The sequence below is a fragment of the Rhineura floridana genome, chromosome 1 (genome assembly GCF_030035675.1).
Source record: "Rhineura floridana isolate rRhiFlo1 chromosome 1, rRhiFlo1.hap2, whole genome shotgun sequence".
NCBI lineage: Eukaryota > Metazoa > Chordata > Lepidosauria > Squamata > Rhineuridae > Rhineura > Rhineura floridana.
Window position 1 is genome coordinate 134772140 of NC_084480.1, and position 72089 is coordinate 134844228.

Below are 72089 nucleotides of genomic sequence, written 5' to 3' on the forward strand. Positions count from 1 at the left end.
TGTTTTGCTACAAACCAAAGCACACCATGTATGCATAATAGGGATTAGGAGTTCAAAACGGGTCTCCCATGGGCTACAGCTCTGGAGGAGACATTGACCAAGTGTAGGGTACTCTCCAAATCACTCACTGCCTCCCTCCTCCATAGACAAAGCTGCCACTGCCATGGTGGGGGTGAGGCAGGCCCTGGTAGCACTTCTGCATCCCACCAATCTACCTTCATGAAGTTTGCCCAGAATGATCCGTTTTAGGCTTTGCCTGTCTTCCCACACTCTGCAGTGGCTAATAGCTCCAATCCATCAAACTTTTCTCAGGTTCCTGTTTTTTCTAAATCTGCATTGTGTTAAATTCTGATGCCTAGCAGAATTTCAAATAAAAGTCTTTGTTTACGACAGCGTTAGGGCTAAGAAACTCCCCTAAAGCTTGGTTAGAAAAGCACCAAATTGTACAGCACTCCATACAAGGCTTGGATACATCACTGGGCTTGCCTGCCACCCCATAAAACCTTTTTAAAAAACCCTTTTGAAAATATGTGCTCAGCTCTGTGAAAGCAACACTTTGTGACAGGAAAAAATCAGACTAAAAACAGGTTTAAGTTAAAAACCACTCTCTTCTCATGGTGCAGAACCTTGTTTTCCAGTAGAAGAATTTTGTGGAAAATATTATTTTGTTTTGTAAGGGGGGATATGCATTATGAGCTGTGCAAATACATATTCCAAATGAGGCCATTATGAGTCCTTATGGGACTGTGTTCCTCTAATTCTTTCCATTAAGTGCAACCATCTTTCCCTCACAGCTCTTCCTGTCTCTATGCTGGTATAAGCCTCCCCCCCAAAAAAGATCACAATTTCAACAAAATGCAGTCTGTCAAGAACATTCTAAGGTGGATAACTTCTCTCAGCATATATGATTCTGCAATGTTTAATCAATGAACCAAACTGACTTCAAAATCTATCATACAATTGGGTGTCATTTGTTGGTATTTACACCATTTCTCTCTGTCTCCTTTCTAAACTGATGCCTGCCATTTCCCTTCCCCTAACTTAACTTGAGGAACCAGACAGAGAAAAAGGCACAAGCACAGTGGCTTAGAATTTTCACTGGTGGTGGCATGAGCACTGGGACTTGCCTTGCCTCTTGGAGAACAGCTGGTTCAGCAAGGGGAAAATGACCATTATCCACAATACCACAAAGGCAAGACATCACACCAAGCACTTTTGAGGAAGTTATTAAGGCTGCAGTTGTGCAGACTTGGGAGTAATTTTTTGGGAGTAAGCCCTATTGAAACCCGTGAAAAGTATTTCAGAGTAGCCCAATCTGGGAGAAAAAGTTCCTTTTCTTCAGAGCAATTGACTTTATGTATATGGAGATTTATATAATTGCTTAATCAGCTGAAACCCATACAATTTAATCAACTAAAGATTGTATCAGGTGACAGCCCTTTTCATCAACATTCCACATAACAGCAGCACAGCCAATGGATGACAAAGACTTTGATCACCAACACAAAATCCTCTAGATCGCCAAAATATTTGTATCACCATGCCAAAGAATATCCAGTGAAGAAAACCTAAGTGAAAAAGGCAATGGCTTGAGCCTCACACACTACAGACCTCTTATGGCAATTTTGCAAAGCATGGCTATGATGTTTCTGCTTTGGCTGAAGTGACAGCAACGATAATGGCATAAATGGCTCTTCTTGAATTGCATGTTCTGAAAAAGCACAAGCCTGGAAAATGAATCTACAGATCTGCCAGTACACTAAGAGAGCTTTAGAATATCAGTGTTGCTGTTTCAGTGAGGAAATGGTTCATGAATTGCAAATGAATTAGAGGAAGTAGTAGCTTAACTCCTCAGCCTCTTTGCCTACAGGCACTGTGTATGCTGTTCCTTCAGTGATACTGCAGGGAAATCATAGTTAAAATGCCCAGTAGTCAACTCCCTCACAAGCCAAACCTGTATCCCATTATAGGCCATGAACAGGATTTGCAAACTCTTTCCTCATGATGCTAATAAAAACCAGGCTCCCGATTTCAATCTATTGCTTTAGAAATCAAATTGTCTCACTAAGTCATTTCCAGTTTGGGGTTTTGACTGTAAGGGTCCAAAATATATCAGCATATACATGTTACAGTTGACTCTTGCTGTGGTTTGGGAAACCCCTCTTGTGGAAATCTTTAAGCTTTAGAAGTTTTCATCACCACCCTATCAGATTTGCTTATTAGCATGGCCCAGTTCATCGCCTCCCCAAATTCTGACAGTTGAGAAAGCACACTTTTTCTGAATTAAAAGTAAAGGTACCCTTCAGTTTTGCACTCCAAAAGATTTACTTTATTTTTGAAAGTTAATAAAAATCTCTAAGCAGTTTACATAAAAACAATAAAAGTACAAACAATAATATTCAATAACATTTTCCAGAAACCAGGCAAACTAGAACAAAATTATAAATCACAGATAAAACTGAGTAGTGCACAAAACAGAATTAAAAATTAAGAGTTAGGCTGTTTACACACATAGCCTTTGAAACACAGACATTACTTGTGTAGTGTATTGGCTCTCCAGGCTTGCCATCCCAGGAACAGCTGAGTCAGCCCCAGGCTGTGGCAGTTTCAGTTCCAGGCCCAACTTACAAGCAGCACCATGCTGTGGGCCTTGTTCTCTGTATATGATTAGTTATAGTAAAGTTCTTGTTATTGTTAGATCCCCTGTGTGGCCTCTTCCTTCATGATGCTTTTCACTGGCGACGAGGATGGGATACAGAGGCACACAGAGTGTTTTCTTCATGCATTAGAGCAGCCTTTCCCAACCAGTGTGCCTCCAGATGTTGTCGGACCACAATTCCCATCTTTCCTGACCATTGGCAATGCTGGCTGAGGCTGATGGGAGTTGTGGTCCAACAACATCTGGAGGCACACTGGTTGGGAAAGGCTGCATTAGAGGCTGAAAGGGAGAGAACATTTCTCCTTACACTGGATTAGGACATCAGCTTGGGCCTTCTGGAAGCCACAGCAAAGCACTCCAAGTCAGTGTGTATCTTGTGGAATATGGCCACCCAAGGGCATGTTGAAGAATTTAACCCTGCATGTCCCAGCAAGTGGTACTTGCTAATACATCTTATGAGGATATCCTGAATGCTTTACAAGGACATTTCTCTCCAAAACTGTCAGAAATAGAACAACATAATTCTTTCTACAAACTAAATCAGGGCCCAACAGAGAGTGTGTCACTGTATGCTGCTGAACTTAGACACATGTCGAAACACTGCAATTTCCCAAACCTTGAGGAGATGCTGCGTGATCACCTGGTCTATGGGTTACATGATGAAGGCCTGCAAAAGTATCCGTTTGCAAAAGGACAGCTCTCATTCAAGACTGCATTAGAGGAATCTCTGGCTACAGAAGCATCAGCAGCAAGCACCCGAGAAGTGCACTTGGCAAGAAACTCACCCTGTTCGGAAACCCAACTGGCTAAAGATTTAAATCAACAACTTCTAGATATCCACAGGCTGCAGTGCAAATGCTCGTCAACCAGAGTAGGTGCTGCAGGACCTCTGAGATCCAGACAAGTTTCTCCAGTGAAATGTAAGAGCTGTGGCAGATCCCATGAATGGCGTGCCTGCTGTTTCAGAGGTGCACAGTGTCGGTATTGTCAAAAAGTTGGGCATATTGAGTGAGTATGCCAAGCCAAAGCGGAAGCAGCAGCCCCCAGAAGTGTGGTGGAAAGAAAAACACCATAAAGGACACAAAGCAGTACCACACACACTGTACAGAAGTTTCCCACATATGACAACACAGAGGAGGTGATTAACCACACCAAGTCAGGGTTGCAGTACTCCACCAATGTGAGGAAGGTGAAGGTGACAGTCACCATCCAGGGCACTCCATGCACCATGAAAGTTGATTTGGGCTCAGGTTATACTATCATCTCATCGGAAACCTACCAGCAAATATTTCCTTGTGGGAGCCCACAAATTGTCCCTTTCCACTCCAAATTTACTGATTACCAGGAAACTCAGGTTCCAATAAAGGGTGTCTGTGAAGTTGAGGTGCACTACTAAACTTCCATGGAACTTTACAGTTATTGGTTGCTCAAGGGCATCGCACCAGTCTCCTTGGCTTAGACTGGTTTGAGCCATTGGGCATTGTTCTCATGAGGGTCCACCAGATTGGTGAATCATTATGGGATAGCATCCTAAATAATTTCAAAGCTGTTTTTGATAAAGGTCTTAGGAAACATAAAGGGCCTATTTCGTTGTTCTTGGATCCTACTGTGGCCCCCATCTGTATGAAACCCTGTTGTGTTCCATTTGCACTGCGAGCAAAGATTGATGCTGAACTTGATCGCCTCATAGAGCAAGGCATCTTGGAGCCAGTGACACACCCTACATGGGAGACATCCATTGTCACTCCATTGAAGGCCAATGGCGACATCCGCATTTGTGGTAACTACAAGTGCACTTGGTCCGCCCCAGGCGCCTGATGGATCCGGATGGATTCCTGACTGCGCTGGGGGATTTGGAACCTGCTGAAGGTCGTCCGGTCGAAACCCTGGTGACGGAGTGGAACGAGGGAATCACCAGGGCATTAGACCGGGTGGCTCCGAAACGTCCTCTCCCCCTGAACAGAACTCAGACAGCACCGTGGTATACACCTCGGTTGCAAAGTCTGAGACAGGAGGTGAGACGACTAGAACGCCGGTGGCGGAAATCCCGCTCTGAAGATGCTCGAACACAGGTTAGAGCAGCAATAGCTGCCTACCAGGTGGCAATAAAGGCAACAAAGAAAGATTTCTTTGCTGCCTCTATTGCATCCGCAGAGTGCTGTCCCAGGAAGCTGTTCCAAGTGGTCCGAAGCCTGGTCGGTCCAGTCGCTCAGGAACCCTTGGAGCATTCAAAGGCTTCCTGTGACAAATTGGCAAGGCACTTTGCCGATAAAGTCGAACACCTGAAGAACTCGATTCTGTACGCTGTGGATGCAGTAGAGGATCCAGAGTTAACCAGTTGCAATCCGGTTCAGTGGGATCGGTTCCGGCCTCTTCCTTCTGAGGATGTGGACAAGGTACTTTCAACGGTGAAGCCTACCACCTGTCTGACAGATCCTTGCCCATCATGGTTCCTTATGAACTGCAAGGAGAAATTGGGCGAAGGGATCAGGGCGGTGGTAAATGCATCCTTGAAGGAGGGTGTAATGCCACCGGCCCTCAAGGAGGCAATTATAAAACCCATTCTAAAAAAGTCCTCCTTGGATCCCCAAGTTTTGAACAACTTTCGCCCCATTTCGAATTTGCCATTTTTGGGCAAGATCATTGAGCGAGTGGTGGCTAACCAGTTGTCAGCACACTTGGATGAAACGGATTATTTAGATCCATACCAATCGGGTTTCAGGACTGGACATGGTACTGAAACAGCCTTGGTCGCTCTGGTAGATGATATGAGGAGGGCATTAGACAGGGGAGAATTCACCTTTCTTGTCCTCCTGGATCTCTCAGCGGCTTTTGATACCGTCGACCACGGTATCCTGTTAGATCGCCTGGGGGGATTAGGAATAGGAGGCACTGTTTTACAGTGGTTCCGTTCCTTTCTCTCTGACAGGCATCAACAGGTAGCATTGGGAGATGAGGTTTCAGACCCTTGGCCCCTCACTTGTGGAGTACCACAGGGTTCTATCCTCTCTCCCATGCTATTTAACATCTATGTAAAACCACTGGGAGCTATCATCAGGGGTTTTGGGCTGCGGTGTCACCAATATGCTGATGACACGCAGCTCTATCTCTCCTTTAAATCTTCACCGGAGTTGGCTGTAGAGACCTTGTCCAAGTGCCTGGAATCCATGAGTGGGTGGATGGGAAGAAACAGGCTGAAGCTCAATCCTGATAAGACCGAGGTGCTACTTGTGGGTGACAGGGGAAGGTTGGGTGTTGCTGACCTGAATCTTAATGGGGTAAAATTGCCCGTGAAGGATCAGGTCCGCAGCCTCGGGGTTGTTCTTGATTCCAAGCTGTCCATGGAGGCTCAGATTTCGGCAGTGAGCCGGGCAGCTTGGTATCAATTACACCTCATACGGAGGTTGCAACCCTACCTTCCTATTCATCAGCTCCCACTGGTGGTACATGCCCTGGTCACCTCTCGATTAGACTACTGCAATGCGCTCTACGTGGGGTTACCCTTGAAAACGGTCCGGAAACTACAACTGGTGCAGAATGCGGCGGCACACCTGCTTACAAACAGCCACCGCCGTGATCACATCACGCCGGTGTTATTTCATCTACATTGGCTTCCAGTTGTTTTCCGGGCCCAATTCAAGGTGTTGGTATTAACCTTTAAATCCCTATACGGTCTCGGCCCAGTTTACCTGAAGGAGCACCTCCAGTACCACCAACTAAGCCGCCCGACCAGATCAGCCACACAGGGCCTTCTCTCCGTCCCACCAACGAAAACAGCTAGGTTGCTGGGGACTAGAGAGAGGGCATTCTCAGTGGCGGCCCCCACTCTCTGGAACTCCCTCCCGTTCGATCTTCGCCATGCCCCTTCCCTAGATACATTTCGCCGAGCCTTAAAAGCATGGCTCTTTGGACAGGCCTTTGGGGTCCCCGGGGTGGGCTAATTTCTTTATATTGTTTTAAAATTGTCTATTGATGGCCCTGTACTGCCGCTTTTAAAATGGTTATTGTTGACTGCATTGTATTTTATTATGTATTGTATTATTATGTATTGTTGAATTTAATGTTGTACGTCGCCTAGAGTGGTTTCGGCCAGATAGGCGACACAAAAATTAAATTTATTATTATTATTATTATTAATAATAATAATAATAAAGCCCTGCATCAGCACCTGTATACAATCCCCGTGGTGAGTCATCTTTTGGCATCTCTTTCACAAGGAAAAGTTTTTGCAAAGTTGACCTGGCCCAGGCCTATCAGCAACTGTCTGTGGATGATGCTACTGCCAATGCTCAGACTATCAACACTCATCGTGGAGCATTTAGAGTCAAACACCTCCAGTTTGGTGTTTCTGTGGCCCCTGGAATTTCTCAGAGCTTAATGGAAGACATTCTCAAAGGAGTACCAGGTGCCATACCATATTTTGATGATGTCTTTGTTGCTGGCAACTCCACTGCTGAACTTGCCTCACAGATGCAGGATGTACTGCACCATTTTGCTGTTGCTGGTCTCCGGGTCAAGTATGAGAAATGTGTATTTGGTGTTTCCCAAACTGACTTCCTTGGCTACAGTATTGATGCCACTGGCATTCGGCCTACCCCAGAAAAAATTAAAGCAATTCATGAAGCTCCAGTGCCCCATAATAAACAGGAACTCTAAGCCTTCTTGTGACTCTTGCATTTCTATCACGCCTTCTTGAAACATAAGGCTACAGTGGCAGAACCATTGCATAGCCTTCTTGACAAGCATGCTGCATGGCAGTGGACAGCCCGGCATGATAAGGCTTTCCATGATGTAAAACACCTGTTATCATCTGACAGTGTCTTGGTGCACTATGATGAATGGAAGCCCTTGATTCTCACGTGTGATGCATCTCCATATGGTATTGGAGCTGTCCTGAGCCACCAACCTGAGGACTCTTGTGAGGTGCCTATCACTTTCTACTCCAGAACAATGTCTTCAACAGAACGGAATTATGTCCAAATTGATAAGGAGGCCCTGGCTATTGTGGCTAGCGTAAAAAAATTCCATGGCTGTGTCTATGGTCAACCATTCACTATTGCTACTGTCCACACGCCATTATTGGAATTGTTTGCCCCTAACCAGCAGATGCCTCAAATATTATCTCCACGCATGTTGTGGTGGGCAATTTTCCCGAATGCGTATGATTACACATTGCAACATCGGCCTGGCAGGAGCATTGCCCATGCTGGTGCTTTGAGCCGCCTTCCTCTCTCTTCTGCAGGGGTTGATGAAACCCCTCCACTGGATGTGCAGTTGTTAGAGTCGTTATCGGAACCACCCCTCCATGCTGGGAATATAGCCACTGTGTTGTCCAAGGACCCAGTTCTTGCCTGTGTTCTCAATTGGGTGTGGAGGAGATGGCCATTAGCGAAGCTTGAGGAGAAATTCATACCATTTGTATCCAAACAACATGAGCTGTCAGTGCACAAGTGATGCCTCCTGTGGGGAAATAGAGTTGTCATTCCTACTGTGTTGAGACACCGGGTGTTGGAGGCCGTACATGTCGGACATCCTGGTATAGTGCGAATAAAGGCTCTGGGGCGCAGCTATGTATAGTGGCCCAAGGTGGACAGTGGGATTGAAGAATGCATCAAGAGATGTGAGAAGTGACAGGTTTCAAGACCAGCTCCACCACATGCCCCAGTGCACCCATGGGAATTGACAAAAACGCCATGGTCACAGCTTGATATCGAGTTTGCAGGCCCCTTCCAGGGACAAACTTTCTTGATTGTTGATTCATACTCCAAATGGTTAGAAGTGGTTCTGGTATCGTCAATGACATCTCGTATTGTTATCAAGACCTTACACAGGCTTTTTACAACACATGGGACAATGGCGCCCAGTTCACATCTGCAGAATTCTGCACATTCCTGGATAATGGACTGATTTGGCATGTCACTTCAGTCCCTTTTCATCCAGCAACCAATGGCCGGGCCGAGAGGATGGTTAGGACAACAAAGGATGCATTGAAACAGATTGTAGAAGGTGATTGGGACTGACGCCTTGCAAGTTTTCTCCTGACACAACACATCACACCTTGTGCCACAACTGGAAGGAGCCCAGCTGAGCTATTAATGAACAGATGACTAACAATGGCATCCAGACTTGACCGAGAACCGACCAAGGGAGTCCACTGCAGTTCAAGAACCTGCACAGGTGTTCACCCCAGGTGACGCAGTGTATGTCAGGAACTACAGTGCTGGTGAAACGTGGATTCCTGCCACTGTGACCCAAGCCACGGGCCCATTGTCCTACAGGGCTCAAACACCAGACGGCCATGTGTTACATTGACATATGGACCAGATGAGAAGACAAAGCCTAGCTCCATCAGTTCTCTCTGAGGGTGCTGGAAATACTCAAGTGGAAAGAGAAAATGAGCCAGTGGCTGCTTCTGATGCCGGACAAGAACAGTTGTGCCTGGACCCTGAAGTGGACCAGCATGAACCAGAGCCAAATGGGGAACTAGGGGACACACCATCAGCTTCAATGCAAAACTGTCATCGATTGACCCGCACCAGGGCTTGTCCCAAGTATCTTCAGGACTATAAGAGCTAGGGGGGAGGGGTGTAGTGTATTGCCCCTCCAGGCTTGCCATCCCAGGAACTGTTGAGTCAGCCCCAGGCTGTGGCAGTTTCAGTTCCAGGCCTGCCTTACAAGCAGCACCATGCTGTGGGCCTTGTTCTCCGTATATAATTAGTTATAGTAAAGTTCTTGTTATTGTTAGATCCTCTGTGTGGCCTCTTCCTTCATGATACTTTTCAGCTTGTTTACAGAACACTTTTTCATACAAGGGTTTGGAGCTGTAAACACTTTTGCATCATAAATTCTTTTAAAGCAGCAGCTACTGTCCAGGTTGTCTGTACACACAGGCGGGTGTGTTTTCAAATTCCCCTCGTAAGGTATTTCACAAACTTATTTATTTATTTACTGCAGCCTTTCGAAAGAGGACTGGAAACTGGTGAGTTGATATATAGTGATTTAGAGGGATATGTATCGGTATACGGAGGTGGCAAAGCTACTGTACTGCTTCCTGTTTTGTCTATTTCATTCACAGATAAGGTAAACATGGTGAGGGGGAGTGGGGCAGCTCTGCAACATCAGTAGCTCTGCTCCAATAGGAAGTGATCTGGGAAAGCACTCTCTGTGTACATATGTATGCAGCAAGCACCCGAGAAGTGCATTCTTGGCACAAAACGGTGTATAACAGTTCCAGCAGAATGCATTTTAGATCAACAAATAGTGTGGGACAGGGACAACATGGGGATGACATCATATTTACAGCATCCCCCAAAAGGTGCTTGCATCAAGCACTGAATGCACATTATCACACAGTGTGTGCATGCCCTCAGAGTACAGGAAAGCTTGGATACACATTTTTAAAGAGGCTTTTCAAGAGTGTTACTGTCTCCAACCTCCAGTAAATTACCTGAGGGAGACCATTCCAAAGGGGTGTGTGTGCTATGCTATCACCAAAATGGTCTGCTTCTGGATTGTCACCAAATGACCATCTTCTGGTACTTGAGCAACCAGCAGAGTTTCTTCAAGAGATCTTAAAGATCGTCTTGGTCTGTACCGGGGAAACATATCTACCAGGTATCCTTGTCCCCATTTGGGCTTAAAATATCAGCAGCAAAACCTTGAACTTGGTTCTGTAGCTAATAGACACTTTAAAAGTGTCAAAGAGGAAGAATTGCCTGCTCTCAAAGGAGCCCATCCCATATTTCTCTATGAGTTACTGTTCATGCCTCCTGACTGAAGGCACTAACGATTCATGCTAAGACCCTACAGCAAGACGGCCAACATAGTGCCCTCTAGATGTTCTTGGATTCCATCTCCCTTCAACCCCAGCCAGCATGGCCAATAGTCAGGGATAGATATCCCATCATCCCTCATGGTGAGCTTGGGCAGCTATTTCTCCAATTTTCAGAGGGTCGCATGCTAGAATTTGTTGCCGTTGGGGAGAGGTTACTTTTCATGGTGTGGAGCACAGCTTCTATGTTTTGAGGCAGCAACAGCATACAGTAGCTCTGCTTTAGGTGGCCTGGCCTCCGCATTTTACACTTCAAAATGACCAAAACATAATGTTGTCCCAGAGTATTTTGGCAGGGGGACATGGTGGTCTCATAACCATAATAATAAATTTAAATTTAAAATAATAAATGTATAGACGTAATAAAATATAAGCAAACAAATAATATGTCAACCCAGACCTTCTTGTGATTCCCAGGGAAAGAGTCATAGCTCAATGGCAGAGTATATGCTTTGTATGCAGAAGGTTCAGTTGCCAGCATCTCCAAGTAGAGCTGGGAAGGACGTTGGTCTGAAAGCCTGAAGAACTGCTTCCAATCAGCATTGGCAATTTTGAGCTAGATGTAACAATGGTCTGGCTTGGTATAAGACAGTTTCCTATGAATAGGCATGATTAAGAATGCAACCCAAGGCTGTGCACACTTTCCTGAAAGTAAGCCCCACTGACCACAGTAAGGGTTAGTTCTAAGTAAACATCAGATTATGCTGTAATGCATTAATATGATGCTCAAGATACAGTGGGCTTTCTAAGGAACAATTACGTTTCCACAGAATATTGACCCCTTATTTTCAAAATCCTGAACTGACTTGGCGTAATTTCCCATATTTTTGTGCTTGTATATGCCAGCAACTAAAGTTGATATTGTGACAGATATATATTTCACTTAAGATTTCACTTTTATATCTTAGGCACGCATGATTTGCCTCACCACAAAAACCACAGTTTCTGTTACATTTGTTTCTTTTGCGTAAGACTTCACCTTAAATTATATAACAAAACATACTTCAGTCCATTTCCCCATGGCCATGATTAGGTTCATAAAATGGGACCACTGAGACCCAGGTTAAACTTGCTTAAGTCAGACAAATATATTTTAAAGTCCGTCTGCATACGTTTGGTGTTATGTTTTAGTTATATTTACCATATAATGGTTTGTGAAGTAAATTACTTTCAAGAAAGATTTCTATCTTTGTTTTAAATCGACATAACTTTGGAATTCAAATGAGAGATGTCCGTCAAAATAAGTTATGTTCACAAAATCTCACCGGAGTTTAGTTGTGGTCATGTAATCAACAATCTAATTTTAAAGGGAGGTTATCCAAATGTTACCTGACATTATAACTGCTTTGCCTAAACTGCTGTTGGAGTATAACCTTCTAAATCCCACTTCTGTAGGCTATATGGATTACAATGTCTTTGAGGTCAGTTACCATTCAAGGATTTCTCCAAAGCATCATGGTGATGATGAGACTGATCCTCAGCTGCAGTAACAAATCATTTCCTCCTTTTTTATCTGATTTCTCAGTGGTCAAACTAGTAAGATTCAAATTATTATCCTGCACACAGATTGTCTTCTGCTGTGGACACTTTTATAGCATTGTTCACCAACAAAAGAGCTCTGGTTCAGGCCCTGGTTCTTGTGTCCCTAAATGATCGCTTATGGGACCTGTAGAGATAGGTTGAATCTGTCAATTTTGGTTTCTCAGGTTTACATCACCATATTTCCTCACCAGTTTGTGATTTAGTTAAAAAAAGTCCTCATGAAAATTCACCAGCAGTTTAATAGCGAATTTCTCCCAATATGCAGTTTTGTATACAGTTTTGCATAATATACTCATATTTGCCAAGCAATCTTTTCTAATATAATGAATTTTTGTTATTCTCATAAAATATGCATTTTCTGCACACCTTATCCTAGTATATGCATTTGTTTACACATTACTTGGCTGAAGAACTGTAGTGCAAAATTTGGAAGTGTGATTTTCCAAGGATGCCTGTGTTTTGCCCTGCATGTTGTTTTGATAAGTGTGGATTAGGTATGTTTGACCTTTCAATGCAAACTGACTCAAATTTCTTCCCCATCCTTACTTGCAAGCAAGCCAGCTGTGATTACATGCTGCCAACCTGTGTGAAACACTTGCTTCACATTCACACAAGCACAGCTAGACTTTTTCAAGATCTTCCTGAACATGTGAATCTTAACAGCTACAGGTCTATGCCTAATGTGGAAAAACTGGGTTCACATTACCTCAGTCATGATGCTGTGGGGAACAGAAACATCTGGACCAGACTAATAAGTATTAGAGAACAGAACAGTGTGGAGCTGGGACAGGTGCTTCAAACTTGGCCCCAAGATAAAGAGCGTTTGGGTTAGCTTGGATGAGTTATAATTACAGAAGACCTTTCTACACACAACCTGTCTCTGGAGGGGAAAAAAATTAATGAGCCAAAGAAGCAAGAATCAGTTTGATACCATTCAGATGGTTACAGTGCAGCAATGACCATGCAACCATAGTGCTTTAATATTAACCATACTTGTTTGAAAGTTTAAAAGGGATCCTCACAAGAGAAAGCCGTGCACCTCTTAAACAGATCATGTCTTTTTAAAATATGCGCTGTAACTCCCACCCTAATTGGCTATATTTCTGTTGATTTCAAAACAGTGGGTGATCCAAAATTGGGATTAGTGGAGATCCTGATGGTGTTACATGCCCACTTTCTTCAACCTAATATTGAAGCTTTGAGGAATGAATTACGAACCTTGTAAAGGTTTTGAAAACTTGCAGAGATGAAAGGCATTAGGCAATGCTCTCCAGGAAAGACTAATCTTCATAGATACCCCATGTTTTCTGTAGTGGCGGCTGGTAGACCCTGGAACTGATAGAGCAGTGTGGCGAAGAAGGTTGCAAAGGCATGGCCAAGTCTAAGCTATTGGTCCCATAAGCCCCATGTAGTTCAGCAACATCTGAAGGGCTGCAGGTTAGCCATCTCTGTTTTGAAGTCTCATGGGTTTCAGTGGAACTAAGTATATACCAGTCTTTCTCATTGAACCCTGTGGGTTTTGAATGTGCTCAGATAATGACTGTATTACATTCTATTATTTATTTTAATTTTTTATTGAATATAGGAGATTTACATCCTATACCCACTTACATGGGAGTAAGTCTCACTGAACTCAGTGGGAATTACTTCCGAGAAGACATTATAGAGTTGCATGGGTCCCTGACCTAAGGAGCTTACATTCTAAAAATTTAGGCTGTTTTTAATAATTTACTTTAGAACTGTTGTGACCTGCCCTGGGACCTTTGGGTGAGAGGCAGGCCAAAAAATCTAAATAATAACAAGTGATACAGTGAAAGTGAAATAGAGATCCAAATCCTATTACCCACTTGCATAGCGGTAAGTCCCACTGAACTCAGTGGGATTACTGCACAATATTCCTGTATAAGGTTGCACTGTTAATCTTAAATTGTTCCAGCATGGGTTTTTCATCTTTGATCTCATAGGATTGTTGCGAGAATAAAAATGGGAGAGCTTCCTGTACTGCTAGCCTGAATGTCTTATGTGAAGAACAAAATACTAATATGATAAGTTATGTTTGGAAGGTCATTATAGGGGAGAGGAAATGGGTTCTAATCTCTGTTCAGCTATGAGACTGATGAGCTGACCTTGGGCTAATCATCTAGCTTACTTTAGCAGGTTAGTGTTGCTGCTGCAGTTGTTGCAAAGCACTGGCCAAAGCTTCCTGAAACAAAGGTGGGACTTAATTCAGCAAGAGAGCCACTGAGTATGTGTAAAATGCAATGTTTTCATTACTGCTTAACTCCAGTCAGTCCTTGCACAACTTTTTAAGAATTAAACTTTTATTTATATTCTTGCAAGAAGAGGCAGACAATGCTCTTCAAGGGTATACAAAAGAAAGCAGGGAGGAGAAGAATTTTAACCTAAACATAGGTTCCCCCTCTTAAAAATCCAGTTCTGATTTTCCCATAATTTTAGATATAATACAGAATATTACAGGTCAAACGTTATCCAGAAATCCTAAAACAATTCTTTCGTGCTTATTTCGTGAAGACATTATTAATGTAGATTTTCAATTAGTAGCTACTTTGCTCACAGTGGCAAAACTATGTATCGCGCAAAAATGGAAGAATAACAAACCCCCAACATTGATGGATTGGTTGAAAAAAACTTGGGAGATAGTATTAATGGTAAAAATGACTTATAATAGAAATGCGATGAATTATAACCATCAAAATAAATTTGTAGAGAAATGGGCTTTATTTATACAACTCTGGAATGATAAAGTGACAGACGAAATAGCTCCATTTAATTTATTTACCTCAATATAGGAAACTGTTGTATTATATTATTACGCTTAAATAGGAAGGGGTAAGAAGTTAACCTTAATAATTACCTATTATTACTTTTGTTCATTTCATATTTTGTTTTTGCTGTTGTCGCTTTATTTTGTAATGCTTCTGTGTAATCAAATTGGAACATTTTGTACTCTTACTTTATCTTGAATAATTTTTTTTTAAAAAACCAGTTCTGATTTTCCCAAATCCCCATCCAGCAGCTGTTCACAATTAAGGCTGCAATCTTAACCTCATTAATTTAGGAGTAAGCCCCAGTGAATTTAATAGGACTTTCTTCTGAGTTGATATGGCTAGGAGTGCACTTTCCACTTTCCACCAGAGGTGGCAGCACTGCTCCACCTCACACACACTGATATAGACAGCTTCTCCCCTTTAAATAACAGAAGTCCAGCAGGTCCAAGGGATGGCAGCAACACCATTATGAAGAGAGGGCCACAGGTGTGCTGCCATAATTTTCCTGCCTTCTCCCACTCCATCCAAAGGGTGCGCATTAAAAAAAAAAGGCCAAGCAAGGCATGAGCAGGTGGCACCACCATTAAGGCTGCCATCACCCATCCTCCATTACAAAGATTTATTTCTAAAGTCAGGACACTCACACTGTCATTGGGGGCTCATGCCACAGACCCTCTCTCGCTCTCTCCGATTATGACAGTTCTCAAAAACAAGCAGGATTGAATGACAGCCCCCACAGACAGCTTTGATTGCAACAAAATGGTTGCCTGGCTTGTTCTGAGAACCTGTTGCCAAGAAAAAAAGCCACAACGCACACTCTCACAGGCTGCATTGTGATTGGCTATGGGTGGCCATAGCCCCGCCTTACTTCTTCTGTTAATTTAATGTGCTGTGCTGCTCTATGTCAACTTCTATTGCCTCCATTGACTACACTGACAAAAGGAGGAGGAGGTAAAACTGCCAGGTCTGAAGGGCCAGCTGCCCTGGTAAATTGCAAATATTTCACAAGTTGTGCTTGTGTGTTGCTTCCCTGGAGATATGGGATGAGATCCTGGCCATAGCAATAGTTTTTCTATGGGATAGGGTTTTTAAAGAGTGGATTGGGCAATCTGAGAATATCGATTTGTCCTCCATAATGCTTCCATTTTCAGTTACAGAGAGCAGAAACTTTACTCTCTCACGTGTTTCTAATATCGATAGAAACACGTGAGAGAGTAAAGTTTCTGATCTCTGTAACTGAAAATGGAAGCATTATGGAGGACAAATTGGACCCAGAATTTTAATGGGGCAGTGCTCCAATCACCCTAAGTGAGAAACCCCCTCTGGTTTTCTGAGTCTTCATTTTGCAAGAAGTGGAAGAGTTGCTCAGTAGAAATACTTCATAACAACATTTTAGGTTAGGTTTGTCTAAACTCCACAATTTAGTGTTTCTGTACAGAATTGCCTCAAATAATTATGTTTTACATCCTTTTATAAACAAAAGGATTCAATATTGTCTGCAATTAGTTCAGCATCTTAGTAGATATATAAGAAAGGTTTGAAAAAGAAATTTGAGTAATGCCTTCATTTTTATGGTTGCAATCATTCCTGGAAAAGTGAAGATTAACGTCCCAAGATGTTAGATTCTTGCATAGTTATTTAATTAAGTCTTTAAAATGAGTGGCTTGCCACTGAGAGTTTGGAGGTTTTCACACCCAAATATTGGAATTCCATTTTACAAAGAGAAAATCCACTAATAGTGTTTTACAGTGATGGCTGTTGGCTCCATGTCAGTGGGGCAATGGAATCTGTGCCAGGTTTTAGTCTGAACTTTCAAGGAGCTGTCCAAGGTGTTTCAGTACCTTGAAATTCCTTGAAAGTTCAGACTAAATCCCAGAGCAGATTCCACTGCCTCACTGACATGGATCCACTGACTGTCACTGGTGTTTTGTATGTATTCATGATCATTGTAGAAATACTTTCTCTCCCCATGATGCACTGATGTGCCCCCCCTTGCGATCCAAGAGGGCACACAGCAGCAACAACAAATCCTAATAGTCCAACAAAGGACTAATCCTATCAAGGACATTTTGTGGAGAGTTAAATTATCCGTCATATTCGGACAACACACCTGTTATTTGAACATTCAAATCAATTCAAATGTTTCAGTCTTAAGCAAACATCTTGGTTATATTGTAAATCCTGTAGATTTGCCCCACACATCAGTATATTATTTCAGATGCCAGACCTCCTCATATACATTGGCCCCTCTTTTAAATTCCTAGCATTCGCAAAGGATGTTATGTATTCTATATGCTCTCACAATGACCTCTACATACATCATTTAAAAGATTGTTTTATTTGGACTGCAATTTTTGCCTAAGCATGTAACTTTATTTTTCTTGAATGTGAGAAAAATTGATCTTGCTGAGAATGAAATAAACCAGTCACTCCCCGGTTCATCCAAGCTACTCATTAACATCTTCACATTTACACTTAACTTGGGTTCATTTTTCAAAACTAGTGCCTTATAGTTATGCATTTTATAGCAGATCAAGTTTTCCAAATATATACAGTGATTTAAATAATCTCATATTTGACTTGGTTTATATCTCAGCAAAAGGTTCCAGGTTTTATTTTAACATGCACACACACACACACAAAACTGTTCCAGCTGGATTTCTCTTTAATAATATTATTGCAAAATGAAAATTTTCTTTCCTATGGAAGATTATATTTGATTTAAATCCTAGACCAAAACCATTTGGGGCACAAAAACATTTTTAAAAATACTTTATTTAAAACCACAAAGGAATGGAAATCAATGTTTTCCTATCACTTCAACATGAACTATTGATGTCTAGATAATGTCATGATGAGAACATGAAAATGAACCCTTTACTTTTGTGTTACAGTTTATGGAATCAGGTACCCCAAGGATTCATGCGAATTCATGATTTACTAGGCAATTTGGCTCTTCTGGAGGCCCAGCATGGTGCCATGGATAGTTATGGTGAGTCATCTGATTATTGTCTGTGGCTCTTTATGTGATCTAGAGAGCAAATATTATTTAATGTACATCTTCTCCAGGAAGAAACTTGTTGATCGCTTCCTTGTTAGCTTGTAATAATAATGATTTTTAAAAAGCCTTTGGCCTTTTTAAAGCTATAAAGCTTGAAATGTGTCACTAACTATTGGTCTGATGCTGCCAGCTCATGACAACACAAAGTTAAAAATAAAACATTAGTTCACTGCTACAAGGAAACAAAAAGCAAGAGCAGTCCCCTTGAAAACAGCTCATCCTTCATTTATTCTCTATTGTAGGGAGGGGGAACCCATCCCAACTGGAGGGAAACTGTAAATACATAAGAACTTGCTAGATGAGGCCATTTGCCCATCTAGTCCAGCATCCTGTTCTCACAGTAGTCAACCAGATGCCTACAGGAAGCCCACAGGCAGGACCTAAGCACAAGAGCATTCTTTCCTCCTGTGGTTTCCAGTAACTGGTATTCAGAAGCATACTGCCTCCGACTGTGGAGGCTGAGCATAGCCACCACGGCTAGTGAATTTGCCTAATCCTTTTTGAAAGCCATCCAAGTTGGTGGCCAGCACTGCCGCTTGTGGGAGTGAATTCCAAAGTTTAACTATGCACAGCCACAGAGGGAAGCCAAGAGAATGCATCTGCCGTGTGTTGGGGCTTTTAATGAAGTGGGTTTTCATTATAAATTATGAAAGACCAATGTGGATGATAAAGAAAGGAATAACCCCACTTAGACCTTTAATTATTTAAACTCTTGATTAGAGCTGGATGTGAGAAATTCAGGTACAAATTCCTGTCTAGCTACAAACTTATTGGGTGCCCTGTTTGCACAACTAGACACGTATCACTTGATACATATCATTTTTATAACAGTTTAGCTGGCAAAGCCTTCTTCAGAAAATCCTGGGGATTTGTTATTTGGTGAGGCTACTAGAATCTACATTTGAGATTAGATGTTGGCAACATTCTCCTGGGCCAGCCTTAGTGAAGAATCCCAGGGGCTCATAGAAGCTACCCTCAGAGGAGAGGCATGCTTTAGAAGCCCTTGAATAATTATTTGGCTCAGATTAATAACTGCTGGCTTCCCTTCCTTCCAGCCTTCCCCACCCCACAATTAGCCTCTCCAGCAGCCCCCCTTCCTAAAATCCCTTTCCTTATCTGGTCAACGCAGAGAGTGGCAGCAGAGAGGGAGGAGCGAGTAGTGCCCCTTCCTTCGTGTCTCCTTCACATACACCCAAGTGATGGAGAGGGAGGGGGAGATGTTCCACCTCCACTTGCACTGCTATTGCTTCTGCTGCCATTGGCTAAGTGAATAAAAGAAAGGAAGGAGGCTGTCTATGGGACCGTGGGCTGGGGTGTGTGTGTGTCATTTTTCAAGATGCAGATTGGCTTGGCTTGGCAAATTCTCCAATTTCCTCCCTCATTTTTTTAAAAAACCTGGATACTTTCCAAGTAAATCAAAGATGAGCAAGGGAGAGCTGGCCCATATCTGTTCCAGCTCCCTAGCTTCTTGCTTATAGAATTACTGTTCCCAGGGTTCTTTCTAGCCATCAAGTGAAGGAGTTAGCTAAACCAGTTTATGTTTGCAGTATAGATACTCTCTCTCTCTCTCTCTCAGCGCAACCTACCTCAACGGATTGTTGAAAAAATAATGGATTACAGAACATTTTGTACATTTAGAAGCAACAAAGGATTAATAAAAACAAAAATCCATTGCTGATCTAGCAGAAAAATATCCCAGTTTGCAAATGTCTTAACATTCACCTCATCCGGCAGTATTCTAAGAAAGATGGCCATCTTAACTAATGTTTCAGCATCTGAGCCAAAAGCAACATGTTTTGTGACAGATAAAACTTTTTCTCTTTGTGTTTATTGGATTCACCTCCCTCCTAAAGCATTCTACCTGAAACCCTCCAGGACATAATTAGATATCTATCTCAGGAGTTTAGTGTCCTTTAATAAATGATTATAAATTTAAAAAGCAATTTGGACTACTTTTTAAGTTTGTTGGACCAATATTTGTTAATTAATCAAGAAACTAATCCCAGGGTATTTTGAGCCAACTGGCTCTCCTTAGCAGAAACAGACATCAAATAAACATTGATAATAAAAGTAATCACATTGGACTTTGCAAACTGTTGTGCAATCTCATTACATTTTTTAAAAAAACCAAAAATATGCTCCATATATACTGTATTAGAAAGACAACTGTAATTTTTACAACAAAGACTTTAAAAAAATCCTGTTGAACATGTATGCTTGTTTCATACTCCAAAGGTGATAGCTATGGGCTATGGTAGATGTGCAGCGCAACCCATAGAACATTTACTGAGAAGTCTGGGCTACGTTCAGCAGGATGTACTCTCAAGCAACTGTTTCCAAGATCACCATCTTATATTATTTGCAAAGAAATTGGAATCACTAGATGCTATAGAATAATTTAAAAATGAAAAAGAAGGTCCTGTCCATAGGCTTAACACTATAAGATTCAAGACGAGCCACATTAGGAAAAAAAGGAGAATCAATCAGAAAAAGCTAGGGTCAACAATCTGTTTTAAGGAGGTACTTAAATGTCAGGTGGAAAGAGGAAGGAGCAGCAAAGAAACAAGGATGTAGTTGGGCAAGAGAGACATTAATTTTATTTAATTGAAGGATTTATAATCTACTTTTTGAGAACCACACACCACAAAACAGCTCACAACATACATCAAACACTATCCGAGTCTAAATACAAGACAATATAGTACTATTGAAGATACCCATTTCATAACACTAAAAGACTAAAAGCCCATTAACAGAAGTAAGCTAAAATACAGTAATAGTTAAACTCAGCCAGCCTCTTTATTTCAAGCAGCAAAGGCCTTAGGGAAGAGGTAGGTCTTCAAGTCTGCTTAAAGGCCACAATGGATGGGACCTGCTTAACCTCCCCAGCAATAGCAGTCAGCGTGGTGGGACATGGCCTTTCACAATACCTCCATCTCCTGCTTACTAGGAGGTAGCACGGGAGGGGCAAGGTGCTGGAGAATTCAACCCAGTGCAAATGCATCAGGAAAGCCGACCCAGTGCTCCTGCTGCTGTGTTTATGTCATGCCAACATCTCCACTGTGCTACAATATCTCCACACTGTGCTAGTATGCTCCAAAAGATATCTTGCTCCATGCTGCTGGAGACACAATAGCCAAGTGGGTAGGTAGTGTTCTAATCCTGAAAGGCACCTCTTATATTCCTTTGCTATTATTTTTTTAAAAAAATATTTATTTATTTATTAGCCTTGTTACTTACTTGTTACAGAGAAACGTAAAACATATTTTAAAACATAAACACAAATACATTATAATATTAACAAATTCATCCAAAACACATACAGCAGAAAAAAATATAAACCCCTCCCCTGCAAAAAAAATAAAACAGCCCCAGGAAGCTTTGGCAGAACACTAACAGCAAAACATCATCATCCTAGTCTATCAGAAGCCTGAGAGAATGGTAAGTTTTTACCTGGCACCAAAAAAATGTCAGAGAAGTACCAGGTGGATCACACTGGGGAGAGTGCTCCATAGATGAGGAGCCACAAGGGAAAAGGATAGAATTTCTTATCACAAAAGTATTAATACACATGACAGTTATGTTTTGTGCAACAGACCACATAATTCATGTTCAGATTGTCATCTACTTGTCTGAGGTGGAGAAACTCAGGACTGGAGGCTGAGTAGAGTACAGAACTCTAACTAGGCCATACCCATCTCACCAGCCTTGTTCCATGCTCTTTTTCCTTAATTTTCTCCTGCCTTCATATATGATGGAGAGATAATGGTGAGTGGGTGTAGGAATCTCTGGAGTTTGCACAGATGAAATGTAGTCTGCTATTCACAGATGAGTGTCGCATCCATTGATCCATCCACCTTTGCCTCTGGGCCCACCATCCACTGGCATGCAGCCCCTACAAGTTTGACCACAAGGGAATGCGGACCTTGGGCTAAAAAGAGTTTTCCGCACCTGTACTATCCTATACCCTTCCTATACCCTCTGCAACAGCATTTGCCCATGATGCTTATGCATGTTGGTATGTTTTGCTTGCCTTTAATGACTGGTTTTTTTAAAAAAAAATGCCTTTGTGATTATGACTAGCTTTAAGGAAGCCAACATTAATCACAAAAAAATAATCTATTGCAGTCGCCAACATCCATTTGTCATACTCTTTCAAGGTGTACGTGACAATCCACAGGATCATTACAGAATGTCCACTGCTAAGCAAAAAAAAATTATAACAACCATAATTATCATTTTCCTATTATTAGTATTATTATAACTAAACTGGGAGGTGTAAATACCTGGGGCTGACAGGTTGCCAAAAAAGACATACAATTAAGACTTGAAATATCTATGGAACCACCAACAACCTGCCACATCACAGAGGGAAATGTGAGGCTAAAGTTGAATAACAGAAGCTCATATTTGCAGTTCCTTTGATCAGTGATCCCCAAAGAAACCTCCAGGACAACTAAAGAAAACCCTCAAAATAGCAGACATTGAAGACATTAGTTTTATTTGTATTTATTTATTTATTTTATTTGTATAAACCATAGGTTATTATAAAAAGTTTAAAACAAAGGTAAGCTAAATGAAATCATCATCTTTACAACTGGTAGAGATAAATATTAAGAACTTTGCTCTGGTCTTCTAGGCTGCAATAGCAAACAAAGCCACTTGCTTGGTATCATGTAGATCATTATCAGATAGCAGAATTAATATTTTCTCAGATAATGTTCTGCCAGACATTTTTAACAGAGGAACAATAAAATTCTTTCTTGGAGAAGAATACAACTCACAAACAAGCATATAACGAACAATATTCTCTATTTGTATCATCAGCTGCCTTTTCACCATATCAGTTTATTTTATTTAAATAATTTTGCATATTATATTAGCAGTGACTTTTGAGATACTGAAGAAAGCAAAAACTAATGCATCACTTCAACAAACAAAAGTCACCACTCACACAGTTAGAAGAAAAGGCTAGCTAATTTTTCCCATTCCCTATTACAGTAATGAGGCTAAAAAAAAGAAAAGAAACATGTTCTCTAATCTCCCAGGCTCACTGATTAAAACTGGCTCCTTCTCATAAATCAGCTAAAGATTGCATCAATTAAGCTACCAATTAAACTCATTAAAGTTTGCAGCCCTAGAGCACCGCACTGTCAGAGTACATGGAAGGCAATACAGTTGTCTTTGTAGTTCTTAGTTATTGCTTGAATATATAAGGTGATAATACTAAAAGTGAAACAACATACAAGTCCATTCCATGCATGAGCACAAAGTGCTTCTACTCATAAGCAAAAAGAGGGGCAAAATATATTTCCAGTTGTAGATCTTTGCACTCAGTTGAGTGCTAGTCCAGATACCCCACTTAATCCCAAATGGGTTGGGAGGGACACATAACTGAACCCAGTGGTTTATGCAGCAATTCTGGATCCTGGCCACTGAAACAAAGAAGATTAAAATAACAACTTCTGTCATACAGGCCATCAAAAGAAACTGCTTTATGCCTGGATCCTAAACAACAAGGTAGCATCATGATTTGCATATATTATTCCAGAATTAAATTAATGGGGTCCTCCTACACTGAACAAAAATGTTCTTCTTGATCCCATATTTTCCAAAACTAAGATAATGACCACATTTGCACATAATAATAAGCCAGACTTCCTACATAATGATTGTTCATCTGGAGTGCTTCACTCCTCCCCATGCACGAGTGGGATAAGCAATCCAAGGAGCCTTGGTCCCTAACAAATCTGAAGCTGTGCACGTTCTAGATAAAACATGTTCTGGCTTAACATAATAAGGGGATGTGGCCATTGTCTCCTTTGATAAAATTAGCACTTATACATATCTCTAAGCATTTATGGACCAATCATTTGACTCATGAGAAGGAATTGAACTCATTGGAAATCAATCTACTTGCAGTGCTTGATAAATCTATAAATATGGCTGTGCTCTGGCTCATTTATAAGTAGAAATATTATAATCAGTGGAAATGAGGAAGTGCTCCCAGGCAGGGCCCATGAGAGTGGGGTGCAGGGGGTACATCGTACCTGGGCCTGGGGTCAAAAAGGGGGCCTGGGAGCCAAAGGAAGGGAGCTCCCTTTTCCTCCCTTTGTTATGTAATTTCCTGCTGGCTCCCATTCTGCAAGCCTGCTACAAATGGTGCTTTTTTTTCTTTCCCCCCTAACTTGTGCAAAAAAGCATAACATTGTTCAAACAAATATTTGTATTTCTGTTGGATTCTGAAAATACAAATAATCAAACTTGAGGATTTTTTTCATTTTTTATGAAACTTACTCTGGAAGAAACTGAGTATGCTCGGTGGCCAAGGTAACAAGAGGAAGAGATACTTTGACCTTAAGAGGGCGTGGTCATTTGGAAGCTAGATTAACCCTTTCCCTTTAGTATGAAAGGAAAAATGCGGTTTGAGGGCTCATATAAGGTAAGCAGTATGAACCTTTAAACCCTATCACGATGAGAAAATCATCCCTCCAAAATGTATTCTCACAAATCAGGAGCCCAGAAAAGACAAGACAAGAAAGAATGAGAGGAAAATGAAAAAAAGGGGTCAACAAACGCTCTTTCAATTTGGATTAAATGTGGCTTCAAAAAAAAATTCATTGAACTCACCTACAGAATTGGAGCAAGAAGAAACTGTTGGAAACCTCGTCTGCACTGGTATCTGCTGAAGGCTGGGATTATAATGGGAAATGGCGGAAACTTTCCTACAGGATCCCAAAACATGAAAAAGGCAATAGTCACAGAGAATGTTACCTAGCTTGGCGAGAACTAGAAAGGCGCCTGCTGTCTGAGACAGGAGTTGACATCATCTTAGAAGCGTCAATCAAAACTGAAGCTGTGAAATGGTACAACCTTTTAAAGCGCATCATCGATGTTGTACTCTTCTTGGGAGAACGTGGTCTAGCATTTACTGGTTCATCCCATCGAACTGGTGATTCAAACAATGGAAACTTTTTAGGACTCATTGAACTGCTCTCCAGGTGGGACCCCATCCTTCAGGAACATGTGCTAAGTGTAGAGGAGTCACAGAAAAGGAGTGAGCGGCTTCAAGTTCATTATCTGTCCCCTGACTCACAAAATGAATTTATTGCAGAATGCTCGAATCTTGTGAAACAACACATTTTGCTTGAGAGGCAATCTGCAAAGTACTTTGCAATAATAGTAGATTCCACACCAGATTCTTCCCATATTGAACAAACAACATTTCTTCTGACATACGTACTTTTAAAAGAAACGCAGTATGAGATTCAAGAAAGATTTCTCAAGTTTGCAGATTGTAGCAACAAAAGAGGGGAAGAAATTGCTCAGTTGATAACTGATACATTGAAAGAACATGCTATTCCTCTCAGTGATTGTAGAGCTCAAGGCTACGATAATGGGGCAAATATGGCCGTAAAATACAATGGCGCACAAGCAAAAATACAAGAACAATGGTCAACAGCAATTTTTTCACCTTGCAGTTGTCACACACTCAACTTATGTGGAAATGATGATGCTGAATGCACACCTGAAGCAATAACCTTTTTCGGAACAATTCAAACTGTGTACCACCTGTTCAGTTCCAGTGCTAAGCGGTGGGAATTACTACAAAACTGTATTGGTTGTTCTCTTCATGGTATGTCTGAAACAAGATGGTCAGATCGTGTTGAATGTGTAAAGCCTTTTGCAGCTCACTTGCCTGGCATTAAATTAGCACTGGAATACCTCCTAGAACTAAATTTGATGTTTTATTATATGTGACATCTTTTGCCTGTGTGTTAATGTCAGCTGTGTGGTACAAAATATTAGCTGGCATAGATATTTGCAACAAGGTCATCCAAGCTAGAGATGCCACACTGGATGGTGAAGTAGCAAACATAGAAACTCTCCTCACAGAGCTGACAAAACTTTGAAAGAACTGGAAATGCATGTGGAATGAAGCCAAATTGGTTGCATCAAACCTAAATATAGAAATAAAACTCTCCTGTAGATGTGATGGAGTTAGGCGCAAGAGGGCAAGGCTGCATGACGACAGCACACCTGATACTAACTTGGAAGAAATGAATGACACAGATGATACTCCAGAAGAGGCCTACTTCAGAAAGTGTATGTTTTACGTTTTGGTAGACAATGTTATACCAGGATTAACTGTCCACTTCAATGCTGTTAAGCAGTTGGCAGAAAAATTTGATTTCTTGTGGAAATATCTCATCTTGTCCGAAAGTGATGTGGAGAGAAAAGCTTTATCTTTATCAGAGCAATATCCTGCTGACCTTAATGGTGATGATTTTGGAAAAGAAATGCAACATTTACCTTCAGTACATAAAGCAAATTTTGTAAATGCACAGTTAAAGCCATTAGATCTGTTGAACTTGTTAACAGAGTACAGACTTGGTGACCTGTTTCCAAATGTTTGTGTTAGCTTAAGAATACTATTAACAATTCCAGCAACAGTAGCTTCTGGAGAGAGGTCATTTAGCAAACTTAAGCTAATTAAGAATTATTTAAGGTCTACAATGTCTCAGGAACGTTTTGTGGATTTGGCCAGGCTAAGTATTGAATCAAACATTGCCAGAACAATTAATTTTCATGCTGTGATTCGAAATTTTTCACAAAAAAAGGCCAGGAAAGCTCTTTTTTTAAAGTAAATAGTAAGTTTATCTACCTTGTTTCAATGTGAATTCTTTCTCCTTATCTGTATTGTAGCATAAACAAAGACGTTCAAATCAAATGTGCTTTCTTATCTCTGATCCTCTTTTATTTTATTTATATTTATTTATATTTATCATGGAGGGAGTATAAGAGCATAACCCCTTAAATGCAGAAAATTAACAGAGCGCTCCACTCCACCCCTCTCTCGTCTTCCATACCCTTTTTGACCTTACAGGCTACAGCTCATGGCATAAAACCGTAGTGGATAAAAACAGAATGACTAATGGAGAAGGAAAGGGGCCCAAAAGAAAATTTGTACCCCCTGATAAAATTCCTCTCAGAGGCCCTGCTCCCAGGCAGCAGGTGTTTGGAGAAACAGAGAAGTTATGGTCAAGCAGAAATATTCCCAAATGTCCCTGCATGTTAAAGATATAAAACTGCTTTTAGCTGGTATGAGATGATGTACGTGACAGCAGGAGGGTATGATACCTGACACATGGATAGGACCATCTTGAAGTGTTAAATCTGGAATGTTCTGTGTGACGTATATACAACTGTATAAACCTGTGTGTCCATGGTTTGGAAGGGAGACTCTCTGACTCTCTCTCCTGATGTACATCAGTGCTATTTCTTCATTGCAATAAAGTTTGTTCAGGTGACTGCCACTCCTAAATTTGACTGGTGAGTTATTTTTCCTTCCATGCTCAATATAAGGCAGCTTCCAATCTTCCTAATAATTATTTCTTGCCCTTCCAGTCTTTAGTTAAAATTAATCTAACTGTAAGAAGTCTCTTTTTCTTAGGAATTAACCATTCTGTTATGCCCAGCAAACAACCACCACACAGACAAAAAGTTCATACTCTGTTACGTCCATTATTATCCTCCTGACAATCCCTAACAATTTCTGAGTTAGTTTGCATTCGCATAATATATTGTTACATGCGCTCTACTTCTCTGAATGGTGAAAGTTGTGGGGCAGTGTTACTATGTTTACAGCATGCTCCTATGCAGGTCCTATGCAGGTCTACTGAGAAGTCCCACCTGCATTCTGTTCTGCATAGGGATATTTTGGGCTCACAGGAGCAATTCATTATTTAATTAAATTATTTTTCATGCTACACAGGCACACTAAGATGACCCAGGCTGGAGTATGGGAATTACTGTACTATCAAAAGGGAGGATAAATTTGACTTTGTTTGCATTTTAATGAGAAACTTCCTAATTTGCACTTCTCAAGACAATATGTGAACCAAACACAGCTGTTCTTCAAAATTTACACTTCTCCAAATTTGGTAATGCAGTTCTCCAACCAAAGATTTTTTTAAATAAAGCATATATTATGAGAAAGTTATGCATAAAATATACATTAGTAAAAATGACATCCAACAATGCTTTATTAAAGGGGTTTTTTTGCAAAAACATCTATATAAATCAAAACTGCACACAAAAATGTGTTTATTAGAAGTTTGTGCTAAAATGCTCATGACTTTTCATGAGGATTAAAAAAAAACACCCAACAACTGCAAATTGCTGCTGAAGCATAGCGAACTGAGTTTAAGACTGGAAAAATGACAGAGAAAAACTGAAATTGACAGGATTGACTAGGGATTACTAAAACAGTAAAATTTATATTGCATACAGGGATCATGTATAAAAACAAAACACAGAAGTTCATAATAAAAAGATTTTGGCAACAAAATCACTATAGAGTAAGGACTCAGATCATCATCAGATCACTAAAACATTTTGCCGTCTATGGCTCTGAAAGTCTAGGCACATTTTTAATGACCCTGAAATTAGTATATGGTTGATGGATAACAGTCAATATGTCTGTTTCAAGGAATCTTCATCAGAAGCCAAATTCCTCACAAAATCTCAGCAACCAACATCAGAAGCAAAATGCATCAAAGATATATCTCAAATTTATCAGGGTACAGTCAGCAATGTCCCAATACAATTTACTGGCAAGTAACAAAACAACAACTCTGTGATTGCGCTTTTTTTGGTAAACCTTTACAAAACCATCTCAACAGCCTTAGAGCACAGTGTCTTCAAGGAATAACAAAAAGTCAGCTAACATTCATAATCCCTGCTCCATGCCTCTGTGAAGCAATGCACAAGTTTTCAGGGTGGAACAGGAATGCTGACTTGACAGTGTTTCTGGCAGGCTCTTGGCATTTTAGCACATTTGCAAAGGCATCTGGTAAACAAACAATAAGCCGTCAACGGCTGTGAGATGTAAAGCACAGCGAGCATAAAGAAGGCAGAATTCCACTTGAGAGATGCCTCGGAAGATCATCCAAATATAACTCTCCACAGTTGAAGCCTAATGTAAGCAAGAGCATTAGAGAACATATGCTTTTGTAGTTGGGGACTGACTCATTGTAGCGTTATCACTCAGCTGTTTTGGATTACCATAAAATGAAGCAGTACCCTCTGCCAGGCCTAGTTAACAGGTGGAGCATATTTATTATTTCTTCCATTAAACAGAAATCCTGTTTGGAAGGGGAATACAAACTTCACTCAGGCCTTTCACCCACAGTGACTTCAATAGTTTGATTTGGAAATGAGCCCCTTTAAAGTGCATGTAGCAACCTACATTGACAAGAACGGCTCTGTCATGGGGAATCATCAGTTTAGGCAGGGCTACAATGTTATTTGATCATTCAGTTGGGTTCAGTGATATAAAAAGCAGCTCTGTGTTGAAGGTTTTGCATGTATTTTCCCCAGCCATTCACCATCAATTAATGAGAGAAGAAATTGCATTTGAAAATTATCGAAGGGGAGGTCAAAATTTGGAGGGATGCAGGGTTTTTTGTCATGCTTATCTTACTTTTGAGGGGGCCGAAGGCTGTTTGTGAGTGTCCTTTCATTCTACAAATAATCTCACCAATGACTTTCCCAGTTGCCCATGCTTCAATTAAAGCCCTGGGGAAGTTGTCATGAGCTAACTTGTTTTTTCTTCTGCTCAGGAAGTGCAGATAAGTAACAGATACACACAGTGGGAAGAAGGGGAAAAAAACCATTCTTGGCCCCCTTGCAGTGGTAAGGTAAGCTCAAAACCCCACACCAACTGAAATTCTAAAGTGCTCTGAGAATGAGAAAGAACAGTGGAAGCCCCTTTTGCAGAAGAAGAAAACTTTTTGAGAAATGGAGGACAAATTTTGGCACGGCCCTATTAAAAACCTCCTGAACTATTCAAAAGTTGCTTCTAATGAACTAGAAGAGCAGATGGGGATATGTATAATTTTCCATTTTCTTAAGTTTCCCTGTTGCCCCAACCTGACATTTATTTGCCCCCCCCCCGAAATACTTCCAAAGGTGTTGACTCTGGTCCAAAATGCTTAAATTGGTGAGTCTTCAAGGTGCCACAAGACTGTGACCTGTTTTTCTTCAGAAATGTTGTTTTATTCATGGAGAAATATAACTGAGAAAAGACTACACTTTTTTAATATCAGGGGTTAGCCCTAGTTTAAAAGAAATTTGTGTACTTCTCTCAGAGGGTTATCTACTTCTCTCAGGTGAGAAAATCGAGGGAGGCGAGGTACATGTGTCTCAGGACACTGACTCAAAAGTTCATTTTCTGATAATTATGTTTGTTTTTAAGGGTATTATTCAGCCATACCTAAGCAATTTTTCTCATTGATTTCAGTGGAAGACTTAAACATGGTCAGTGTGACTTAAAAGTGCTTTCCTTCAGCTGGGTTGTGACCTAAGCATTTGTTTCTGTTCATATATTTGTTTTGCATTTTTCCGTTTTCCACCATTCTTTCTAGTGAATATTCCATCATCCCCCCCTCCAGTACATACTATAATAACCCATCTTTACATAGTAGCTGAGGGATGAGAACACAAAGGAAATCTCACTCTTCTATTCCTGAATGGTGGAAAACGTTGATCAATACTTACAGAGGTGGTGCACTCATCAACACTGGACAGCCACCTGTCAGGTATGCTTTAACTTGGATTCCTGCATTGAGCAGGCAGTTGGACTAGATGGCCTTACAGGTCCCTTCCAACCCTATGATTTTATGATATAGAACAGCTGCCACTATCAGTTCTGGCAGAACAACATTAGATCTCCTCTACTATAAGGCCTGATTTATATAGTCAGAAAAATGTAGGTGATTCTTGAGGAATGCAAACAGTAAGCTGATATCAAATACTGAATATTGATAATATCAAGCAACAGTAAAATAGTATTCACAATGCATAGTTATAATGTATAGTAGGGATACTGTAATTGCAATGGAGGAATTTGCAGAGGGTTTAGGGAGGCAACCCTGTTTCGGTTCTCCCCTGAAACAGCACAATTCGATCCAAGAATCTAATCTTTCTCCAGCTTCACTGTGATTCAATACTTGGCACAAAACAAGGAAAATAGAGCCAAACCAATTTCGGGTTTTTACAATTTCAGGGGGGAAATGATTATTTATTCAGATGAAAAGTTCTTTTCTCCAAAAACTCTATAATTTGATAAAAAGAATAACTGTACCCGGTAAAAATTCAGGACTGCACTAATTCAGCCTCAATAACCTAAACCTGTCAATCTTTTGTATTTGATGCTTGGATTCAATAGCGACTGGTGGCTCCATGTCAAACACTAGGAATGTGATTAGGTACATAGCTATCCTCCTTTGAGGAACAACTTGACCTTTTTACTTAAGTAATAGGGCTTCAAATCAGAACAGCATGCTCAAAGATAAAACAAAAACTGGATTTCATCCAGCGTTATCTTCCCAGTTGTCTCAGCATTGCATCTTTTTCTTGGAAGCCCAATTCTGTGAAGCACATATAATGAATACCTTCACACCATGAAAGATGGGACTGGAAATGGCAAGGAACAGAGGCTCCCAAGGCAGATTTCTTACTGTTAATTCCATGAACAAAACACGGGGCATGATAACTGAGTAGCAAATGTACAGCAAAAAGTAGGGAACCGGTGGTCATCCAGATACTGCTGGGCTACAACTCTGATCTTCCCCGATCATTGGCCATGCTTGGCCAGGGCTGATGGGAGTTGGAAGCCAACAACAACTAGAGGGCAGAACTTCCTACCAATGGTAAACAGGTAAGGCCCATATCAATCATTTTAGAGTAATGTCAGCCAGCACTCCTTCAGAATGCGTTCTTTCCTTAAATTTCATTGACAAATTGAGATGCTTTGTAATATTGAGTGGAACACAGAAGATGCTCAGAAAGGATTCCTTTTACCTGGCACAGAAACCACGTTTTGATGTTTTGAGCAATGTTATGTTGTAGCATAGCAGACAAGAGCCATTTTTATGATGCAGCATGGCAGACAAGAGTGTAAGCCAAGTAGCCCCTGGCCAAAACATTAACTTACACGCCAAATCACTAGTTGGCCCCAAGCAATTATTCTTTACAGCCTAAACCCCCATCTGCAATGTAAGGATTCTTGAGATAATGTAAATGAAATGCTTTGAATGTACAGGAAAAGCTCTATATAAATGCTAAATATTAAAAACAATAATAAATACTGGTCCAAAGCAGTTTACAAACAATAAAGACTACAAATATAATAAGTCAATATTACTAAAAACCAAGGATAAAATATATCCACAAAGTTAAAAACAAACCCAGAACTCCAATAACAACAATATTTCAGCCTCCATCCCGCAGTCAGAGCAAAACATTACTCAGGGAAGGCCAATCGGAAAGCCTTAAGTGTAGCTGCTCACTGCAGCTCTACTGAAGAGAGTTACAAAGGTGTGAAGCTAACACAGAAAAGGCTATCTCTGGGCTTATCCACATGGGAGCATTTCTTCATAGCAAATACACAACTTTTACCATCATAATAGATTTGCAAGATCCACACTTCATGCTCAATGGTAGCTTTTCCATTCACACAAGCAGGTGTTCCTCTGTGAAGGATTTGTGTCACTGTTTCCTTGTGGCCCCACCCTCTAATTTTACATTTTTACTCCTTCCAGTTGCTCAGTTACTAGACATGTGCAAATATTTTTGACCTGAGCAGTATTTCCACTCCCTCCTGCCCCCCCACTTCCTAAAATCTGGCAGTTGAAAAGAAGTGAGGTCATCTGCCCCCCCCTTTCTCCACTGCCCCTTGTTTTTTCTGAGTTAATTTTTTCCCCACTGGAAAAACAAATCAACATTATATCATATTTTTAAAACATCAATATCAGTATTTTCTGAAAATATCAATACCAATATTGATATTTTGAGGCAACTCTTTTTTTAAAATCCACTTGAGATTTTTGAGGAAGCAAAAGGAATGAAGGAAGTTTGCTCAGGGAGAAAGGGAGGAAAGAAGGGAGGGCTGCAGCAAACTATGAAAGGGAGAGGACATAGCAGGCAGAAGTTGCTGGATAAACCACCGGAAACATAATGGAATTCATGGGAGAGTTAGTGGGCGGAGAAAGAGCTGAAAGTGACGATTCACCTGCCCACTAAAAAGCATCGAAGCGAACCGTCTGCAAAGACATGCGGAATGGAGTGGAGCTGTATTGCTCTAAACATTTTGTACTTTCATCTGATTGGGTTAATACAGGTTTACAGTGGAGAAACTGTGGATAGCTTCTGTTTGCCAGTAATGTGAACCATGCGAATTAAAAGGGGATGCAAGTAGCACCAAACACACGCTAAACAGATGTGTAGATGAGCCCTCTTTCTTGTGGTTACCTGCCTCGCAGACCTAGGAGGTAGATATACCAGGAGGGCCTCCGACTGAGGTCAGTGTGAGGACAGGATGGTTTAGGTACAGGCAGACCATCCGATGGACATTAGGCATGGACATCTGCAGTAGGGAGGGCTCCGTATGTAGGTTTTCGTGCAAGATGGACTCCCAACTCTGCAGGGCTCCAGCTTACATAGGCGTCTAAGTACATATTCTTCTTTACTGTCAATGTCTATGCTAATTGCATGAACGTCTGAAAGAGGTATGGCAGTTGTGTGCCCCTTGAACAAGCTGTTAGCACAGATCAGCCTAGGACTGCAAAAGCATAGGGGTTGTCAAATACAAGTGTGCATTTGGATAGGTCACTGCTTGTGCAGACTTGTTATAGCATTTTCAGTGTCCAAGTCTAGGCTTAAAAGGGAGGGTTGGAAGAAGGGCAGTAATTCAACTTCTCTCCATATTTTGTAAAATGAATTTGTTTTTTCTTAATTTTTTCCATGAAGATAGGGAGTTACAACCCCATTTTATTTGAGAACAAGGATTCAAAACCTGAACAGGAACATAAGAACATAAGAAGAGCCTGCTGGATCAGGCCAGTGGCCCATCTAGTCCAGCATCCTGTTCTCACAGTGGCCAGCCAGGTGCCTGGGGGAAGCCCGCAAGCAGGACCTGAGTGCAAGAACACTCTCCCCTCCTGAGGCTTCCGGCAACTGGTTTTCAGAAACATACTGCCTCTGACTAGGGTGGCAGAGCACAGCCATCATAGCTAGTAGCCATTGATAGCCCTGTCCTCCATGAATTTGTCTAATCTTCTTTTAAAGCCATCCAAGCTGGTGGCCATTACTGCATCTTGTGGGAGCAAATTCCATAGTTTAACTATGCGCTGAGTAAAGAAGTACTTCCTTTTGTCTGTCCTGAATCTTCCAACATTCAGCTTCTTTGAATGTCCACGAGTTCTAATATTGTGAGAGAGGGAGAAAAACTTTTCTCTATCCACTTTCTCAATGCCATGCATAATTTTATACACTTCTATCATGTCTCCTCTGACCCGCCTTTTCTCTCAACTAAAAAGCCCCAAATGCTGCAACCTTTCCTCGTAAGGGAGTCGCTCCATCCCCTTGATCATTCTGGTTGCCCTCTTCTGAACCTTTTCCAACTCTAGAATATCCTTTTTGAGATGAGGCGACCAGAACTGTACACAGTATTCCAAATGCAGCCACACCATAGATTTATACAACGGCATTATGATATCGGCTATTTTATTTTCAATACCTTTCCTAATTATCGCTAGCATGGAATTTGCCTTTTTCACAGCTGCCGCACACTGGGGTGACATTTTCATCGTGCTGTCCACTACAACCCCAAGGTCTCTCTCCTGGTCGGTCACCGCCAGTTCAGACCCCATGAGCGTATATGTGAAATTCAGATTTTTTGCTCCAATATGCATAATTTTACACTTGTTCATATTGAATTACATTTGTGATTTTTCCACCCGTTCACTCAGTTTGGAGAGGTCTTTTTGGAGCTCTTCGCAATCCCTTTTTGTTTTAACAACCCTGAACAATTTAGTATCATCAGCAAACTTGGCCACTTCACTGCTCACTCCTAATTCTAGGTCATTAATGAACATGTTGAAAAGTACAGGTCCCAATACCGATCCTTGAGGGACTCCACTTTCTACAGCCCTCCATTGGGAGAACTGTCCATTTATTCCTACTCTCTGCTTTCTGCTTCCTAACAAATTCCTTATCCACAAGAGGACCTCTCCTCTTACTCCATGACTGCTAAGCTTCCTCAGAAGCCTTTGGTGAGGTACCTTGTCAAATGCTTTTTGAAAGTCTAAGTACACTATGTCCACTGGATCACCTCTATCTATATGTTTGTTGACACTCTCAAAGAATTCTAATAGGTTACTGAGACAGGACTTTCCCTTGCAGAAGCCGTGCTGGCTCTGCTTCAGCAAGGCTTGTTCTTCTATGTGCTTAGTTAATCTAGCTTTAATAATACTTTCTACCAGTTTTCCAGGGACAGAGGTTAAGCTAACTGGCCTGTAATTTCCTGGATCCCCCCTGGATCCCTTTTTGAAGATTGGAGTTACATTTGCCACTTTCCAGTCCTCAGGCACGGAGGAGGACCTGAGGGACAAGTTACATATTTTAGTCAGCAGATCAGCAATTTCACATTTGAGTTCTTTGAGAACTCTCGGATGGATGACATCCGGGCCTGGTGATTTGTCAGTTTTTATATTGTCTATTAAGCCTAGAACTTCCTCTCTCGTTACCACTATTTGTCTCAGTTCCTCAGAATCCCTTCCTGCAAATGTTAGTTCAGGTTCAGGGATCTGCCCTATGTCTTCCACTGTGAAGACAGATGCAAAAAAATAATTTAGCTTCTCTGCAATCTCCTTATCATTCTTTAGTACACCTTTGACTCCCTTATCATCCAAGGGTCCAATCGCCTCCCTAGATGGTCTCCTGCTTTGAATGTATTTATAGAATTTTTTGTTGTTGGTTTTTATGTTCTTAGCAATGTGCTCCTCAAATTCCTTTTTAGCATCCCTTATTGTCTTCTTCCATTTCTTTTGCCAGAGTTTGTGTTCCTTTTTATTTTCTTTGTTCGGACAAGACTTTGACTTTGCTCGTTAACCATGCTGGCATCTTCTTGGCCCTGGCGGTACCTTTTCTGATCTGCGGTATGCGCTCCAGTTGAGTTTCTAATATAGTGTTTTTAAACAACTTCCAAGCATTTTTGAGTGATGTGACCCTCTGGACTTTGTTTTTCAGCTTTCTTTTTACCAATCCCCTCATTTTTGTGAAGTTTCCTCTTTTGAAGTCAAATGTGACCGTGTTGGATTTTCTTGGCAATTGGCCATTTACATGCATGTTTAATTTAATAGCACTATGATCACTGCTCCCAATCAGTTCAACAACACTTACATCTCGCACCAGGTCCCGGTCCCCACTGAGGATTAAGTCCAGGGTTGCTGTCCCTCTGGTCGGTTCCATGACCAACTGGTCTAGGGCATAGTCATTTAGAATATCTGGAAATTTTCCTTTTTTGTTGTGGCTGGAACACATATGTGGCCAGTCTATGTCCGGGTAGTTGAAGTCACCCATTACTACCACATTTCCTAGTTTGGATGCTTCCTCAATTTCATATCTCATCTCCAGGTCTCCCTGAGCATTTTGATCAGGGGGACGATAGATCGTTCCAGTATTAAATCCCTCCTGGGGCATGGTATCACCACCCACAACGATTCTGTGGAGGAGTCTGCCTCTTTTGGGGTTTCGAGCTTGCTGGATTCAATGCCTTCTTTCACGTATAGAGCGACTCCGCCACCAATAAGTCCTTCCCTGTCCTTCCGATATAGTTTATATCCAGGGATAACCGTATCCCACTGGTTTTCTCCATTCCACCATGTCTCCGTTATGCTCACTATATCAATGCTCTCCTCTAAGACCAAGCACTCCAGTTCTCCCATCTTGGTTCGGAGGCTTCTAGCATTAGCATACAGACACTTGTAAGTAGTGTCTCTCTTCAAGTGTCTTTGGCACTTTTGGTTTGGCCTGTGGTAATTTTGCCCTTCTGAATTGATATCCTGTGCCCCTGCTCTCACAATTCCTACTTCTAGGCCTACCCCTTTTAAAATTCTTCATTTCTTTGGTCTTTATCCCAGGGGGGAGGTTTACTCCAAACCGGACTTTCCTCAGCTCCTGTCAGGTTTCCCCCCTCAGTCAGTTTAAAAGCTGCTCTGCCACCTTTTTAATTTTAAGTGCCAGCAGTCTGGTTCCATTCTGGTTCAAGTGGAGCCTGTCCCTTTTGTACAGGCCCGGCTTTTCCCAAAATGTTCCCCAGGAAGTTCTTTGAATCATTAGTATTTGCATTTCCTAAAAGTAAACAAGTGCTGTCCCTTCCCCATCCCAGCTCATGAAAAGAACAAGGCAGTAATTTGTATTGCTGGCTTTTGAAAATGCCTGAATCCATGCCAACAGTAAGGAGCCAATATCCATCTGCCATATTTCTTTACAAGTTTACAGCTTAGTTTAGCAGTTAGCATAGTATGGATAAAGAGAAAGATGAGTGATGGGGACCACATGGCCATTAAAATGTGGAATATATGGTTCTTGGCTCCACACAATCCTGCACTTACGTGGACTTTTGACATGGGTTTTGATGCACAGTCATTTCAACAAGTTGGTTTTCTCAGTACAGGCCAGGTTGGCAAGACCGGATCCAATGTATAATCACATGTGCCCATAAAAACGTGGCAACTTGTGTGGAACTAACTGTGATTTTAACCCCAAATTGCTGGGCACACCGTGGGAGCATGCCTTCTAATACTTTACTAATGAGTCAAGGGATGCATCCTCAGGTACTTGAATTGTTTGCATTTTGTATGTTATGATTTATACTTTATTGATTCCATAAAGGAAGCCACAGACCTGAACTTACAAGATCTGAACAGGGTAGTTCATGACAGATGCTCTTGGAGATCACTGGTTCATAGGGCCACCATAAGTCATAATCGACTTGAAGTGACATAATAACAACAACAACAACACTGTATTGTACATCACCTAGAAGCTCAGTTGCAGGATCCAGTCAATTAATTAAACAAATAAACATGCCTAGTCATACAAAGGAACATTACCTGAGCCCTCCACCGAATGCTGAATGCTCTTGTTCTCTACTTGCCTTACTCAATTAATTTATTACAATCAATAAACCAGAAATAAAATACAGTAGATAAATACAAAAATGAAATAGACTAAAGAAGCTCAGTAAAAAAAAGGGTACTATAGAATCTCACTTGCCTTACTGTGAATTCCTTTGCTCCACAACAGCTTGTCCTGAACTGCCTTCCTTCAAGGAGCACAGGCCATCTCATATAATTCCAAGCAGTTTCTCTATCTAGGGAACTCGGAGAGTAAGCCTGCCTGGTTAGCTTCAGCAACAGTTCAAACTACAGTGAGACCTGCAAACAAAATATTCCAGTGGGGGGCACTTCTACCAACCAGCCATACCCTTTTCCAAGATACTCCATTCCATTCCCCCTCCCCTGCCTCCTTTTCTGCCCCCCCAACAGTGAATCAGCACTCCATGCCCATAGCACTAACCATGCTCAGTTTATATTTTCTGCAAATGTTGGCAGCTCTTCATATGTGTGGCTAGTGCATTGGCTACACAGAGATTCACACTTAGAAGGAGTTCACTATTAAAATGAGTTCTGGACCATTATAGGCTGTCTATAAAAATGTGCTGCATGTGATGAATATGGGGCAGAATGGGAAACCATGTCTTCTTACGTCCATACTCTCCTCCAAAGCTGCACTTGCATTTTCACCTAACTCAGCCAGAAATTCTCAGTTCCCTCTCTCTGTCTATTCAAAAGTTGTCACTGCTGCTTCTTTTTCTTCCACTGTGCTGAAGGTGTGTCACCCTTCCAAGCTCCAACAGATATCTCATTCAGCTCACAGAAGAAAGAGACCCACTATCAGGAGACTACCACCTACCCATTGATGAAGCATCTGATTGACCAACCTTAACCATCAACTAACAATCTGCATAATAAAGGAATGACTATCCCACAGCCATAATAATCTTTAAAATGTGTTTGCATTTTTTTCTTCAGTCTTCTTTTTGAATGTATCTTTTCAGTGGTGTGGTGATAGGAGGTCACACCCTATAAAAACACAAATGACAGGAACGGTTCTTCAGCCATGTTGACTCTGTTTCAGGGGTGCGGAAGCGGTGGCCCTCAAGATGCTGTTAGATTAGAGCTCCCATCAGCCCCAGCCCACTGGACCAATGGGTCAGGGATGATAGGAGTTGGATTCCAGCAACATCTGGAGGGCCACACAGGTTCACCATTCCTGCTCTATTCTGAGATCAGTGAGACCATACACATGAGTGGGCATTACATCTATCATGACTTCATCTGTTTGGCCATTCACTGCCCATTTCTTAGTTTACAGTATACTTAAAAAAAAAACTCTTAAGGGAAGCCAGAATCATTTGGATAATATAGTAGAGAGCTTTGTGAGCATTTCATACACCAGTGAATTCAACTCCTATAGCCCTCCCTTGTTTATTTTTACAGTATTCTACTATTTCAGAAATACTCATAAATTGTCTTATGTTATTGTGCCAGCAATGAGCCCATTAAAAAAAAAAAAGCTTGCCCTGTGGCTTGTTCCAACCACAAAACAAAAAAAACACATCCCCAAACATGCAAGCAAAACATATAGGGTTTCTTTAGGAATACGTCTTCTTTTTATGAGATTAGAGAATAGGACAGAATGGTTTGGAGGGGAAAAGGAGGCCATTTATCATAAGAAAGTGGACTGGAAACACTGAATCCTAATAGTGAGGCCACAGTTACTTTCTGATTTATCATTACCATCATATTGTGTTCTTACTTTTGAACTGTAAAGTTGTAGCGTCTTAAACACAGGGTAGTCCAACCCTATGCATGCTTACTCTGAAGTCATGTCCACACTGTACAATGGGACATATTCCTAAGACTGCAACTCTACGCAGATTTAATTAAGGCCAATTCAGAGCAATGAGACATACACCAGTCCTATTCAGCTTTATGGAGAAGCAAATCCCAGCTGAGTTGAATGAGCCTTGCTCCCAAATTAGCAGTAGCAGCTGGCAGGGAAACACAGGTGCAGTTGTGTTAGCCAGTAGAGTGGCATGGGTGCAGCTGACCTGGCTTCCCAATGCCATGCGCCGCTGCCGGTTACTGAGAGGGAGAGGGACAAGGCAGCTGGGAAGTTGGCACAATGTGGGCGAAACACTGGAAGCATCAGAATGGTTCTGCCACTGTGGCTGCACACTGTGGCAAGCTCCTTGCTGCCTTACCTCACTCCCTCTTGGTAACCAGAAGCGGCACGCTGCACTGGGAAGCCAGGTAAGCAAGGGAGTCCCACCTGCACTCACTGCTGCAAGTAAGCATGCACAGGATTGTAGCCTTACGGTTGCTAACTGCCCCAGCAGCCTGATCAGCTCATCGTAACCAGGGGTGGCTTTAGGCAGCAGTCTGGGATGAAGCACAGGCCCTGGGAGCAAGAGCAAGCAGAAGTCAGGACTGAAGGATAACCAAGGATGCAAGAACATGCCATAGCCCAGAAAGAACTTATTACTCATGCAAGGCTCAACAGCTCAGAATGATCCAAAGGCCCACTCATTCACCTTAAAGAAACAAACTTGGTAAGTTTCAAAAGGTTGCTGATATGTATTTAGTACCAGGCTATTGTTGGCAATTACTATTGACAGGTTTATTTGAGATTTGGCACCTGATATCTGGCAGTACCTGATTGTCAAGTGTATTTGACATAGTTATGATATTTGACTTGAATTTCAATAGTTGATGTGATATTTGATACTCTCTTGCAGCCAAACGCTGACTTTGTAATTTGCAAGTCATTTAAAACTTCCCCTAAGGCTGCAATCCTGTGCACACTTCCCTGAGATTAAACTCCACTGACCACACTGCAACCCAGTTCTGAGTAAATATGCATAAAATTGCACTGTAAATCAATAAATAATCCCAATCCCAATAAAGGTCTATTGGTGCAATCCTATCCACAACAAAGGCAAGCTGAACAAAGAAAGGATACCAAGTAAGGGTCAATCTACATAAGTTAAGAAAAATGCAACTGTGTTTCTGGTTGTTGTTTTTTTTGAGCTTCAGTTTAAAAAACCAGCAGCTACCCCCTACCCCTCAAAAAATATTCCCCAGCTCCTTTTTGAGCTGGGAGGAAAAATAATGTCCATATGGTTTTCCTACTGGGACAAAAATACCAGGTGTTGGAGAGTGCATTGGGGGAAAGGGCTAAACTTTATCTCCACCACTTTAGCAGATTGTGAGACCCACAAAGACTCTACCTCCACAAAGGCCAAAAATGGGCAGTAGGGAGGATATTGTGGAGAGAAGCAAGGGAGGCGGGACACTCTTTAGAGGAGTCTTTGTTAAGTGCAGCAAAGTTCACAAGGATAGAGACAGTCGTTTAGGTACCCAGGTTCCAATGCCTTTAGAGTTCTAAAATCCAAAATGCGGAGTTTCAGAACAGGTTTGGATCAGGGTAATAATCTATCTCAGCCTTCCCCAAGCTGGTGCCCTCCAGATGTTTTGGAGTCCAATTCCTATCATCCCGAGCCAGCACTGCCACTCTGGCTGGGGCTGATGGGAGTTATAGTCCAAACCTCATGGAGGGAACTAAGTTGGGAGAAGGCTGATCTAACTATTGATAACATGAAGCACAGGTTTAGGTCTGTTTTGAAAGTACACTATAAACTCCTGTAACATACAGGAATGCTGGTCCAGGCATTGATGTTCATCACTTGATGGGTGCTGCAACATCAAATGATGGCTTGCCTATGGTGAGGTGAACAAGCCCAAAGACTTTTATATCACTCATTGTCCTCTTAAACATCATGTTTTTTCAATGCAGTTAATCCTACTATTCAGCTTCAATTCATCAAGTGTGTAGTAATCAAGCACAGAGCAACTGAGGACATTCATATATAGGCAGCCCTGGAAAGGAAGGAACCAGGTAACATCAGCAGCTTTTTGGTTCATACATAAAATTCCACTTAAATGAGATTTCAATAATTAGAATAAGTTTTGCCCTTTGAATGCCTCAGCAGGGCTCACCATCTCTCTGCTGAATGCCCAGTTTGTTTGCCTCCTGTTGACCTCAGTTATTTAAATCAACTCTGTGTGTCTAAAATTAAAAAAACATGATAGCCATGCCATACAGTTCAGTGGGAGCCACATGTCTGCAGTTCAAGGTCTCTGTTGTTAAAATGTTTAGCACATGCATTTTCTGAATTAGAGAGAGCAAAAAAGCAGTATAACCACAGAACTTATTCTGAACCTATTCTGAGTTTCCACAAGGACCTTTAATTCAATATTATATATAAAGAAATGGCGAGGCTTATACCGTCTCAGAACTGCAAAACAAAAACCTACTAAATTGCCCCACTTTCTCATCAAGCCATAAAGCGGCTTAGTGAAAATCAGCATTCACATAAGATCGGTTAACAATATACATGCACATACATACATAATATATATCTACATTGAGTCTTGTTGCTAATGTGCTGCTTGTTGGCAGTGAATCAAAATAAACTTTGCAGCAGTTTTGCCTGCTGCGCTTGATTTTCTCCGGTGCTGAAAATACTATATTTGTATTCTTTTTCACTCAGATGTGGTTTGATCTTTCTTTGCCCGATTAAATCAAACATTCAGAAATTCAAAGATTCCAGAACACATTGAAGCTTGACTTGTGGTGGCTTAGATTACACTGGCTTAATTAGTCACATTGGCTTCATCTAGCATGGAAATCAACAGTATTGGACAGAAAAATCAAATGTGAAACCCAAGTTGGGGGGGGCTGTCCTACAGTCTCAAAATACCCCCCAAGTATACAGTTTGTCCATGCACAATATGGGCATTTGGGTTTTATTCCATTGATCAAAGGAGTTTTCCGTATGCAAATAAGTGCTTCTCCTCCTCCTCCTCCTTCGATATTGACGGGATATAAATCAGAGTGGCTTATTGGAACGACACTCGTTTCTCCTTTTTATGCTTATAATGGGCACAGGAGATAATGGGGAAGGGCCGTAGATCAGTGGTAGAGCATTTGCTTTGCATGCAAAAGGAGTCAGATTCCATCCTCAGCAGCTCCAGGTAGGGCTGGGAGTATCCTGTTTTCACTGGGCACTTTAAGGAGGAGAGAGACTCCCCAGTAGAATCACAAGTGAGGGCAGTAAAAGGGTATATTCAGGGTCAGTCTGAAGTCAGAGTCCAGGGTCAACCTCAAAACCAAGGGCGTCATGCAACAATCAGGAACACAGCAGCCTGGGGTCAACAGCCAAGCAGTCTGTAAGCAACACAGGTAAGGGGCAAGGCAGGAGACAGGTCCGGGGTCCACAGGCAATCTTTAGACAGTGCAGGTTCACAGCCGGTGCACAGATGGTGGTCTAGCAGCCCTTCCAGCCTAGCACTTGCTTTTTTTTTTTAATGCTGGAGCTGCTGAACCACATCCCAAACTTAAGCTGACTCCCATTGATTACCTTTAGCCAGAACTTGACTCCCAAGGAGTCTGGGCCTATAGTCAGGCACCATTCTGGATGGGCCAGGTCTCCATCTGGCATCGGAGGCAATGCCTCTCCCTTGGACTTGGGGGCTGTTCAGCCTCGATGTCAGAGGCCAAACTTGCCCCAGGTGCAGACGGCCCATCAGGGGCCTCATCATAGGATCCTGGCCCCTCATCCTCAGACAGAGTCTGAGCCAGGGCTACGTCCCAGACCAGAGCCTCCTTGTCTTCCTCCAATGAGGACTCCCCTGGCTGAGACCAGCAAGGGGGAGACTCCTGTCTGAAACCCTGAAGAGCTGCTGCCAGTCAGTGTAGAACATACTGAGCCAGATGGATCCATGATCTGACTCAGCATAAGGCAGCTTCCTGGGGTAACTGGTTACAGTTTTTTTCAGGGGAAAAAGGTATTTCTTGATGACATGGTTTACTTAGTATATGCATCCCCATGTGTAATTTTAAAACGGTTTCTATGTTGACGGAGAGAGAAAAGTACACTAAGCTTGTGCTGTTTAAACACTTGTTCATAATTTTGCTTTAGCTCCCCTGAGGAAGCATAACAATATTCTATATACACTGGACTTTTACAAAAATAATACATTTTGTTGTTATTAAATAAATAAATCATTTTTTTAACCCTTGGAACTTTTTCCCCTCTGCTTCCTACACTCGCTGTATGGTCGGCTACTGTCCCATGGCCCCACATTTTGTAAGATGTGCAACTTCTACTGTTTTTTAGTACATGCTTAGAACAATAACTATCCTGCGGTTAAGGCAGATCATGTGAGAGCCAGTGTGGTATAGTGGTGAGACCACTGGACGAGGACCGGGGAGCCCAGAGCTCAAATCCTGACTCAGCCATGAAGCTTGGGCCTGTCACAGGTTTTCAGCCTAACCTATCTAACAGGGTTGTTATGAGGATAAAATGGGGGGGGGAGAAGAGAACTGTGTATACACCTTCAGCACCTTGGAGGAAAGGTGGGATATAGCAGTAACAAACTATAAGAGGGAGAAGTAGTGTTGAACAGAAAATTTGCTGGGCAACAATAAAATATTAAGAACACTGAGGTGCCTCTTCATCTTCTAATCCTCAGTCCAGCCCAGGAAACATTAAGCCAGTAGAGGCTTGTGGCTCCGATATCAGTGGGGAAGTGAATCCACTCCAGGTTTTAGTCTGGACAACTCCTTGAAGGTTCAGACTAAAACCTGCAATGGATTTACTCCTCCACTGACATCAGAAGCACCAGCCTCCACTGACTGAGGGTGCTGTTGACTATTCACCAAGTCTGCAGATTGCTATGTTAATGCCATGTCTGTTGCAAAACTTTTTTTAAAAAAAATCCAGTATCTAATCCTGGATAATGGTTCAGATCTGGTATGCATCGCTGACACTTTGGTACAACTGTGATGGCTGGTTAAACTCAAGTGTGAAGCCAACCAGAACCGGTCCTGTCTGTGGTACATGAATGGTGAACTCTTAACTCAAAGCCTAATGGAAGCAGTACCATTAATTGGGTTATTTATATGAGGACATATTTACAGTGAAGTGGCTCAGATTGGCAGCCCTTATCTAGATTACAAAGAACCCCTTTCAGCTTCAACTTGAGCCATTTTAATGATCCTGCCATTGCTTGCTTTGACAGTTTATTCCAGGCCTCAAACCATGTCCACTGCACATGCCAAGAAAAAAGTCTCACCCATTTCCTGCATGTTCTTTATCAACAGCCTTTTTTTATACAATAAAAACTCCATGCTCTATGCAGGCCCCTCAAACCCTGATTTAACAGGACAGCAAAAAACAAACAATCCCGTCCATGTTTCCGCCCTCACACCATTACAAATGGAAGGCGTTCATTGAATTCCTCAGTGTTGTCGGAGGCTGTATGTCTCTGAATTCCAGCTGCAGGTAATCACAAGAGAGGGGAGAGCACTGTTGCACTCAGGTCCCACATACAGATTTCCCATATCCATCTGGTTGGCCATTGGGAGAACAAGGCTGTAGGCACACTAGTAGCTTCAAAAGAAGCCTGGATGGTTTCTCTGGCCTGCGTTTTCAAGCCACTCTGCCCTCTACTGAACACACCTCACACCTCTGCCCTCTACTGGACACACCTACTGGACAACCTTCCCCACTGCTGACTTCAGACCTTTCTGGACCGCCCACAGCAAAGTGTTGGGTCAATCATTGTCTCTGTCTCAGCCTACAGCAAAGCTTGACCAGGTTTTAGAGTAAAAAGGGGTGGAGTTTGACTAGATGCACTGAGACTGGCACAACAGTAACTGTGTCTCTACCCCAAAATTCTGGACTAGATGGGTCGTTGGTCAGGTCAAGTAGGGCTCTTCTTAAGTTTTCGTGCTGGGAAAAGGCATGGTTTATTTTAAACTGGAGCTGGATGACAAGCCCCATGCAGGGTTTATAGAGAGGGGGAATGCATGTCCAAAAGGGAATAAAGACTCAGAAAAATACAAAGATTCCCAAAAAGATTGGTAGGAAATGAGGGAAAGATATATAGCCTAATTGCACTTCCCCTTTGTTCTTCAGTGACAAAGGAGTACTGGAGAGGTAGCACAGTACACTGTAGAAGGCCGAACCACTGAGAGTTAAGGAAATTAAGTTAAATTTTGTGTTGCATTAGTTGTGGGGTGTGTTTGTGTTGCTCATCATTAATAATGTCAAAGTTAGTATCAAGAGACATCCATAACACTTGTACAATGACATTTATCCAGCAGTCAGTCACATGAAAATGAAAATGGGCTGCCTTCAAGTCTATCCCAACCAAGAGGTCCTCTGTATCTTTAAAAGTTGTGCAGGGGAAAAGGAGTATTCCACCTTGTGGTTTTTCCCATTTTGCAACAGTGTTGCAAAAACACCTGCACTTGGCTGACTTTCTCTTCTCCTAAAGATACAGGATCAATCTGAGGCCTTGAACCTGGCAACCCTACGATTCCCGACTTATGGCGACCCTTTGAACAGGGATTTCATGGTAAGAGGTATTCAGAGGGGGTTTACCATTGCCTCCCTCTGAGGCTAGTCCTCCCCAGCTGGCTAGGGCCTGCTCAGCTTGCCACAGCTGCACAAGCCAGCCCCTTCCTTGTCCGCAACTGCCATTTGGGGGGCAACTGGGCTCCTTTAGACTATGGAGCTTGCCCACGGCAGCACAGGTGGCAGGGCATGTAACCCCTGAGCCACTCACTGTGGGGGTGATCTTTAGCTGGCCCTTTACACCCAGGAGACATGAGCAGGGATTTGAACTCACAGACCCTAGATTCCCAGCCAGGCTCTCCTCCCCACTGTGCTATACAATACATTAATTATATGAAGAGGGGAAAGTGTATTTCCCCTCAGTAACAAAATATAGCATATCACAAACTGGGAACATCCACAATGAATGAACAAACTATTACATTTGTTAATTAATACCATCCCAGTATGCAGCAGCTACTCAGCCAGAAGGAGGTCAGGTGGGTGGCACAACCCCACCATGCCACCTGCTACTGCAGCTTTGATAAGATATATAGAAAGATGTGCACTGCCCCCTCCCAGGTAGCCGCATGTGCAGCTAGCCAGGCACTTTGGCAATTGCTTTAAAGTTCCTGCCTGCCTCACTGTCTCCTCTGCTTCTGTGGCCCTTGGGGAGATGGGAAGAGGTTGAGAGCTGGCCAGGAACCCAGTCAGCTGGTGTGGGTACCTCCAGTCCTGGGGCAGGGTTGTCCAGGTATAATGGCTCCTTGGGATTATTTATTATTTATTTATTATTTGATTTATATTTTGCCCTTCCTCCCAGCAGGAGCCCAGGGCGGCAAACAAAAGCACTAAAAACACTTTAAAACATCATAAAAACAGACTTTAAAATACATTAAAACAAAACATCTTTAAAAACATTTTTTTAAAAAAGCTTTCAAGACATCTTTAAAAAAAGGTTAAAAACATTTTTTAAAAAAGGTCTAAAAACATATTAAAAAGCAATTCCAACACAGACGCAGGCTGGGATAAGGTCTCAACTTAAAAGGCTTGTTGAAAGAGGAAGGTCTTCAATAGGTGCCGAAAAGCTGGTGCCTGTCCAATATTTAAGGGGATTATTGACAATGTACAGATCTGGTAAATGGTCCTGCTCCCCTTGCTGCTTTTCTGAGGAAACATCAGGTTTGTGATCTTGGGAAAGCTGACCTCTGACATGTGCATAGCTGGTGCTGAAAACAGCTGGTACTAGTTCTGAAAAAACTACTGGCTCACTGAAGTAATCAACATATGTAAAATAATGGAATTGTTTTATCTCTTTCCAAAAATCCACTTGGAGCCCTCAGCTCAAGGTAAGTTGTATCTTTTCCTTTTGTGCAACTGAGTTCTGTCCATCAAATCTACTTAAGCGTATTTATTTTCCTTTGTTGCATCCTTCATCCTTTAAGATATTTAGGTGTCTCGCTCTGGGAGTCTAACTTATAGCTTGGTGTTTGCAACTGTTAGGATTTAAGGATATTGATTTCTTTAAAATAAGCCATGAGGTGCTTGAAACTGCCATGGTGGAGCACTTTCTCCTTGGGGTCAAATCTCTGTGGCCATTTACTGAGTTCTAAAAGCTTTTAGACAGCTGAGAAAATGGCAACTTTTTGCATGGACTATTCCACCTTTGTCAGCTAATGGCATACAATGTTTAGGATTCCCTCTCCCCTCTAGCTAGCTCTCTGTGCTTACATAATGACATTTTTCTTTATTTAACAAGACTCTTTTTGTTGGCCTTCTATTAAAAAAAAATTCTAATTTTCATATAAATATATCCCACTGCATAAACAAGATTTTAAAATGGTCCTCAAAGGATAAAATGCTGGTGTAAAATGCCTCCATTCATGGGTGGGGTATGTTGATCACAATTCTAAATGTATTTGTTTGGGAGTAGGACCCATTGGACACAGACTTCAGAGAGGCACAGACTCATTACCATGTATTGTGAACTGGTACAGCTTGAAGTATAAAACAGATAAGGCCAAGTGGCAACAAAAGGCTTGCTGATCCTCAGCTTGGTTAGCCCCTAGACCAGGGCAGGGGATCCTGTGGTCCTGCAGATTCTGTTGATCTCCAATTCCCATCAGCCCCAGGCAGCAAGGGCTGATGGGAGTTGTAGTCCAGCAACTACAACACCCATCAGCCCTAGCAAGCATAGCCAATGGCCAGGGAGGAAGGAGGTTGTCATTCAGCAACATCTGGTGTGCCAAATGTTCCACACACCTGTTCTATACAGACTAAAGAGCAATCTTGAGGTTTAACCATTTACCATTGTTTTTTGAACTAAAAAGGTACCCCACACCACTGGCTATGGTATCCAGCTCTCTCCATCGCTTCCCGCTGGCTTCATTTGCTGGAATGCCTTCAGCATGATGCCACATCTCACAAATCAAATTAGACATTCAAGGAAGTGCGGGCAATGCAGTGGAGGCTGGTGGCTCTGATGTCAGTAGGGCAGGGAATCTGCTCTGGGGTTTAGTCCAAACTTGAGCTTTCAGCACCTTGGACAGCTCCTGAGATCAGAGCCACCACCCTCCACTGAGCCAGTGGGAAGTGGCACAAGACTCCTACTAGAGTTTCCCAGTAGCTTGTTGGAAGGCTGGCTTCAAGAGACACTCCACCCCAACACAGCCTATGTGATTTTTAAAATGGCTTCAGTTTGGTTCTTTTTACAAAGATGCTGCTCGAGACCTGATGGAAAAAGTAGCTGAAAAAGTTCAGTCTATTGTTTCAACCGAGAGGATGATGCCAGTCATAGGCACAGGACATGACTGTCAGCAATCCAATCAATGCAATCCCAAAAGTAATTGTAAAAGTTCTGCCCTCAAGAGAGGAGCCCATTCTTCAAATCTTATCAAGCTAGCTAAAAGGTGATCCCACAACCTGTCTTCTCAAAAGAAAAGCCTATTACCATGACCATACAACTCACCATAGGTATAGAAATTAAGGAAGGATACCTGCCTGATCCAATCAGTTCTATATTCTCCTTTGAGGCTTTTGTCCAGAAAGGTATAAAAACTGGACTCCTAGAGCCAGGTTCAGGGGTTTAGGGGTCCTGGGTTCTGGTTGCCTAGTCCCACTATGAAATCACTGCTGAATCACTGGTTCTGGGTTCTGGTTGCCCAGTTCCACTCTGCTGAGTATCTGAAATCACCTGCTGGATCATTTAGCCAGACAAAACCCAGGGGTCTGACTCACCTGCTTTTCCTTCCTTATCTCTGGGCCCTGCCTGCTGAAACAGAGGTCCCTGCTTGCTGAAGCTGCTTCAAAAGCTCTTTTCAGGGCTCCACTGCTTTTCCTGTTTTGCTCTGGACCTTTGCTAGCCAAAGCAGAGATCCAAGAAGCCATTTCAGGACCTGCCTGCTGCATCTGCTGTGTCCTTGCATGATTCTGGAGTCCCAACGCACTCCAGTTCAATTTCTAGATTGTCCATCAGGGCTGGGGAAAGTATGCCTCACTTTCTATCCTGTCTTCTGGAGGCCCTTTCTCTACTTATTGTAGCCACCACATCTGCTCCCTTTGCCTATCTTTGACAGTGTATGTGTGTGACTGTTTCAGAAGCCATGCTCTGGTCCTCCCTGCCCAGCTGCACATGAGTGAGGCCTAGTCTGCAAAGTGAGCCCAGAGAGAGAGAAAGGGCAGACTAGTGTAACTTCCTCAGCTGTGCTGATCTCAACTCCCCGCCCCATCTCCTCTTATGCCTTGTGTGTTTGCTCCTTCGTGTACGCTGAGTGTGTATGTGAGTTTAGTTATGATAAGGTTTATGCAGCTAATTCCCTCACACATTGTTACTGAGCTATCCCCATTGATGTCAACAGATATGTAAGTACATTGAAGTGTTCAATGTATATATATATATTGATTCTGGGTGTATATGCTCAATAAATATCCCCATGTTTAAGATCTGTGTGAGTGTAAGCTGCTGGGTAAATCTGCCAAGACACACGATTGCCAATGTCTAAAGATCCTAATTCACAAGACTTGCAGAATGTGTGGATGTGAAAATGTAAAATGTAAATTTAATTTTTAGGTCGCCTATCTGGCTGAAGCCACTCTAGGCGACATACATATTAAATTCCAATAAAATACAATAATATAGTAAATACAATAAAATATGATATACTCAGCAATAACAAAATAACAACATATGCAGTAGATAACAACAGGCATTCAGTATGTAAATTAGCCCACCCCGGCGGACCCAAAGGCCTGTCCAAACAGCCAAGTTTTTAAGGCTCGGCGGAAAGTATCCAGGGAAGGGGCATGCCGAAGATCGAACGGGAGGGAATTCCAGAGAGTGGGGGCCGCCACTGAAAAAGCCCTCTCTCTAGTCCCCACCAACCTAGCTACTGTTGTTGGTGGGATTGAGAGAAGGCCCTGTGTGGCTGATCTTGTCGGGCGGCATAATTGGTGGTGCTGGAGGTGCTCCTTCAGATAAACTGGGCCGAAACCGTATAGGGATTTAAAGGTTAACACCAACACCTTGAATTGGGCCCAGAAAACTACTGGAAGCCAGTGTAGATTGAATAATACTGGCATAATATGATCATGGCGACAACTGTTTGTAAGTAAACGAGCCGCCGCATTCTGTACCAGTTGAAGTTTCAGGACCGTTTTCAAGGGTAACCCCACGTAGAGCGCATTGCAGTAATCTAATCGAGAGGTGACCAGGGCATGTACTACCAGTGGGAGCTGATGAACAGGAAGGTAGGGTTGCAGCCTACGTATGAGGTGTAATTGGTACCAGGCTGCCCGGCTCACTGCCGAAATCTGAGCCTCCATGGACAGCCTGGAATCAAGAACAACCCCAAGGCTGCGGACCTGGTCCTTCAGGGGTAATTGTACCCCATTAAGCCTCAGGTCAACAGAGCCCAACCTTCCTCTGTCTCCCACAAGCAGCACCTCGGTCTTGTCAGGATTTAGCTTCAGCCTGTTCCTTCCCATCCATCCACTCACAGATTCCAGGCACTTGGACATGGTCTCCACAGCCAACTCTGGTGAGGACTTAAACGAGAGATAGAGCTGAGTGTCATCTGCATATTGGTGACACCGCAGCCCAAATCTCCTGATTATGGATCCCAGCGGCTTCACGTAGATGTTAAATAGCATGGGAGAGAGGATAGAACCCTGTGGCACTCCACAAGTGAGAGGCCAAGGGTCTGAAACCTCATCGCCCAATGCTACCTGTTGATGCCTGTCAGAGAGAAAGGAACGGAACCACCGTAGACCAGTGCCTCCTATTCCCATTCCTTCCAGGCGATCCAACAGGATACCATGGTCGACGGTATCAAAAGCCGCTGAAAGATCGAGGAGGACAAGAAAGGTGAATTCTCCCCTATCTAGTGCCCTCCTCATATCATCCACCAGAGCGACCATGGCTGTTTCAGTTCCATGTCCAGTCCTGAAACCCGATTGGTATGGATCCAGATAATCTGTTTCATCCAAGTGTGCTGACAATTGGTTAGCCACCACTCACTCAATGATCTTGCCCAGAAATGGCAAATTCGAAACTGGGCGAAAGTTGTTCAAAATTTGGGGATCCAAGGAGGACTTCTTAAAGATAGGCTTTATAATTGCCTCCTTGAGGGCCAGTGGCATTACACCCTTCGCTAAGGATGCGTTTACCACCGCCCTAATCCCTTCGCTCAGTTTCTCCTTGCAATTCACAAGGAGCCATGATGGGCAAGGATCAATCAGACAGGTGGTAGGCTTCACAGATGAAAGCACCTTGTCCACTTCCTCAGAAGGGAGAGGCCGAAACCGATCCCACTGTAAACATGTGCTTACACAGGAGTCTTGCTAACCAGCTGCCCTTCCTGGGATGCCTCCAGGCTGTTGTTTTATTGTGGGTCTACTCAGTAACAGGTTCTTGACACAATGAGAAATGCACTACTGGGACAAAAATAAACCAAAACATTTGTCGTCTAAAAAGTGATCTAAAAATTCAGCAGAAAGTTACAGGATATGCAGTGACTGGAAATGAAGCAGTGTGACCACCCCAAAACATTTGCAGGGGCAAGCAGTATTGAAAGCAGGATCATGTGTGATTGCTCCAATAGCATTGTGAGCACAAAGCATCATGAATGCACAATTTAAAAAAGGCTATATGGAGAGGTCCAAGGCCACATTCATCTATGGTAATTCCAGAAGTACAGCCAGAGGGAGCTAGAGAGAAAGCCTTGAGGCGGTGTGGGGCTTTTTTAAAAGTTTTAAATGGGGGAAAAACTGACACACACACACACACACACACACAGAGGCCACATCATGAAGTTAAGCAATGCCCTCCCCCAAAAAATGGTCGAAGAAATTTATTCCTCCTGTTAGGAAAGCAGCAGAAAATTGCTCCCCTCTCCATTTTCACAGAGGGAGATTTTTTCCCATAAACTAAGGGGGTGACTTTGGCCCAGCCTCAGTCATTTCTACAACCACTGTGGATTATTGTCTCCTAAGCAGCCCTGTTCTCCAACGCCATCTTTTCCTCACCAGTTCAGAGCCTTGAATGGACCTTCTACATTTCTCTCTATATATACATTGTTTCACCACTGTGAGATATCATGGTAACATCCACACCATACATTTAAAGCATATGGCTTCCTCCCAAGAACCCTGGGAACTATTATTTTTTAAGGGTGCTGGGAATAGTACCTCTGTGAGGAGTAAACTACAGTTCTCAGGATTCTTTGTGTGGGGGGGAAGCCATGTGTTTTAAATATATGGTGTGGATGTGACTCTCAAAGACATTCTGAAAGTCCTACAAATGTTGTTCCATTCATTGTTCCATTCTTTTAAACTAACGTTCTTCATAGGTGTGGAGATGTTTAAATCCTCCATTTTCTTCCTCTGCCTAGAAGTTTTAGGTCACAACGTGTGTCTGATAGGACAGTGGCTTAGAGTTGTCAATTGCCTGTCTTTGTGTGTTTCTGCAGTGCTTTCTATAGGTAAGCAGAAGGGAGATGCTCAGAAGTGTGCAACTTTCCCCAGCATTGGAGCACTGGTATGATACAAACACCTCATGCTCAAATCTTCTTGCCATATATCCAGGAAACTCTTTGGTCCAGGAGAAAGTTAGTTCATTTGTCCTAGAAGACAATCAGCCACAAGGTAAGTTCACCAACATTGACTACACAGGTTCAATACAGATTATTACTTGTGAGTAAAGCAGCCACGTGTACTATCCTTCTCTTTCATTTGAAACATAAGACAATGGATCCACCACAGTTAAGCATTTTAAGAACCCCTTTACAGCGTAGATAGATTCAACTTGCTTATTTTTGGTGAATTTACAAACCACCCAGTCACTTGCGAGATCCACCAGTTGACTGGTCTGTAAACATATCAAGATGCTGATCTATATGGGTGGAAATGTTTACATGTACCTAGACCAGTGTGGGAGCAATCACTGAGGCAGTAGCAACCAAGCTGGGAAAGCTACAGGAAAAGTGAGTCTACATCCTTTTGATTTCCATGGTAGAGATGTAAATAAGGGTTGCACCATTTATGGCTTTTTAGTTTAGAGGAAAGCCAAGTAAGAGGTAACATAATAGCAGTGTATAAAGTTATGCATGGCATGGAGAAAGTGCATAGTGAAAGGTTTTTGTCTCTCATAATACTACAACTCGCAGACATTCAACAGAGCTGAATTTGGAAGATTCAGGACAGACAAAAGAAAGTACTAAACACAGTGCATAGTTAACCTATGGAACTTGCTCCCACAAGAGGTTGTGAAAGCCACCAACTTGGATGGTTTTAAGAGATTAGACAAATTCATGGAGGAGAAAGCTACTAACCCTACCTCTACTGTTGGAGGCAGTATTTTGGAATACCAGTTGCAGGAAACCGCAGGGAGGGAGAATGCGCTTGTGGCTCAGGTCCTGCTTGTGGGTTTCCTGTAGCATATGGTTGGCTACTGTGAGAACAGGACGCTGGGCCATTGGCTTGATCCAGCAGGCTCTTCTTATGTTCTTTATGTAAGAAAGGTTATCCACTGAAAAACAACTGTTCTAAACTTGAGCTGGATTGTGCCTATGGCTACTTTTCTGTGTGCTCAATCTTTGCTAAATGACTTGGGAAAACAAGCCTTTCAACTCACAACGTACCTCCAAGGGATAACTATTGGCCACAAAATGCATTGGGCACTGCAGACATTATTTGCCACATTAAGCTGTCTTTATGGATCAAATCAACTGGATGACACAGCTACAATGAGCAAGGCCCACAATAAGGGAAAATGTAACCCTGGGATATGGTTCACTGCCTTGTTTTATAGGCACAAGTTGATGGAAGAGGCGGGGTGGAGAAAGGAAGAGGAAGAAATAAAGGCAAATATGTACAGTTCCATATCTACACACACACACAAACCATCCAGCGGGATATAAAATTCCTCCATGGTATGTGAATAGGGTGAGGTCAGAATCAATATTGACATTAAAAAGGAGCCAAATTAACAGTCCACAGAAATGTATTTTAATCAATGTCAGCACTGACAAAAGGCTCAGAGAGAGACTAAGGAACACATGGATGCACTATCACTCTGCTGATATTGCATGATTTCCCTCTTTCCTACCTTAAAATTATAACCCTTCTCCAGGGAGGTTGCATATGGCAAAAAGAAGTTGGGTCCTGCTCAGTCCTCCTCCTGCCCACCACGTGAAAGCTCTCACCAGTGATTTATGATTTGTTCCAACATCAGTGCTTACTGAATATCTCTGATTTCTGGTTTGCTAGAAAGGATGAAAGTGGTAAATTCCCATTGTGAATAAGCACTTTTGCATCCCTCAAAACATTATCTCCTCCATTTGGAGGGGGAGGGAGGGAAGGAGAGGCCACAGCCACAGGAGGAGATTCTCAGTGCAGTATTTCTCAACTGCAAAAGAATGCTTGGCAACTCATTAGCACACCAGTACGATTTTAAGCCACCTTTAAGAGCAAAAGTTCTCCCAAGGTGGCGCAGAAGCAAAACGTATAATACAGCCCACGTAAGACAGTTTTGAAAGCAACAAACAGAACTTCACTTAAGCTTGCTCTGGATCCCTACAAGGATTCCTTTAATCACCTAAAAATATATAAGGACGTAATTGTGATTAACAAAACAGAGGTTTTTATTGTATTGACAAAATGTTTCAGCTTCCGCCTTCATCAGCTGCTAACATGCAAATGCTGTTACCAAGGTGGCAGTTATAGAGCTAAAATGAGAGGCACATGTTACCAAATTCTTGCAAGCTACACAGCAAGTGGATTGGACTGTGAAAGACCAACCCAAATTCTGTTTGCATTTTGACCAATTTGTAGGGCAGTCCAATATCTCAGAGAGGAGGTCAGGTCTCCTGCTCCCCTGGTGCATATAGCATTTAGCTATCACTATAGCTACCCAATTTCCCCGCTTTTTAAAGGTTGATAGAAATATCTGTGGGCTATAGGTACGTTCTTAAACCACAAGGATTTTTGCCTGTTAGTGAATTTCCCTGCTTTTTAATCCGGGAGTTAACAAATGGCATCCTCTCCAAGTTTGCTGAGAATGGATTGATCATTTGCATGCTTATTGCATTCAGTGGGATTTACTCCCCTGCAATCATGCTTGGGATAGGGGAAACTGACCACAGGGGATGGGGAGGGGAGGAGGAAGAGGAGGGAGGGGAGGAAATGCAGAGGGGAGGACTGGGATGGGAGCAGGCTGGATGGGGAGGGGAGGAGAAGGCCAGGTTTTGATCATTTGCATGTTTATTGAATTCAGTGCAATTTACTCCCGTGCAATCATGCTTAGGATAGGTAAAACTGACCGGGCGGAGGGCTGGAGTGGGCAAGGGAGGAGGAAGAAGGAAGAGGGGAGGAGAGGAGAGGGGAAGGGAGAGGAGAGGAGAGGGGAACGAGGGGAAAAACAGGTCTGATCATTTGCATGCTTATTGAGTTCAATGGGATTTACTCCTATGCAATCATGCTTAGGATAGGAAAAACTGACCATGGGGGAGGAGGAAGGGGAGGGGGAAGGGGAAGGAGCGTATTGGAGGGGGGCAAAGGAAGGGGGAGGGGAGGGCAGGTTTGATCATTTGCGTGCTTATAGAGTTCAGTGGTATTTACTTCCATGCAATCATGATTAAGATAGGTAAAACTGACCATGGGGAGGAGGAAGGGGAGGGGGAGGAGGAAGGGGAGGGGGAGGGGGAAGGGGAGGGGGTGGAGGGGGAAGAGGAAGGGGGGAGGGGATTGGAAGGGGATGGGGATGGGGAGGAAGGGGGAGGGAAGGGGCAAGAGGGAGGGGATAGAAGGGAGGAGAAGGGAGGATGGGTTTGATCGTTTGCATACTTTTTGAGTTCAATTGGATTTATTTCTGTGCAATCATGTTTGAAAATGGAAATGGACTGCCTTCAAGTCAATCCCGACTTATGTTGAACCTAGGAATAGGGTTTTCATGGTGAACAGTATTCAGAGGTGGTTTTACCATTGCCTTCCTCTGAGGCTGAGAGGCAGTGACTGGCCCAAGGTCACCCAGTGAGCTTCATGGCTGTGTGGGGATTCGAACCCTGGTCTTCCAGGTCATAGTCCAACGCTGACCTGGGGGAGGGGCAGGGAGGGGAGAGGGAGGAAATTGGGTGGGTGGGCATTGGGTAGAAGGGAAGCCCCTTTCCGAAAGGAAAACATTGTGAACAGTATCATTGTTTTTCAGCGTTTCCCCCACCTTTTTATTCTACAGCAGGCACATGTATTCTCCCACCCAAATTTAAACCAAAGCTGTCCCTGGCCACATCTATACCAGGCCTTTATTTCACTTTGGACAGTCATGGCTTCTCTCAAAGAATCCTGGGAAGTGTAGTTAGTGAAGGGTGCTGAGAGTTGCTAGGAGACGCCCTGTTCCCCTCACAGAGCTTCAATCAGAGTGGCTGACTGTTAAACCAGTCTGGCCCCTGGAGCTCTCTCAGTGGAAGAGGAGTCTCCTCTCAACACCCTTCACAAACTACACTTCCCAGGATTCTCTGAGGGAAGCCATGACTGTCTCACATGAAATGAAAGTCTGGTGTGGGTGGGGCCCCCTGATTAGGCAAGCCAAGAATGTGTGAGGCTTTTAGAACATTGGCAGTTGGTTCTTACTGAGCATGCCCCACGTTATCATAGGCTGCCAGCCAAAATTTCTTAAATTAATTAAAAATCAGCCAGGCATTTTTTTTAACTTTCAAACTGCAGAAGATGAAGGTCAGAGTATGGGGCAAGGTCAGTATTAGGATTACAGGTACTCTGTGAACATGGCTGGTTTTTAATGAATTTCAACAGATTATGGGAACTCTGAGAGAGAAGAAGTCCAAAAGGACTCTGGGTTTTTTTTCTCTTTTTAGACTTTGAACTCTCGATTCTCTCTGACTGTTTTGTGTATCGCCATGAAAATTGAGAGTGTTGTTAAGCAAGCGTTTCTGAGTTGAGGACTATGAGAGTTGTAAGGTTTTGTTTTGAAATGAGCTTATGGGAAGCATCAGAATGGCTTAGGGGCATTTTCAATGTAACATTGTGGAATGTGAAAAATCCATGCTGGCTATAGTATGCAGCCACTCTCGTGGCTGTATAATTTATTTCAGAGTTGACATGCATAGGATTGCACTGTTAATTTCAACCTGTTTATGCAATTAAAATTGTAGCATTGCAGGAATGTGAAACAGAAAATGATAATCACAAGGGTATCAAATGTCATTTCTTAAATGTTATCTCCCTCAAGACTTTAAACACCTTTCTTGATGCTTTCACTTTTACTTTTCAAATGCTGCCTCTTAGCCCCTGCAAACATTGATTCATTCACATGAATATTTCATAAGAAGCAATACAGCTTTTCTAAGCCTCATCAAAAAGGGTTGTTTGCTTTTTCTTTTTCTTTTTTTTAGAAAGAACATCCATTATTTTTGAACTTGGGTGATCTATTGAACAGCTTTTAAATTACATCTTTCACTCTGTTGCTTTACGTTTGTTCGATTCCTGCAGCCTTTGTTCTTTGGGAAAATTTAGCAGCCTCTAGAAACAGTCTGCACAGAATAGGTTTGCTCACTGAACTTAATTCTGTTTCTGTTTAAACTCTGAGTAACTCCTCTGATAGAGATGGTGATATCTGTCGAACTCCATTGTTTTGCTCACTGCAGAAGTTAGAAATGCCCCAGATGGTCAAACAAATATACATGCCAAGCTTCACAGCTCTGGGGAAAGAGATCTTATCACATATGCCACAAATGTTTAAGCAGCAAGTCAACATAAATGCATTCCTTATTTTCTCAAACTTGCTTTTCACAGCTTTCGGCCCCATCTTTAGCAGAGTGCAAACAGAAAACCTATTTGCTTGCTGTAGCTTATCATAATATCCCCATTCACTGGAGAAACCATTAATAACAACTGTTGAAAATATATGAAATAGGCTTTTATTATTAAAGGCATGCATGGGAATACTTGCCTCTTGCTACCAAAATATCTGCTGGGCAGAGCTATGTGTTGAGGGCAATTGTTTAGGTGCCTTCCAGTTGCCAATGAATTCTGGGAAAGGAATCTTCTATTGACTTTAATGGAAAGGGAGTGTGGAGGGATAGGGTGAAGTGAAAGATGGCAACGTACATATCTCCCCAAAATGTTTCCAGGGAAAGGAGGTAAAAACCTGTTCTGTAAAAGGCAGTTAGCTTTTATTATGCCTTTTTATCCACACAACCATGATCATTAAATAAAACCATGGGATTAATCTTATGGAGAAATGCCTTTAATGCCCCCAAATCTGAGATACCATCTATGTATAACATTGTAATTATCTCACGTTTTTGAAGGACAGGAGAATTATCTAGCAGGATTATGCATCAAGCCTCAGTAGTGGAGCCTCACTCCTTCTAATAGCAAACATAGGCAATGAGCGCTGACATGATTGTAGCCAAAACCGAGCCACTGGGAAACAAGAGGGTGCTATCTGCATGTTTGGGAAGCTTCGGAGGTTTGTAGAAGTGCACTAAATCTTAAATAGAGAGAGAAATGAAGGTGTCAGGTCTCCCAGAAAAAAGAAAGAAGAAACACAGCCCAATGAGAACTGTAGCCAGGGAATGTGGCAAGACAGAAAAATAGAACTTTGACATGGTTTGGAGGGAATAGTTGGCCAGAACCCTAAAAAACAGCACTACTTTTAGGAAGGAGGAGATATAATATTTCACCACAGGTCTCACTTTTACCTGCATCTAAGGCCCACTTGTGTATCTATCTTCATTTTAAACTAGCATACAGCATCTGCTTTTAATATTAGACAAGAACGTTTTAATAGCATTTGAGCACTATTTTCAAGCGAATATTTGGGTGCAGCTTTCTGCAATAATTGTTCTGCTCATAGCAGTGATCTTCAGCTTTTCCAGCGCTTCGCCCCATGCTTCACCCCAACCTTCAACATGGCAAGTGGTGGGTTTTTTTCACTCCACTCCGCTTTTTCCCTTCTCTCCAGCCCGCGTGCATTCACACACACACACACACACACACACACACACACAAAGCATACTCTTTCCATGTAATCAGTACCCCTCCTCATTATGAGCAGTAGGTACATTTATTTCAGTGCTTTGCATCTACCTTTAAAGTGCATAACATACATGAGTTAAGGTACAAAACAAATCAAAATAACCTGGAACATTCAAGTTGATTGAAAGCAGCACAATTAAGGTTGCCATGTCTCCAGTTTTTGCCTGGAGACTCCTCTCCGGGTGAGTCACCTTAATCTCCGGACTCTCAGCTTTCTTTCTTTTTTTTTAAAAAAAATAACTTTCTAGGTGTCTGGTTCATGAAATATACACCAAAAAGTCAGCTGCTGTCCCCCACAACTTCTGTTAAATGAGCTCGTAGTTGGCTGCTCTAACTCCACCCCTTCAGGTTTGTAGCCAATAACTGAAGTCAGTGTTGTGAATGACAATGGTTTTTTTACTTTCAGGCAGTATTTTTTTACCCTATTGCAAGGCCAGAAAACTGTTGTTTTTTCCTGCTTATCTGAAAATCTCATAAATTGAGTAAGTATATAGTTTTCAGCAATAGCAAAAGTATTTTTCTCTCTTGTGTGCAAGAGTTAAACAAGTTTAAATTTTCCTGGGCTGTTGAAGAGGGCAGCATTTTGAAAACCTTCCTAATATGAAGCTTTAATCCAATACTTGCTTTTCTGGGAGTAAAGATGCAATACTAATCTCACATACCTGGAGTAAACCCCATTGAATTCAATAAGATTTTCTTTTGAGTAGACATGGTTAGGATGGTGCTGTAAATTAATGGGACTTTTGAGTGAACATAGAAAAGGATTGTGTTTGTGTTGTAAATCTTTCTCTTCCTCTCCAATCCTATTTTTTAAAGCAATGAGGCAGGGCTTACCTGCTTTTATTGCTTTTATTATGTAGGAAACTAACATTGATTTTATTTTTTTTAAATGTTCTGCAGTGACCAACTGGTTTTGACAATAAGTTATTATATGGGGTGTATATATTTTTATATCTCCAGTGTGTGTGTATATGGAGTCTTTCCAACAACCATGTGAGGTAGGGTCGGTGATTGGAAACCAAGGCAGTTCACAAGAAATAAATCCCTTTAAAATCAATAACCATAAACACAAGTATTTCTTGTTGTTATGTGCCTTCAAGTTGATTACAACTTATGGCGACCCTATGAATCAGTGACCTCCAAGAGCATCTGTCATGAACCGCCCTGTTCAGATCTTGTCAGTTCAAGTCTGTGGCTTCCTTTATGGAATCAATCCATCTCTTGTTTGGCCGTTTTCTACTCCCTTCTCAATCAATCAGTTTATTCGACCACTTGGTCAGCATAAAAACATAATAAAACAGGCAATACAATCAGATAAATATTGAATGACAATTTTAGTACAGTGAATATATTTTAGATTGAAATAGATATAAAATAAGTATAAAACAGCAAATTTAAAATTTATAAAAAAAATATATAATTGACTTTTTACTATAATTTCTTGGTAATGTTCATCAAGATGAAATCCAACTAATCTCAATTAAGAATTTTTTAGAATGTTACATCTTAACTTTTGTGCAGCAACACTAAACTTTGCTACTTGGACAGTTACTTTTGAAGACGTATCACCTAAGAGATATTCCAGCCAAAAATGTTCAGATTCACGTGGGAAGGGAGACATCAAAGGGATAATTAATTGTTGCCTTAGAGTCCTATAGAAGGGACAATAAAGGAGTACGTGGATATTGTTCTCCACTACATCTTCCCCACAAAGACATAAACAATCTTTGTATGGTGTTTTGGATAATCTACCATCCATAACAGCTGAAGGTAGAACGTCCATTCGAATTCGAGAAAAGGCTTTATGGTATTTAGGAATTGCTAAGTTCAATAAATATGGCATAGGAATGAAGAATTTAGAGTTATACCTCTGATTTTTAATTAACACTAACTGTTGTTGATAATCAATGTCTTTTAGGCGTTGGCGTACATTAACTAAGGCTGTATCAGGTCCCATAGAGGAAATACATTGAGAGGAGAAGCCTATCGTTAGAAGTTTATCCATCACAAGTTCCGCCCAAGGAGAATGGAAATTATCGCTTAAGATATCGGGAGCAAGACCAATGGGGTTAAAAGTAAGTTTTAACCAAGTGTTGATCCTTAGGAGCCATATCTTAGTCTCAACTAATTGGACTCCAGCTTCCAATCTAAGGATATTATTGGGAACACATGTAGGGATTGCCATGATAGATCTCAAAAAAATGGTTTGAATTGTTTCAAACTCATTAAATTTCAGATTCTTATTTGTTTGGGAACCAAAGGTCAGCTGAGGTATTATTTTGGCATTAAAGATTTTTACAGCCGGTAGGAAAGCTTGTCCTCCTTTAGAGAAATAGAACGCCAATAATGTTTTCATCATTCTCCTAGCATTGAGGATCGCAAGTTTATTATGGATCTGATGGTTACCTGACGCTTGAAATACATAGCCCAAATATTTTAACGAATTAACTTGTTCAATTTTATGTCCCTGTATCTGCCAATGGTGGTTAGTTTTTTTCCGGGTAAAAGCAATTATTTTAGTTTTCTGATAGTTGATTGTCAATAGTTCCGTAAAGCAATAAGTTGCTAATTTAGTTAGGAGACGTTTCAGATCAATTGGAGTTTGTGAGAGTAAAGCTACATCATCCGCATATAAAAGGATGTTCCTCGGTTTATTGGCTAAAATAGGAGGATGAGCAGAGACTGGTGATAAATTGTGTACTATATCGTTAATATAGATATTAAATAGAACAGGAGCTAATACACAGCCCTGCTTGACTCCTTTTGATGTTGGAACAGGATTAGATAGATGGCCATTGGTACTGCATCTTATTTGTAATGAGGTGTTATTATAAAGGCCTTGAATTAGAGCAAGAAGACGTCTGTCCATGCCAAGATAATTTAATTTCGACCAGAGGCGGGGGCGAGATATTGAATCAAATGCGGATTTTAGATCTATAAATGCCGCATAAAAAGTTCCTCCTTTCCTGCCCGCGTATTTGTCAATTAAATGATGCAGTACTAACATATGGTCAAAAATTGACCTTTTAGGGAGGAAGCCTGCTTGTTCAATTGCTAGTATATTGTTTTGATCAAGCCAATCGGTTAATTTTATATGAAGATGGGCTGCATATAATTTGCTTATTATGTTTATTAAACTGATCGGCCTATAATTGATCTGATCATTAGCAGGACCTTTTTTATAGATAGGAACAATTGTGGCCAATTCCCAATCCTTCTGTTTTTCCCAGCATTATTGTCTTTTCTAGTAAATTATGTCTTCTCATGATGTGACCAAAGTATGATAAACTCAGTTTCATCATTTTAGTTTCTAGTGATAGTTCTGGTTTAATTTGTTCTAACACCCAATTATTTGTCTTTTTCGCAGTCCATGGTATCCGTAAAGCCCTCTTCCAACACCACATTTCAAAGGAGTTGATTTTTCTCTTATTTGCTTTTTTCTAGTTCTCTCACAGCTGCCCTCACCAGTCCTAGCCTTCTTCTGATTTCTTGACTATTGTCTTCATTTTGGTTAATGACTGTGCCAAGGTATTGACGATCCTTGACTAGTTCAATGTTCCCGTTGTCAACTTTAAAGTTACATAAATCTTCTGTTCTCATTACTTTAGTCTTCTGGACGTTCATCTGTAGTACTACTTTCTTCTTTAACTTTCATCAGCATTTGTTTCAAATCACTACTGGTTTTTGCTAGTAGTATGGTATCATCTGCATATCTTAAATTATTGATATTTCTCCCTCCAATTTTCACACCTCTCTCATCTTGGTCCAATCCCTCTTTCTGTATGATATGTTCTGTGTACAGATTAAATGCATGGCAAATATTTTTAATTCCAAGATAAATGCTTGAGAGGTGTCTTGAGTTTTGCAGTTATTAGTTGTGATTTTAATTTCTGTGTATATGTTTTTATATTGAGTGTATTATATATTTTTACTGTATGTTGCCCAGAGTGTTGGGACAACCTGCCAGACGGGCGTCTAATAAATCCGATGGATGGATGGATGGATGGATGGATGGATGGATGGATGGATGGATGGATGGATGGATGGATGGATGGATGGATGGATGGATAGGGTGATAAAATACACCCTTGCCTCACACCCTGTCCGATGGGGAACCAATCGGTTTCTCCATATTCTGCCCTTACAGTTACCTCTTGTCCAGAGTATAGGTTGCACATCAGGACAATCAGATGCTGTGGCACCCCCATTTCTTTTAAAGCATTCCATAGTTTTTCATGATCTGCACAGTCAGAGGCTTTGCTGTAATCTATAAAGCACAGGGTGATTTTCCTCTGAAATTCCTTGCTCCATTCCATTATCCAATGTATGTTTGCGATATGATCTCTGGTGCCTCTTACCTTTCTAAATCCATATATGGTAAGAGCCTTTGCTGTAGAATCCTGAGCATTACTTTACTTGCATGGGATATTAAGGCAATAGTTTGATAATTAGTGCATTCCCTGGAATCCCCTTTCTCTGGAATTGGGATGTATATTGACCCTTCCAGTCTCTGGGTCATTGTTTAGTTTTCCATATTTGTTGACAATTTTTTTGTCAAAATGTGGACAAATTCAGTCTCAGTAGCTTGTAGCAACTCTATTGGTATGTCATCTGTTCCTGGTGATGGGTTTTTTCCAAGTATTTTAAGAGCAGATTTCACTTCACATTCTAAAATGTCTGGTTCTTCATCATATGGTTCCTCCCTGAATGAATATGTCATCCTTGCATCTCTTTTATAGAGTTCTTCAGTGTATTGCTTCCATCTTCCTTTTATTTTATCTCGGTCAGTCTTGGTTTTAATTTCCCTTTCATTTCTCTAATCTTTGGAATAGGGCTCTTTTTCTTAGGGTTTGGGATGTTTCTGACCTGGCAGCCCTAACACGCTCACACAGACACACATACAGACACAAACTTTTTACAGGCATCTTACATTTCTCCACAGCTATGGCACATGCCCACCCATTTGCATTTTCCTCTGACAATCAAAATCAATTGTGTGTGTGTGTGTGTGTGTGTGTGTTGGGGGGGTTACTAAAAATAAAATAATGGCAGCATCAGTGGTGTGACACGTTAGATCAGGTCATATAAGCCACTGTTTAAAGAAGGCCAATGGTAAAGAAACAGAGTCTATGGATCACAGCATAGGGTCATTGTTCAGCCCCCAAACTGTTTCCTGGATGGTTTTAAACAACCTTTGGACAGGCCTCCTAATCTGTCAAGAGTGGTGGATCTGGCCTCTAATTACTTTTGAGAGCATTAATTTTCATACACACACAAAAATCTGGAAATGCTACTGTTTCCCTTTTTCATTCAGAATGGGAAAATACACTACTCAGGTCAAGTAAATGCTGCTGATTTATACCAGGTATCTTTTAGACTAAAGGTTGGCTGAGGTTGGTGCTGTTAAGGCCCACCGATTATCTAACTGGGGGTTTGGCTCAATAAAATACATTGCACTCATTTTTTTTCCTATCCAAGAGTGATTAAAGAATGAGTCAACCATGCCAAGGCTCAGATTGTGGTTCCATGGAATCTCAGTATTTTGACTGTGATGGGAGACCACTAAGCTGGTCTTTCTTCATAATGGCTTCTTAAATTTCATTTTATTAAAAATGTGGCCTATACACGCTAGTAAACAATTCTGTTCTGGAAGGAGGAATTCTAACACAGCCATATCCCATCCCATGTTGCTGTAGTTATAAACTGATGACACTTTATAGCTAGCAGAGAGGGCAAGATTGTGGTACGAACTTTAGCTCTTAAGCCCTAGAGAAAACACATAATCAGTAAATGTTCCCCATAAAGCAACTTTATACTAGTTGATGAGTATCCAAAAATAGGGAGGTGTATGAGGCAGAGGCACTGATGCTAGGCTTCTGGGACCAACAATTCTGAAGTTATACATAATTCATATAGCCACATGGTTCTAACCCTTCTGAAATATCATTGGGGTGTTATCAGCTTTATTAACTACAAGTGCTGTCTTCTGAGATTTAGAGCAGATTCAGCAGTTCAGTTACTGGCATGGTAATGATCCATTAATGTGCCTGTAATATGTCAGATTTCACAAAGAACATACTTGCTTTGGGGGAAATATCAAATATATCAAAATAGGGCCCCTTATGAAAAGCTTACATGCTGAAGAGAAGGACTTGAGCTCAGCCTCTTACAGGCAACTCTTCATCAGTCAATCAATCAACCAATCAATCAAATGTTTATTATTGTCAACCAACTGATAAACAAAGTACAAAACTTAAAGTAGCACAATCATCACAGCCTCAGTAGAACCAATTCTTAATTATTAAAGGTGATGAGCTAGGAACTAATAGTCATAGTATGTCTAGAGCAGCCTTTCCCAACCAGTGTGCCTCCAGATGTTGTTGGACCACAACTCTCATCAGCCTCAGCCAGCATTGCCAATGGTCAGCAAGATGGGAGTTGTGGTCCAACAACATCTGGAGGCACACTGGTTGGGAAAGGCTGCTCTAGAGATATTACATCATTCAGATATATTGCCACCTTTAGTAGACAAGGAAGGTACTCAAAGGGATCTCTAGGGACTGATTAGGAGATAAATTATACATTCTCTAATCTACAAGAGAACACATGGGAGAGTATTCCAAGCTCTGCAATGGTTCCTTGAAGGGAACTTGGGCAAATCTACTGTCTAGGATCTTGCAGGGTAAAACATTGAAGCATGCCAAGGAAACTGCTCTTCTGTACTTCAGTGTTAGAAAATTCAGATATGGTGTACATTTCTTAGAGGCAGATCGTGTCTTCATGTAAGGTACATGATTTTGACTTGGGTGAGCTTTCAAGCACGCCATTTCCCTGACATAAACTCTAAGGTGAGGCAGTTGTTTGAGAGGATACAATAGATGCCATGAAGGATATTGAAGTTCAGAAGCTCCAAGGTGGTTTTATATTTATGTTAAAGAACTGCATGTTTCATGTGCAGGGCCAGCAAGTCAGGCCTTCAGGCAGGGGAAGGAAAAAGCAGAGATGCATCTGCAGGTACTCTCTGTGTCCTTTTCCCACTGGAAAGCATATGTATCCTGTTTCCACAGCATCATTTCCTCATTAGCTAGGCTAGGAATAGGACAGGAGTTGGCAACATAGTGCCTGTGGGCAAAAGTATGCCCACCAATCTTTCCTATGGTACCCGTGAAAGGTCTCAGCAAATACCCCCTCAAACATCCACAGTACATTAGAGACTGTTTGCTCTTCCTGCTCAGTTCCTGTTTTCATTGGCTCAGCTTACATTAAACATGCCCCTTAAGTGACCCACATTTCAGGACTGCAGGTGAATACAGAGCTATTTACTTTGCTCAGAGTAGGCTGCGACTAGAGCCCATATCCTGTGCATAGGTGTACATTTGACTTTTTGAGCGCCTGTTCTCAAATGCTCACCTAAGAGTGGCCAGCCAGTTGTATTGAGAAAGCGCACAGCAAGGCATGAAAGCAAACATTTCTTTGCGTTCAGGAAAGGGGAAGCATCATCTATAGGCCATTTGTCTGCCGTTAAGAGATTTGCACACATCCACCTAGAATGTGCACAAATCCCTGGCTGCTTTGCATGCATTTGCTTGAAACGTGCACAAAAAATGAACAAGAAATGTCCACCCCCTTCTGGGCCAAGAAGAAACAGGATGCATGATGAGATGGATCCTTGCCCTGATGTAGCAGAGTTCTTCTTCTACTCCCATTCCAGACTAAATGCCTGGTATAAAACTTCCACTAAAATCTAGCAACATATGGTAGCTTTTTAGCAAAGCTAAGACGGCCTTTCCTGTCATCACGTCAATCTTTTCCATCATCAGTAAACACTATGTCCCCCCCAACACGCATAAAATCCATCTCATATTGCAGATAGGCTTCCTGAATACATATCCTTTTCCAAACCAAACATGCAATTATGGTCGCAGTACTTTAAATATTGCTGCTTTCATCTTCTCACACAAGCGATTGAGGGAGAGTGTTCTGACAGAAGCTTGCAAGGACTGGATGTTATTCAAAGAGTCCTTCTCATTGATTTTATCTCCTCTCTATTAAATCGAATAAGGGGGAGCAGGGGAACCTGAGGTCATCAAATGTTTTGTTAGCTTCTCACTTGCTTAGCCTGAATTTGGCCATGCAACTATGGCAAAGGAATTTTCCTTGGTTTAAAATTATCAGCCATAAAGGAAGCCACAGACCTGAACTTACAAGATCTGAACAGGGTGGTTCATGACAGATGCTCTTGGAGGTCACTGATTCATAGGGTCGCCATAAGTCGTAGTCGACATGGAGGCAGATAACAACAACAACAACAACAAAATTATCAGATGTCCAGGCAATTTATTGAGAATCAAGGTGAAGGAGTTATAAAAACCATCATAAGAAACTAATCTAATCCTTGCCCTAAAGGAAGGCTTTTTGTAGATTATCCTGCAGCATTTCTATTCAATAGCTTTCTGACAGATTGTAATATTCCAACAGAAATATCAACAGTATGGATGGACATATCAGTTTATTTCCAGTCCATGCCAATTTCATGTGTTCATAAGTCCTTTCCATCCAGTTTCCACAATAATCTGCAGCTTTTAAAAAAATCTGCACGATACATATGTATTTAAATATTACACACACAGCACACACAGAGGGAAAGCAAAATAATATTTAATTAATATTTTATCTCAATGAACACATTTCAAAAGCTACTGTATCCTAGCATATGAATTTTTAAAAAATCATTGTTCATTTTTGAGCCAAGAACTTTATTGCAAAATTCAGTGTAATATGAAATCCAAAGGATAATTATGTTCCAATGACCTAGGGATGGAAATATTTTGGTTCTCTCAGTTTCTCATTTCTCCACATTTCTGCATTGATTTAGTGTTTTTAAAAAAATCCTCACTAAAGTTTTCCAGCATTTTAGTGCGAATTTCTCCTAATAAACACATTTTTGTGGGAGCTTTTTTGCACATTTCTCATCATATAATGCATTTTTGCATGTTATATTCACTCATATCATTTTTATGCACACTTTCCCCTAATATATGCATTTTTGTAAACATTGGTTTGTTGGCGAACTGCATCACAAAATTTGAATAAGTGCGACTTTCGAAGGATGGCTGTGTTTCGGTTCTCATATTGTTTCGGAAAGTGAAAATTTGATAAATTTGGCTTGAGATATAAAAACTGAACAGAAATTCTCGCCCATCCCTATGTTCCACACATTAGTTGGGAAGTCTGGATCAGGTCAGTTCACACTAGAATTCACAGAAATTGAATTCCTTAAGGATCCCTTGCCAGCACTAAGAAAATTAAATACACGGGAGACAAAATGAAGGCACTATTACCATCCACACTGCCTGCTTCTGTCATGCCTGGGCTACATGTTCCATTGACCCTTGCATCACATCTGCTACTTCAAAGTTCAGATGGAGAAGTGGGTGTTTGAATACTCTCCAATTAAACAAAATTAGGACTGTGACAAATGTCCATTCATTTCACTGGGCGGGGGGGAGGGAAGACTTTCTGGAGCAGTGAAACATTTTCCCCCAAATCTTTTAATGTACACCTTTCCCCAAAACTCATCCATTGATGTTTGCCATAATTTCTGGCTGCTTTATTCCTGCTGGGTCCCCATCCCAGTTAGAGCTTCTTTCTTCCTCTTAGAGTAATCCCAGCCAAACGGGTCCTAGAGTGAACATGATGATGTCATCGTGCTACATAGACATTCAGATTTGATTATGAGACAATATCTTTAACGGCAAGCTAAGCCAATTGAGAGCAGTGGCAATGCTTTTTGCATCAGTCACATGAGTGTTCACATCCAACCAGATCACTGATTACCCTCCCTTTTATGAGTAATCATTTGCATCCCTTTTTGATGCAATCCCTCAAAAATGACCAAAGGAAGTGCGTTTGGATGATGGGGGGGAAGTTCACAAAAAGAGCCCTCCCCTGTTGCTCAGACCTAAAAAAACAACGAAGGTGCTCTGACACCTCCTGCTTAAAACCCAAAAAAATCCATTCAGAATATGCTTACCTTAAAATTTACCAGCTTAATTGAGGTTGGACACACAGCATGGACATGATTTGCACTCCATGCCCTCTCATTATACCGAAGATGTCTTGGATGAGACCGATTGTCTGGATCCATTTCAGTCAGGTTTCAGGCCTGGTTTTGGCATGGAAACAGCCTTGGTTGCCCTGTACGATGACCTCTGTCAGGAGAGAGACAGGGGGAGTGTGACTCTGTTGATTCTCCTTGATCTCTCAGTGGCTTTTGATACCATCGACCATGGTATCCTTCTGGGAAGACTGACTGAGTTGACAGTGGGAGATACTGCATGGTGGTGGTTTGGCTCCTACTTGGCAGGTCGCCTCCAGAAGGTGGTACTTGGGGAACATTGCTCGGCATCCTGGACTCTTCAATATGGGGTTCCGCAGAGGACAGTTCTGTCCCCATGCTGTTCAACATCTACATGAAACCGTTGGGTGTGGTCATCCGGACCTTTGGAGTGCGTTGCCATCAGTATGCTGATGACACGCAGCTCTATTTCTCCTTTTCATCTTCTTCAGGTGAAGCTGTCAATGTGCTGAACCGGTGCCTGTTTGCGACAATGGACTGGATGAGGGCTAATAAATTGAGGCTCAATCCAGACAAGACTGAGATGCTGCTAGTGAGTGGTTCTTCTGACTGGATGGTGGATGTCCAACCTGTCCTGGATGGGGATGCACTCCCCCTGAAGGAGCAGGTTCATTGCTTGGGGGTTCTTCTAGAACCATCCCTGTCACTTGAGGCTCAGGTCGCCTTGGTGGCATGGAGTGCCTTCTACCAACTTCGGTTGGTGGCCCAGCTATGCCCCTATCTGGACAGGGATAGCCTGACTTCAGTTGCCCATGCTCTGGTGACCTCCAAGCTAGATTACTGCAATGCGCTCTATGTGGGGCTGCCTTTGAAGATGGTTTGGAAACTGCAGCTGGTGCAAAATGCAGTGGTCAGATTGGTAACAGGGACCAGACGGTTTGAACATATAAAACCGATTCTGGCCAGCTTGCATTGGCTGCCTGTATGTTTCTGAGCTTGATTCAAGGTGCTGGTTTTAACCTATAAAGTCTTACACGGCTTAGAACCACAATACTGACACAAACCCACCTATACAATATGCTCAACATCCAAGGCCCTCCTCTGGGTGCCTACTCAGAGGGAAGCTCGTAGGATGGCAACAAGGGAGAGGGCCTTCTCAATGGTGGCCCCCAAATTATGGAATGATCGTCCTGACAAGGTGCGCCTGGCGCCAACACTGTTAACTTTTCGGTGCCAGGTCAAGACTTTTCTCTTCTCCCAGGCATTCTAACATGTGTTTTTAAATTGCTTTTTTTAAATGTGTTTTTAAATTTGTATATTTGTTTTTAATGTTTTTAATTGTTGTAAACCGCTTCGGTTATGGGGCGGTATACAAATGTAATAAATAAATAATATAAATAAATTAGACACACAATGAGGCCTGTAAGTGTCTCTAACCCCCTCACCAGGACACCCACACTGATCCCTTCCCTTTGCTAAAAGCACATCTAGCAAGAAGAAGGCTGCTAGGGAAGCAGCCTTCCATAGGCCTAGAAAGCTGGAGCTATAACATCTCTAGCCTGGAACTAGTACAGCGGCAGGAAATGGTACCCTGGTTTCCCCAGCTCCAAGCTTCAGCAGCATTACTAGCCTCTGCATAGACAGAGCTAGACTGTTAGGAAGAGGGCCAGCCTATGCTAGCAGTCAAACATTAAACCACCCCCACCCCCGCTGCCATAGAACACACATTTCTATTAGGAACGATTCATTCTGCCTGTGAATGAGTCACCAAAGAGAGGAAAATAAAATATGTGTACAGTCATTATTACTCTTTATTCTTTGCATCAAATCTGTCATCAGTCAATCAGACCCTCAATATTTTTAAGATATAGATTTTGTTCAGTCATGGGTGAGCCTCAAAATGTTCAGTGATTCATCCTGAGCAATTATCCCAAAGATCAAATGCATAAGCCAGCCTAAAAACCACAGTCTTCTCTTGCATATTTTAGAGTGTATGGTATTCAGGGCTAACCATAAAGTGTGTCACACTTTTAGGGTTTTTGATCATTATATATTAAAAAAACACTGTATCAACTTTAACTCCTTTGAGCCAATGTAAAGTCTGCCTTTTGTCATAACTTTGCTTCCTTTCCTCCCCTTCTAATGCATGCAGGACCAACACCCTAAGAACGTAAGAAGAGCCTGCTGGATCAGGCCAATGGCC

General features: G+C 41.9%; 2 long non-coding RNA genes across 2 annotated transcripts; one reads left to right on the forward strand and one right to left on the reverse strand.

Moving 5' to 3' along the window:
- Positions 1–22429: 22429 nt before the first annotated feature.
- LOC133380931 (uncharacterized) lies at positions 22430–39737 on the reverse strand. Its single transcript, XR_009761588.1, has 3 exons — positions 39612–39737; positions 24513–24607; positions 22430–23317 (listed from the first exon to the last, which is right to left on the reverse strand). It is a non-coding gene; the product is annotated as an uncharacterized LOC133380931 (long non-coding RNA).
- Positions 39738–40084: 347 nt separating this feature from the next.
- On the forward strand, positions 40085–60291 carry LOC133380964 (uncharacterized). Its single transcript, XR_009761601.1, has 3 exons — positions 40085–40407; positions 53226–53400; positions 60215–60291. It is a non-coding gene; the product is annotated as an uncharacterized LOC133380964 (long non-coding RNA).
- Positions 60292–72089: the final 11798 nt, after the last annotated feature.